Source organism: Akebia trifoliata, chromosome 13 (assembly GCF_017979445.1).
Source record: "Akebia trifoliata isolate Shusen 1 chromosome 13, ASM1797944v1, whole genome shotgun sequence".
NCBI lineage: Eukaryota > Viridiplantae > Streptophyta > Magnoliopsida > Ranunculales > Lardizabalaceae > Akebia > Akebia trifoliata.
This window is the reverse complement of record NC_141387.1, coordinates 31,961,880-32,033,968: the sequence shown is the minus strand read 5'-3', so window position 1 is coordinate 32,033,968 and position 72,089 is coordinate 31,961,880. Positions and strand designations below refer to the sequence as shown.

General features: G+C 34.0%; 1 protein-coding gene and 2 long non-coding RNA genes across 10 annotated transcripts; 1 reads left to right on the top strand and 2 right to left on the bottom strand.

Moving 5' to 3' along the window:
- Positions 1 to 11,927: 11,927 nt before the first annotated feature.
- LOC147388336 (uncharacterized) lies at positions 11,928 to 18,884 on the bottom strand. 3 transcript variants are annotated; one of them, XR_015171318.1, is made up of 4 exons: positions 18,619 to 18,884; positions 18,455 to 18,538; positions 13,289 to 13,323; positions 11,928 to 13,193 (listed from the first exon to the last, which is right to left on the bottom strand). It is a non-coding gene; the product is annotated as an uncharacterized LOC147388336 (long non-coding RNA). The 3 variants fall into 3 exon arrangements; XR_015171317.1 differs by lacking the exon at positions 13,289 to 13,323 and having other exon boundaries at positions 11,928 to 12,727; positions 13,080 to 13,193; positions 18,619 to 18,850; XR_015171316.1 differs by lacking the exon at positions 13,289 to 13,323 and having other exon boundaries at positions 18,619 to 18,780.
- Positions 18,885 to 36,957: 18,073 nt separating this feature from the next.
- On the bottom strand, positions 36,958 to 44,174 carry LOC147388335 (uncharacterized). Its single transcript, XR_015171126.1, has 5 exons — positions 44,031 to 44,174; positions 43,211 to 43,311; positions 39,790 to 39,852; positions 37,938 to 38,024; positions 36,958 to 37,269 (listed from the first exon to the last, which is right to left on the bottom strand). It is a non-coding gene; the product is annotated as an uncharacterized LOC147388335 (long non-coding RNA).
- A 2,332-nt stretch (positions 44,175 to 46,506) lies between these two features.
- Positions 46,507 to 52,275, top strand: LOC147388334 (protein argonaute 16-like). Of its 6 annotated transcripts, none has more exons than XM_086421746.1 (10): positions 46,507 to 47,015; positions 47,627 to 47,735; positions 47,826 to 47,898; positions 48,161 to 48,241; positions 49,015 to 49,094; positions 50,457 to 50,628; positions 50,773 to 50,835; positions 50,915 to 51,022; positions 51,145 to 51,399; positions 51,489 to 52,275. In XM_086421746.1, the coding sequence occupies exons 5-10, from the start codon at positions 49,033 to 49,035 to the stop codon at positions 51,531 to 51,533; spliced, it is 705 nt and encodes a 234-aa protein (XP_086277872.1). In that variant the 5' UTR covers positions 46,507 to 47,015; positions 47,627 to 47,735; positions 47,826 to 47,898; positions 48,161 to 48,241; positions 49,015 to 49,032; the 3' UTR covers positions 51,534 to 52,275. The 6 variants fall into 6 exon arrangements, 5 of the variants coding, with proteins under 5 accessions (XP_086277872.1, XP_086277871.1, XP_086277874.1 ...); XR_015171525.1 differs by lacking the exon at positions 46,507 to 47,015 and having other exon boundaries at positions 47,026 to 47,735; positions 51,489 to 51,816; positions 52,026 to 52,275; XM_086421745.1 differs by lacking the exon at positions 46,507 to 47,015 and adding an exon at positions 47,026 to 47,362.
- The last annotated feature ends 19,814 nt before the right edge of the window (positions 52,276 to 72,089 follow it).

Below are 72,089 nucleotides of genomic sequence, written 5' to 3'. Positions count from 1 at the left end.
GTGTATATGAGTATTCCACTTGAACACCCTCAAGAATATCCGTGTAGGACTGGTTTGCAAGTTACACAAGGCCATCTACGACTTTAAACAATCACCTCGAGCATGGTACGCCAAACTTAGTCACGTACTTGAAAGTAGTGGACTCTTACGAAGTGGCGCCGATTCTTCATTGTTCATCAAAAGGACTACTTCAGAAACTACAATAGTTCTAGTCTATGTTGATGATATAGTAGTTACAAGTGATAATCAAACTAAAATCTCAAGACTCTAGGTTGTTATAAACAATTTGCTATATTAAGGATTTGGGGATTCTAAAGTTTTTTTTTTTTTTTTTTTTTGATTTAGAGATTGCTTATTCATAAAAATGTATATTTCTTAATCAAATAAAATCTGTAGTGGACTTTTTTACATGAGACAAGAAAAATGGGTGTAAAACCTGCAATCACTCCTATTGAGAGTGTAGGAAAAACTGACTTGGATGGTGAATTGTTGTCTGACTTTTCTCAATTCCAACGATTAGTAAGAAGGTTGATTTATCTTACAATTACTCGCCTTGATATTTCTTATGCAGTTAGCTTGGTTAGTCATTTTATGCATGCGCCTAGAACTAATCACATGAATGCAGTTACAAGAATTTTGTAGTACTTAAAGGAATCTCTTGGAAGAGGAATATGCATGAAAAAGAATGATCATAGTTATATTACGGCCTACACTGATGCAGATTGGACAGGATGTCCGATTGATCAACGGCTTACAACCGGATACTACACATTTGTTGGGGGTAATTTAGTAACTTGAAAAAGTAAGAAGCAAGGTGTTGTTGCATGCTTGAGTATTGAAGTAGAGTATATATATAACCATGGCTGCGACTACTAGTGAAATTATTTGGCTCCGTGCATTGTTATAGGATGTAGGTTTCGAGTCATCCCATCCCAACCCCATAAATGTTTTATGATAATCAGGCTGCAATTTATATCGCTTCTAACCCGATGTTCCATGAGCGAGCAAAACACATCGAAGTTGATTGTCACTATGTTCGAGAAAAAGTTCAAGCTAACACTATATATACTATTTTTCGAAGTCATCAACAACTAGCTGACATTTTTACCAAGGGACTTTCAGCTGCTTCATTTCAAGATATCATTGGCAAGTTAGGTGTTCTTGATATCTTCGCACCAACTTAAGGGGGAGTGTTGGAGTTGAGAGATTTCTTAGGAAACTCAGTTAGTTTCCTATCTCTTAGACAACCTTAGGAAACACAGTCAGTTTCCTATCTTTTAGGAAACCTAATTGTAATATAAATATAACTCTAACTGTATTCTAAATCTGTAATGAAACAGAAAAATAATATATAAGAACATCTCCTTTCTCTATGCACGTTGGCTGTATTGCTGAATCACGTCTTCTATCTTATCTTTTTAGTTTCTATCTTTGCTACAGGAATTTCCCCTTTTTTTCAATCTCAAAACTTTTCTTGAGAATAAAAATGTTAAAATGGATTGAATTTTATAATGATCTTTCTTAAGTACATAAGACAACTAGTATAGATGAGCGTGGATAATTATTTTTGATCTACTAATTATTTATTGAGGAAATCCGTTTGGAAAAATAATTTTTTTTTACTCAGCCCTATTTTGGTGTTTTACAGAGAAAATATAATTTTTTTGCCACAACCCAAGTTTCTCATGATCATTTGGACTCAACAAAAAAGACTTTTCCCTTGACCAGAAAACATGAGATCTACTAAATTTCTTAAATTAACTCTTACCCAACTTCAAACAATTTTTAATTGAAAGTTGATTTTTCTCGTGCAATCAAATGCGAGCAATCCATTTTCACGAGGATGTCGTCAAATCGAATAAATGAATTTCACGTTAAAAAGCCAAACAAATCCCCAAAGATTTATATCACTAGGATTTATATATATATATATAGGGGGCGGTTCAAAGGCCATATGTAAAAACATATGAAAAAACAATGGTTTTTCAAAATAATGGTTAAAGGTTTTGGATTGACCTGATTTTTTGCAAGGATGGTCACTATGATGAAAAGATCATCCTCACAAAAAATCAGCTCAATCATAAACTTCTAAATCCATCAAAAGTGATTTACAAATTAGTGACAAAAATTGGCAAAAAAAACGACGGTCCACATTCTAATCACTTTTAATGGGGTTAGAAGTTTCAGATTGGACTGATTTTTTTTTTCGGAAGATCTTCCCATCATAGAGATCATCCTCACAAAAAATCAGCTCAATCCGAAATTTCTAACCCATATTTTAAAATTTTATTAATGTTACATTGTTTTTACATATGTTTTCTCATATGGCCCTTGAACCTGACCCATATATATATCTATATATATATATGGGTCCCGTTCGCCACCCTTAGTTTTACCACACACTTTAACAAACGCGTTTTGTCTTACATGGGTTAGAAGTTTCGGAATGAGCTGATTTTTGGTGAGGATGATCTCTATGGTGAGGAGATCATCCTCACCAAAAATCAGCTCATTCCAAAACTTCTAACCCCATCAAAAATGGTTTGCAAAAAATGGACGGTCCACGATTTTTCAACGTGTAAACATGGGGCTAAACATTTCGGAATGGGCTGATTTTTGGGGAGGATGATCTTCTAATCATAGAGATCATCCTCACCAAAAATCAGCTCATTCCAAAACTTCTAACCCATGTAGGACAAAAAACGTTTGTTAAAGTGTGTGGTAAAACTTAGGGTGCTGAACATTTCCCTATATATATATATATAGGGAAATGTTCAGCACCCTAAGTTTTACCACACACTTTAACAAACGTTTTTTGTCCTACATGGGTTAGAAGTTTTGGAATGAGCTGATTTTTGGTGAGGATGATCTCTATGATTAGAAGATCATCCTCCCCAAAAATCAGCCCATTCCGAAATGTTTAGCCCCATGTTTACACGTTGAAAAATCGTGGACCGTCCATTTTTTGCAAACCATTTTTGATGGGGTTAGAAGTTTTGGAATGAGCTGATTTTTGGTGAGGATGATCTCCTCACCATAGAGATCATCCTCACCAAAAATCAGCTAATTCCAAAACTTCTAACCCATGTAAGACAAAACACGTTTGTTAAAGTGTGTGGTAAAGCTTAGGGTGCTGAACGGGACCCTATATAATATATATATATATATAGGGACGGTTCAGCAACCCTAAAGTTTGCCAAGTTTGGTGCGAAACATTTTTCAAAATATGGGTTAGAAGCTTTGGAATGAGCTGATTTTTTGTGAGGATGATCTCTATGATGAGGAAATCATCCTCACCAAAAATCAGCCTATTCCAAAACTTCTAACCCCATCAAAAGTGATTTACAAAAATTGGACGGTCCACGATTCTTCAACTTGTAAACTAGGGTTAGAAGTTTCAAAATGAGCTGATTTTTTGTGAGGATGATCTCTTCACCGTAGAGATCATCCTCACAAAAATCAGCCTATTCCAAAACTTCTAACTCCATCAAAAGTGATTTACAAAAAATGTTTGGCACCAAACTTGGCAAACTTTAGGGCTGCCAAACCGCTCCCATATATATATATTATATATATATATAATAATAATAATAATAAAAATTGGAATAATTTGAGGAATTCTCAATAATAGGAGGGAACATTTTGGCTAAGGGATCACACCAATTTCCAACCTAGTTAGATTTAAATAGAAATTTTGTCTAGATTTTATATAACTCATCAAGTTGATTTGATTGTTGTTGGTGCGGAATATGTCCCTTGTAAAAAGATTTATGTGTCCATGTCCCAGCATTATAGACCAGAATCTCAATTATGTAGTTGAAGAAGTTTCCTCTTAGATGCCTATGTTTGAAAACTCAGTTGATTCGAGCTGACTAGACTCAATTGAAATTTGAGTGGCTCAGCATAGAAACTCATTGATTTTAAAAACCAATGTTTTAAAAAATTGGACTGAGCCACTGGTCCAAGTGGACCCGACCAGATTTTAATATAAAAATATTGGTTCGATTAGTGGAGCTTTGGTTTTTTTTTTTAAAATGTTTTTTCATACATAAAAAAAAGAAAAAATATATCAAATGAAGTTTAAATCAATTTAATACATCTTCGGACCAGATTTGTTTCTTAAGACACTGTTTATAGTAATCGAATGCGAACCAAAGGGCCTACCTATATCTTCTTCTATGACACTCTCTACTTCAAGGTTTTGAAACTCAGCTGGAACGGAATTGGTATGGGCTTGACTACGTGAAAATTGGAAATTTTGACAGGAAAATTCGATGTCCCAGTACCATCAAAAAATTTTATGTTTCCCGATTTGACGGCTTAGAGCTATCGAATTTCTCACATCCTCTATTAATTTGACGATTTCGACCCGTTGAAAAAAAAAATCGACAATGAAAATTTTGACACCTTGGTCTGTAGAATTTGACAGTCTTGGGCCGTCGAATATGAGTTTTTTCACGTTGTGTTGGACTCTATCAAAAGTTCAAAACTAATTGATTTTTTGGAAATAAAAATTAGGTGATTTTTTGAGAACTCAGTCAGACATTGATTAGGGAAAAAATTGATTTTTTAATAATACAAAAATGTATTTTATATAAGTTAAATGTTTATAATTTGACATAAAATGAGATTTTGTGATTGTGGCATCTATTAATCTAATTTATGATAAAATCATGCATTTAATTAATATACATATTTCAATTGATGTTGAATTGGTTTCAATGGAATGGAAGGATCAGTCAGTTCAAACTGCGCTCCACAACTACCAAACTATTTAATTATCTTTAAAAAAGTTTCACCTCTTACATGATAAAGGGTAACTCTCTCCATTTTGAGGAATTTAATGGAGTACTCATCGTTATCGGATACAAGTCGATCTCGTGATCTCAAATTGATTTACAGTTGAGGAATCTTTTAATATGGCCACGGCGAAACCATTTAACTATCTTGAATTAGTCTTCCTTGATCCAATCAAGGTTAAGAGTCCTATAATGATATTGGTATTAATGTCACAGACCAACAGTAACATTTTGATTTGGTGATTAGTTACCCCAATTAATTAGGTTCAAGATACCTAGCTATCAAAACCATATCTAACATTAGCTTTAGCCACCTTAATTAAAGACAACACAATAGGTGTCACATGCATCACTTGTGGATTTGAACTTATTTCAAAAAGCACGACCGTCTTCTCTAGGGCTGGCAATGGATCAGTGTCACTCCAATATCGATCCAAATTTTTTTTAAAGATATATTTGATCCGATCTAAACATATTATGAATATGTGAACTGAATCAGATCCATTTCATTTCATCCTTAATCCGACACTAATTCGGTCCGATCTAAACACATGCCTTATTTTCAAACTATCATCGTTCAAAAAAAATTTAAAATATAAAATTTTAAAAAATCTACTTACCTACTAGAAGTCTAGAGGGAAATAAAAAAGACTAAACTATTTTATCTATGTGTATTTATATGAAATTAAGAATAAATAAAAAATTATTGAAATATGTTCGTATCGGATTTTTTCCAGAAAGGATTGGGGTACATTTGAATCCGATCCAAAATTATTTCGGATTTAATATTTCAATCTGAATCCAATCCGAAAATCCAATTTTTCAAATTTTTCGGATCAGATTGGATCGATTCGAGCCAGTTCAGAAATCAGGTATATTTCAGATCATTGGCAGCCCTAGTCATGGGAAGGCATTTGCCTTCCCATGGAAACTTGGCCTATACTTTAAATACACTATGTGAAAACTGAAAATTTTGACAAGAAAATTCGATGGGCCAAAGCCCACAAATTTTAAAAAATTAATTTTGACGGCCTATGGCAATTGAAATTTTTTATGATCCCGAATTCGACAGCTTAGAGCCATCAAATTTCTTCCATCCTTCATTAATTTAACGGTTTCAATTTGTCGAAAAAAAAAATTGACAATGAAAATTTTGATGCCTTGGTTCAACGGCCTTGGGCCATCAAATATAGGATTTTTTCATGTTGTGATACTAAGATTTGTTGTATTTGTATGTGTATATGTTTTTATATACTCATCCTTTGTGGTTAACAATTGTAAGCATGGAAAGAAGAGGTATAAAAAGACGTAAATGACGTACAATTCATGGAAAGGCTACTACGAACACTTGTACTTTGGAGGACAATATTTTTCTTATAAGTAGTCATGAGCCTCTCGTTGTACCTCCCAATTTGAAACTGTTATGCTGAATACGTTCCAGAAGAATGTCCAACACATCAATTAAGCTATTAGAAAATGAGCTTCGTTTTATATTTCTTCTTGTCTATTTTTTATTCAATATTGGCCATGTATGTATAATTTGAATGCACTCTTTGGGTAAGCAAATGAGGGAATTTTTTGGTATATTATTAGTCAACATATGTTCTAGATAGTATGCTCTTAAAGATCAATATATGTTGGAACAAAGTACCCCAAAACGGCATACAAGAACCAAGAAATCACAAATAATCATAGAAAAAAAAAGCAAAACTAGAATATTATATGTTTCAATATATAAATATTGTAGTTAGCATAGCCTTGCACACAATGGATCCACTGGTACAAGTATAAATTACGACCCATGAGTAAGAGAATAGGATTCATCATTTTATGATGCATAAAAGGAAGGCTAAGTTTGTGATTGAGAATAAAATATTTAACAATATTTATTATGATATTCTACATTAGGAAATATAGATAATTAATATATCTATAGTAAGTTAGTTTTTATATCTTGGTTGATGTAATTTATATAAATAGTGAACCCCTATGGTTCATGTAATATTCATCCAAGTATTCTTAATAAAATTAGTCGTCTACATGGTATCCGTAGGCATGAGAAGTTCATCGTGGAACTTCAATGCTATATTATTCGGAGTCGTCATCATTCTTTTTTGAAAATGAGTGTGAATGGGCATTCAAAATGATTTTGAATTTTTTTTTTTCATTATAGTGACTCTCATTTATTAGAAAATGCATGATCTACATAGGATCTAGGTAAGGAGATTCGGTTAGAGGATAAGAAAAGTGTTAGACACCCCATCCTCTCCACCAAAGGTGATTACCTTGCTTGACCATTCTTTTTTTGTAAAAACTTAAGGAAACAAATAAAAATGTATGGAATGCATGCTAGGGGTGGTATGTGTGCATTGATTGAAATATTCCTTTAGACAAAGGATTTTGATTTCAACATGACATTAGGGAGATCCTATGAAAAAGGATAACCCATATAGCCACATTATTTTTATGGATATGAATATTGGTTTTGAGTTATTAGAGAGACTCCATGATGGAATTCTCTTCTTGCCACAACCTTGATGCATGCATGCATGGCTAGAAACTTAGTGTTTCACCCCATCAAGAGGGTGACACATTTCTTCATCATTGCCATGCATATGTGAGTGTGTTCATTGTGTACAACATGATGCATAAGATTAAGGAAAAAAGGGCTTCAACTCCCACTCTTTTGATCTAACCTTAGTCCAACATACTGGAGGTGGGAGAGGGTGTGCATTACATCCTAAGGGACTTTTAAAAGAGAAAAATAAAAGTGGAGAGTTAGAAGTAGAAGATGTAAATTAAACCATAAACCTAGATAATGGACTTGGTGTTGGACTTAGAATGGACTTGAGTTATGGACTTTGGGATTTGAGAATGACCTTGATTTTGAACTTAGATAATGGACTTGATTTTGGGTTGGGAGATGGACTTGGGTTTAGGGTCTAGTATGGACTTGGGTTTGGGGTTTAGTATGGATTTTGTCTTAGGCTTAAGTTGGATTATGAAATGGACTTTAGTTAGGATATGGGTGATGGATCGATTAATGGAGAATGAATATGGATTCGGATTGGATCATGGAAGTGGTATGGAATTAGATGGGATTAGGGACAAGGTTGAGCATGCAAAACTATACGACATGATGTATGGGTGCATGTATGCATATATGCATGAGAAAAATGTGTCAAATGGCAATTTTTATGCAACTTGGGGCCCATTGAATGGTTTTGGATTTTTGATCGAAATCAACTTGAAATTTTTAGAAATTCTTAATGGATTCATGCAAATTGGGGTGTCTACAATTGTCCCTTTTTTGTAAGAGTTGCTTTCAAGAAAAACTGCAAAGAATAGATTGCACCCTTATTTGTATGAATCCGAAATGATTTATCACAAAACAGTTGAAAACGTCGGATAGGTTGATGATTTTTTGCAAAATGTGGCTATCTAAGCATGGGGTCTGACAAGGTTAGCATTTTGTGTAAATCCTTGACTTTGTGGCATGAAGCTCGTTTGAAGTTTTAGATAAAAATTTGATGATTTTTTAAAATAATTAACGTTTCAAATCATGTAATACAATATATTTTTTTTCCCCTCGTTGATTTTGAATTTTGAACTTAGTTTTCCCCTTTCATGAAAGTTACGGGATCATTTTGAAAGGGTTTAGCGTAGCGTGACCATTCTTGATAGAGACTTGCATGATGATATGATATTTGAGTATTTGGTGAGTCGTCCTACTTCGGATGTAGAGAGAATTCTTATTGACCAGACTACTCAGATCAAAGCCTTAGAAGGTAAGTTTGATGCCTACTATGCTTCCCGTTGAGATGTTTAAGGAGGTCTTCCTCCATTGTTCTCTTTTGTATCTTGTCTTCAAGAAGAACCATATAGTGTTGTTTGAAATGAATGAAATGAAAAAAAAAAGATTTTTTACGTAATGGCCTCAGATATATCTACTACTTTTGAAAACTCTTGGTTTTGAGAAAGTCTTAGATTTTTCATCATAGGCCAAAATAATAATTTTGATGATGTACTTTTGTTTGTTTTAGATTTTGAAAAATTGCCTTTATTAAATAGCTTATTACAGACTAGTGTTTAATAACTTTGAGCTTTGACAATCATGGTGTTTTTGCCAAATATCGAGGATGTAAGTGTCAGTTAATCCTTAGGATCTTTAAAGTCATTCCCGAAGTTAAGAATTTTGATTTAGTTATCTTCGTCATATCTGTTGGAACACTGAGGACTTCGAGATTTTTGTCATTCATAGTTTATACTCTTGCGGGCCAAGAGCTATTATATATATATTTTTGTTTTTTTTTTAATTTTTAATTTTTTTTATCCCATTTTTGCCCTTGGCGCTAGTTACGATTTTCACCAGACCTGATTTTCACTTTTTTGCGCATCGAAGTCCATTTCGGGTTTTTATCGTGCCGGTGGTTTTGATCTTGCCATAGATTGATTCTTTTACCCACAGTGTACTTACAGGTTTTCACAATGCCCACTTTATAGATTTTCAGTTTGAACCCCTTCTCTATTTCTCTATGTCCCTCGTGGCTTGGTGACTCAAGTGGAACTACGAAATCGAACACTTTGCTCTTCTAGTTATGTTCTTTCTTGAGCAACAGATCTTGACTCCCCTCTTGAGTTCCTCCGACGATTTTCATAGTGCAGTGACTCAAGTTGAATTTCGATATCAATAACTCTACACTTCAAGTCGTTATTTTTTTTCAAATATTCGACCTGACTTCTCCTCTCGGGTCTTCCAACAACTTTGGTGGCTTGCAATCCAAATTGAGTAACAAGATCAAATATACCTTAATGTTATCTTCTATGCATGCTTATGCCATTACTAAGTTTCCTTAAACTATTTCCTGATCTGAGAGGACTTTAACTGAGACGAAATGTAGGCTTAGGCTAGGATTGCCAAAGGATAAGAATGGATGAATCTGGATTTATTAAGGGATGTAATGAAAACGGGGTTTATCTATTTTTATTCTGAAAATATAATATATGTCTCCTCTCAGCGTCTCATGAACTTGTTTAGGCGAGAGATTTGAGTTGAGCTTAAGATCAAACATTAGAGATTTTTTTTTTTTTTATTTTATTTTATTATTTTATTATTTTTTGTATTTTTAGCCATTCATAATTTATCCTCATGCGAACCAGGAATATTTGGGGTATTTTTGTTTTAACTTTTGATCCTTTCTTTTTCTTGATAACGGTGACTTGCCCCAATCTTAGGTTAAGAAATGAACGTGATGGCTCAAAAAAATTAACTAAGGATAGGTGATTTTTCAGGTAGTAGAAAAATAGTCTCTCTTCATTTCAAGGGATGACTTTAGGCGTAATATACTTGTTGACTCCTAAATCATTGTTATTATTTCAAAAAGTTTGATGACTCCTAAATCATTCTTCTTTTATATGTAAATGATATACTTGTTGCAGTATCAAGCATAGTTAAAATAATAAGGCCGAAAGAACAATTTTCTAAAGAGTTTTCTATGAAGGATTTGGATGCATTAAAACAAATTCTTGGTATGCGGATTAGCAAAGATATGAAGAATAGAAGATTATGGTTATTTTAGACACACTACATTGAAAGAGTACTGAAGAAGTTCAACATGAATCATGCAAAACCACTGAGCACTCCTCTAGCAAGTCATTTTGTGCTTTGAAAAAAAAGAAGCAAGAAACGACTATAGATGAGGAGTGGGAATACATGTCAAAGGTACCATATGCTTCAGAAATTGATAACCTTATGTATGTCATGGTCTGTACTAGACCAGGCATTACATAAGCAGTATGAGTTGTGAGAAGATTTATGAATAATCCAAGCAAAGAGCATTGGAAGGTTGTGTAGTGGATTATGAGGTATTTGAGGGGTACCACAGATCTATTTTTATGTTATGGTGGAGCAAACATCAATTTGCAGGGGTATGTTGACTCTAACATGGTAGGAGACCTAAATGGCAGAAAGAGCATTACAGGTTATATCTTTACATTCGATAGTGCAACAGTGAGTTGGGTTTCAAAATTACAGAAGATAGTTACTCTTTCAACTACAAAAGCAGAATATATTGCAGCTATAGAAACGTGCAAGGAACTGATATAGCTTCAATCTCTTTTGAAGGAGTTAGGTAAGATGCCAGATGATTGCAAGTTGCACAGTGATAGTCAAAGTGCATTCACTTGGCAAAGAACTTAGCATTTCATTCGAAGACAATGCATAATAACATCAGGTATCATTTTATGCGTTTAGTTCTATAAGGGGGTGTTTACTTTGGAATGTGAATCCTTCGGATAAGTTCACTATGATAGTTATTATTGAGAAGTTGAAGACTTGTTCTACTACTATTGGTCTTCAAGCTTAGAAGACAAAGATGATTCACACCGAGTTTGTTATAGGAGCGTTACTTATCAGATGTTGTATGTTTAATGGGAAATATTCTTGATCAGTCTCCAAGTGGGAGATTGTTGTGGTTTGTGGAGCTTCATAGTACTAGTCAACAAGGAGATATTGTAAATCAAGCCACACCTTTACGCTTGTTGAGCTCGACGATGAGCTCGCTAGGGAGTTCGGGAGCTTCGCCCTTGAAAGAAATTTTTCTAAGGGTATTTTTGTAATTTTACTGATATTTTGTAAAACCTTAATTAGATTTCCTAAGGTATTTATATTTCTCGTTTTGGTGCAAGGGTATAATCTGCAACTAATGCGAATTTTTATTCATAGTAGAATCGGTGTGATCCATGGATGTACCTCAATCTAGAGGGAACCACATAAAACCTTTGTGTTTCCTTTGTATGATTGCATCTTGTGTTTTATTTTTTTTATTTGTTTTCTTGTTTCAATTGCGCTTTTTTTCTTAATATAAGTGTAAGCTAGGGAGATGAGACAAGACATGAAATTAAAGTTCTGTAACTTTTTGTTGCAGCTATCACATGTTAGGTGACATGAAATTGAAGTACTTTTAAGATTTTGTTGCAGCTATTTCTCACATGTTAGGAATGTCGAAATTGGCTACACATGTTTGGTATAGCGAAAGATAAACCATCACTTAATCACACATGAAGAATATGCCGTTGTGATAGGTAGTGTGTAATAAGGTATGACAGGATGCTTCATAATAAGACACATTGTGATGCGTAATGTATCTTCACATGAAAATTAAAAGTAGACTATATTAGATTTGATTACATACAGATTGGGAAGAAGAACCCTACACTACAACATATCTCAGTTACAACGGCGGATTTATCCACCTCTATAGGCAAGAATCTCTATCCTCATAGCCTAAATGACGAAAGTTGACTCCAACGCTATTTCCTTCGTCGCTAGATGTAACGACGGATCTAGGTTCTGTTGCAAACAGCACACCTATAGCGGCAGATATAATTATCTGTTGCAATAAATTTAAAAAAAAAAAAAAAAAAAAAAATTGAAATAATGCCTATCATTGTTTTTTTGTTTTTTTTTAATTTCATACATTATACAAAGAACCTTGGGATACACTATGAAAATTTAAAACATTGCAATACCCTATAGAATTAAAAAATTATTTACAATAATTTGAGGAGAATCACAAATATGTCTTTGTTACAAATAACGTCATGTTTCAGTACTTAAAAGACAACCAAGCTTGCTTGCTATGAGTAAGGTATGTCTGTCTACACTTATGTCGTGGCCTCCCCCATTCAACACACATACGTACGTCTGAAACATCACTAATTTGAACTGCACAATTCCATCTTACATTTCAATCCACGCAACTACAAGAACCACAAAAAGAACTCCATCTCTTGTAAGCAAAAAAATTAATAGAAAAGAAGACATGCAAAGACAAAGACACGCTTACAAGCATATCTCCATTGGGAATGCAATCAAACAGAGGAACAATTGTGCATCCATTATCTCTCAGAATTCATCATGTTTCTGACTATAAAAAATTAAGTTATAGGGTTAAAATCCAATTGTACTACATAGAAGAAGAAAACAGCTTGTAAAAGAATTAAAAAATATTAGTAACTAGGGGTATAAAAACAGAAAAGTAAATAAACTGAGAGTCGAGAATCTTCAAGACAAACCAAGATATACACACATACCTCAATAAAAGAATAAGAAAACATGAATTAGACCAAAGATGGATTAAATTGCACCAATTAAGTACAATGCGTATGTGTGTGTGCGTACATACGTATGGGTGTGGGTGTGGGTGTGGGTGTGGGTGTGAATGAATGAGTGCCCGTGTACGAGTACAAGTGTGTGTGTGTGTGTGTAATTTATCTTACCAACAATGGAAGTAGATGTCTGCTCTAAAAGGAGCAATCGTGCTTGTCTGAATGGACCCCAACCGTACCGCCCCATCCCCTTGCTGGGACGGCTGTGAATCATGACAAGGCATCCTATAATAAATTTTAAGAAAATGGTTGGTTATTTTTGGAAACTTATAGGACATGTGTTTCACTTAAGGATTATAGAGGTTAATTTGAAGACATACCAATGAGAGTTTTGAAGAGTAATCAAAATTCCAACCTATTGATCAATCAAAGAGTTAAACAACAAAAATAAAGATAAATTCTTTTGGGTTCTTTGGAACTTCAAATGTAAAGAACAGCAATAGAATCAGATCGATTACTAAACTAAGTGTTGTATATTCCTCAATACAACTTACTGAGGCTGCACACACTTGTGAACATCCGCTAAATGCGCAAGTTTTATGGTCTTTCCTCATAAATAGGTGAAATACATTAGTAGTTGCTGGTTAGTGGTGAGTGGCAGAAATTATCTGCTCCATTGAATGCATGACAAAAGAAAAAAATTCTAATTGGAAGAGAGAGAAGGGGAATGGGGGAATGAAGTCAAAATAAAAAAATCAGATGCCTATAGCAGCCACTTAACAAAGAAAGCTTAAAGATTAGAATGTGATATATCAGAGACTCGTGGCCTTGATCCAACTCAGATGCACTAGACCAAATACAGTAATATAGAAAATGAAAGAAGGGAACTTGAAAAAACAAAGCCCATTGGGGCATAATAATAGATATGATCAGAAGGTAAGAAGACCAAGTGCCTAAACATAGTCTTAAACAGGTTGGTGCCTTAAATTGCTGTTGAATTTGTTTAAATATGACATAATTGTAATCTTGTAACTTTCCTTCTTTCTGTCTTTTTTCTCTTAAACTACAGGGGGTTGGTGTTTAGCATTCTCTATTTGTGTGAAGTTATGGTGGATTATACCAAGGGATGCTAACGCAAGTTCATTTTGGCATCAAGACGAATACAATTGCCTTCTTTATTTTTGAGATCTTTATTTAAGTTTGGGTAAAACAGAACCTTATGTTATACAGACTGATAATGTGTGTACACAGTTCCATGGATCTTTCTAGTAGTTCTTGATTTAATGTCATACATAGTTGGCACCATATGTAAGTAACTCTTTGGTGCAGTAAGACTTAATGTATATCGATGTTTGGATACACCAGACTTGCTATTTTCTACATAAAATTTACATTTATAGATAAGAAGATAAGAACGAATGTGAGGTTCACTTTAACCTATTGTCTACATTATACAATCATCAAAGTAGATATCCTCTGACCCATCTTTTACTTCCAATGGCTATGAAAATGTCATAAGGGGTTTGCAAAATGCAATATTAGATGACAGAAATGGTCTGTCTATATTGGCAATGTGAATGACATAGTTAGAGAAGCAACTTTATACTTTAGTTCCTGCCAACTTGTTAGACATTTCTTTGATGAGTAATTCTTCAATGTAGATAATTTTAATCTAGCGAAGGAAGAATTTTAAGAAATGATTTCACTCGCTAGAAAGCTGTTTTAGTTGATCAGAAATCTACTCAGGCCCTTGGGACACTTTAGAGAATTTAATCTTCACAACTCTACTCTTTGATCATGTTCCTGTTTCAACTTCAAGAGTGAAATTTTCAGACTCAATTTTCCCTAGAAGACATTGTCTCAAGGATTTTCAGTAGAACATATCAGACCCAAAATCAAATCCAATAACTAATGGTCCACAAAAAATGCCAATTAGGCACATTGGCCCATTAACTCACTCTCAATGACAGAAGCCTTGCATTTGGATAAAGTGTTGAATGAATGCGCGCACTATTTACACATACATTATACATTAATGACAAATAAAGATGACTATAATTTAAAATTTTATGAAATTATTCTAGGTGGAATCCAACCAACCATAAATAGATCATTAAAAAAAAAATTAATCAATATTACAAGACACAAAATATCAAACTAAACCCATCTAGGGTTTGATTAAATCAAGCACAGTAGTGGTTTAGAGGCAGACATGGTAAAACCCACCTCTTATGGTTTGGCTAAAGTTCAACCAAGTCCATCCATTGGCAGCCTAACCTATCCAATTTAACATTTAAGTTCAACCCGATCCAAATGTTATCAAATCAAATTTGGATCCAAATTCTTAGATTCGATAAAGACCCCATATGATAAGTTTTCAAATAAATTATAGATCAACTCCAATCCAAAAATCTGATCCATTGACAATCCTAACTCAGCCAACAGCAAAACTTTCAACTATATCCAATACCAAATTAGTAAAGAACTAGCACATTATTATATGTACTGTAGTATTAAAAACAGGTGCGGTACTTGGTAAAAATAATCACCACACAAAGCAAATGCATGCATGATTTGTAAATGAAGTCATCACTCAACTACCAAAATTAAAATAATTTCATTTATTTATGTATTCAATAATAAATCAGGAAAACTGTACAATTAATTAGCCTTAGCCTTAGCCTTTTCCTTTTCTTTTGATCCCAACATTTCAAACACTAGGACAAAATCACAATATAAAACAGATTTTACAATTACCAAGTTTTGAAGGTTTTCTGCTCTTTCACACATCAAACCAATGGGTAAGACAAATAAGATGAGTTCCTTCAACATTCCCGTCCAATTGGCACACACATACCCATCATCTTGATCACCTAATTGATTAATGATTGAATGATCATAACCATGCAAAAGATTTTTTGAGGCCCACTATTTTACATCCAACCCAAAATATATCAGCCTACTAATCAGATGTTTATGATCATTTCTTCCCCCATTAACAAAATAATAATCTCAAGAGAACAACAACAACAAATACTTAATGTTCAAACACACCTGCAATCTTGTAGCAGGTATTGTATTTAAAAGTTTGTACCCTATCAAGTTCAGCTGAATTAACTGGAGTAGCATTGAATCATTTATCCCTAATTATGGTCTCTGCAGTCTACAAAGGTTCTAAAAGAATAAAAAACCAAGAGGAGAGAACTAGGCTATCTAATTCACCTTCTAAGAGCACAACAGAGCCGAGTAGAGTTCGTACTTTCATAGCTTGACAACCAAGAAAACGAAGCATTCTATACAGCCTTAATGCAATGATCAAGAACCTTGTAGCATGTGTACTTCATAGGAACTCTAACATTTTGGTAAAAATTGTAGCTTATAATGAATTGTACAAAGTGAACTCATTCACCACAGCCCTCTAGATCTCATCGAAAAACTCATATTAAAAACAATTCAAAAAACATATATTGTGGGCTTGATCTCAGGTTTTGAAAATGAACAGCTACTGAACTTCCACCTAACTCTAAGATCTAAAATTAAAATATAAAAATAAATATTTTTAATTTTACTTTTCAAAGTTCATAGAATTATGTCCTCTACCAACCAGAAGCATCGGATCATGTTTATGGATGTCACAAGGTGACCCTTAGTAAATAATAATAATCTATGATTGAATCCCTAAGCTTTAATCAGTATTAGAGATATCCTTTGTTAATTGAACCGAGGTCATTTCCACTTTGAACCACTAAGCCCAAAAATGAGTTAGCCTAATCTAACTAACTTGGTAAGATTTAAAATCTAACTAAGGGTTGTTAGACCCCTATCAATTGCTATATTGTCAATTCAACACAACACTGTAGACTTCATAGAAAAACTCATATTCAAGAAAGAAAATTTCAAAAGAAAGAACTTTCGAGGCTTGATCCAAGGTGTTGAAAATGGACTGTTGTGAATTCCTAAATTTAAATTTAAATTTAAAATAACTTTTTTTTTCAAAGTTCTTAGAATTTTTCCCTCTACAAACATGTGACATCAGATAATGTTTTTGGATACCACAAGGTAATGCAATCAAGAAACTTTTTTGACTTAGTGAAGAAATAATTTTTCTTTAAAAGTTTGGAAAAACCTTCCTTTCTACGTGTGTTTTCAAAAGAGTCGTACTAGAGTGACCTCAAGATTGTACCTCATATCGCACATCCTGGGATGCAAGCGTTTAGGAACCATAGATGCTTTTTCACTCGAATCTTGATGAAAAGCCTCTATGGTTCCGATACATTTTCACGTCAGGATGTGTGATGTGAGGTACAATTTTGAGGTCACTTCAGCATTATTCTTGTCAAAATAATGACATGCTCTTCAACATTGGATAATGACATTTTTATCATTAGCGCTAGCCCGCACTAACTAAAAATCCTGACTTCGTCCCTAGGAAGGGGTGCATGTCATTGGAAATAAAAACATAGGGTCTATCTCTAATAACCATCATAATATGGGAGGCATAAATTTAGTAGGGACTATAGCCCCCACTCATCCCTATCTAGCTCCGCCCCTGCCCACACACACACGCACAAATCATGTCATGTTATTAATGAATTGAAGCTCTTTACTGACAAGGAGGCAAAAGCGTAGTTTTAAATCTTGGAATCGTTCATGACCAAGATGGATAGAAAAGGCGTCTCACATGTGCAAAATCTCACAAGGAAAACGAGATGGCTCGTACGATATTTTGAAAATCACATCAGAGTCGATCACGATTTTGTATAAATTAATTAAAATAATTAATTTTTTAAATTTAAATATAATATGATTTTATGATTAAACATTTTCTAATCTACCTAATTTCATATAAAAAATTAAAGTTATTTTCATATAAATATATATAAACAGAGTTAAAACGATTTCTATTGTCCAAAACGAGTTGACTTGTACGAGACGAGTTGGTCTCGTCCATGAATGAGAGGAAACGTCAAACCGAGTTTTGAAACAATGGGCAAAAGGGCCCAGAGATCTCACATGTGCAAAATCTCACAAGAAAAACGAGATGACTCATACAATATTTTGAAAATCACATCCGAGTCAATCAGGATTTTGTATAAATGAATTAAAATAATTAATTTTTTAAATTTAAATATAATATGATCTTATGATTAAACATTTTCTAATCTACCTCATTTCATATAAAAAATTATAGTTATTTTCATATAAATATATATATATATATAAACAGAGTTAAAAACGATTTATATTGTCCAAAACAAGTCGACTTGTACGAAACGAGTTGGTCTCGTCCATGAATGAGAGGAAACATCAAACCGACTTTTGAAACAATGGGCAAAAGGGCCCAAAGATCTCCATGCATGAATCAGGACCATATAAAAAAATTACAGACGAACATTTTAATGGTTTGATAATTGATATATGCATACATCTCTAATACAAATGAACAGAAAACAATGTCAATTTTTTACAGAATTATTCTCCAAACCAATTGGTATCGCACGCAATCGAGACCAAATTATCTCAAAAAAAAGATCAAATAATCTCACCAGGAAATTATGATAAATGAAGGCTCTATAGGAGGCTTCACAAGAAAGAACTTCCATCCATTTCTCTCCCCGATTCCATCGCCTCTACAACATCAAAAACACAACTAAACTTCTTCAGATCAGTTAATCGAAAACAAGATTCAACGTTACAACAGTCAACACACCTCACTGAGATCTCAATCGAAACAAAATCCTAGTAAAATAAACCCTAATTCTCGAAGAATAAACGATCTGGTTGTCTGGTAAAAGAGAAAAAAAAATTGGGGAATAAAATCAAAGAACCACTTTCGTTTCTCTTTTGAACAGCTACTTCTGTAGTATTTATTTATTTTCGTCAAATTCTTAAATTAACCCCGTGTTGTGTTCACGTAATAACGATCTAAGGTTTAGTCAAAGGAGGGTGATTTTGTCATTTCAAGTTGTTTGTGAATCGAACGAGTAGACCTATCTCTTGCGATTTTATTTAAAAAAAGAATAATGATTTTCGAATTAGAAAATCTTCACTCGGTCAATACTCCCCATGTGTATTTCTATATCCCGAGGAAAAGAATCCATAACTCCGTATCCATGCCACGTCAGCTGAGTATTGATCAAGTGAAGATTTTCTAATTAAAAAATTAGGAGTCCTGAAGGAAAAAAAAATAAAAAATTTCTTACAAGTTCGTTATTCAACAAATATTGAAATGAGACCCATTAAGGATGGTGTCATCCCCCCCCCCCCCCCCCCTCAACCGAAATAGGAAATGAAAACTCCGATTTCGGATCCTTATTTTGAACACCTAATTAGAGTCGGATTTAAAAGGAATTGAATTGAATAGGGATCAAGACAAATTTGTTCTACTCGATGGGTATTCACAATTTCTGTAATCGATTTGTTTTATCATTTATTATTATTATTTGTCATCTATCTATCTACCTCCTTAAAAAGTAAATTAAATTTTTTTTTAATATTTTAAAATATTAAATAGTAATGTTAGTAAAAGAAATCTTCTTAGATCATTCACAAGAACTCTTCTTATTCATTCATGACTCCTCCTTCATCCTTTCTACAATCCTCTCCTAATTGAAAGATCTCTTCTACTTCATCCCTTCTCTCTCTCTCTCTCTCTTTATATGTTTCATTACCTCATCTCCTCTTTTGTATGCATCCTTTACCATTTAAAGTAAATCTAAAAATTCTTCTAATCTCTCTTCCAAAATTTAAACTTCTCTCCCCAAAAATCCTCTTCTCTATATATTTCTCTCAACTTTTTGAATCTCTTCTTTAACAACGTGGTCTCGAGTATAATTTTAGGCTTGCATTTTTTTTTTCTCTATTTAATTTACAAAAACATATTTACTCTCCCCCCCTTTTTTTTTTCTCAGTTTCGCACTCTTTTTGTACTAAAAACTCATTGTCTTCATTCCTTCCTAAAACCCAAATCTCTCTCTGATCCCTTTCAACTTAACTTTTTGATTATTTATGCTCTCTCTCTCTCTCTCTCTCTTTACACACGGAATATGAATAAGCAACCATTTTTTGATTTACTTGGGTATCATACTTATTGAACTAATATATGGACTTTTGCTCTATTTCTTGCAAATTTTTGTGGATTTTAAATTTTTGGATTTTTTGGGTTAATTTCATATTTCTATGATCTGTGAATTTATTAGGTTTAAAACATTTGACGTTTGATCAAGGGTTTTGAAAAAGGATTTTAATTGGAATTTGGTTGGAGAAGGTTGAAGATTTGTCGGAGAAGATGGTCGGAAAAGGTTGAAGGTTGGTCGGAGGTTGATGGTTAGAAATTGCAAAGAAGAGTTTTTATTTTCGAATTCTCTCTAAATGAAGGTGTGCATGATTTTTATAGAGGTTTCAGAAGGGTGTAAAAGAGACAGGTGTTCGGTTGATATGTAGGAAGGCTCGAGAAGGAAAACGTGTTTGGATAGGATTTTGCCGACATTTTTGAACATGTGAAGGCACGTGAAGTATACAGGTGACATTATTTTATTTGATCGACAGTGCTACAGTTGTAGTACATGTGGCAACTACAGTGATTTTGTTTGACGGCTTCTGTTTGCTTTGACAGCTTTAACGACTAAAATACTATTTGATGAATAGTAATTTTGACTTTTGAACAGTGTTTTATTGTTCCCTAGGACTTTTAATACGCATTTAAATAATATATTACTACTATTTTAATCGCGATTTTTGACAAACCAAACTTTTGCACATTTATATAGACCTTTTGGCATATCTTACTTAATATACAGACTTTTTAACATAACACAAACTCTTTGACATATTTACATACTTATACAGACTCATATGTCTTTAGAATAAAAATTGTTCTTCATTGTCATCATCAGAAATAGTTTGAGGAGTATTTGAAGAGGACGATTTTGCTGCAACAGAGTCTTGGGCAGATATTGCATCTTTGAGGTTTTTGAGTTCCTTAGATATCTTTTGCATTTGTTCAATAGCTAATACAAAGTCTTGGGCAAAAACTTTTGCAGGAGATGTTGTAGGGGTAGCAGTTATTGAAGCAGTTGCTTGAGCATAAGATTTAACTGATTTTACTAAGACTTTTAGTAATTTTGAAAAATTGTCAAGAGACAAAGTCTTTTGTGTCCTTTCAGATGCTTCGGGTGTTACTTTAGTGTGATCATATTTATCCTACTATTTAACATAGATATTTTTGAAAAAAGTAGGAAAGCTATCAAGTAATTCTTTTGAATGATGCCACTTAAGTTGTGGCGTCCCACCAAACGCTAATACAAAATCCCATGTCAGATCTCGAGACACTAGGTGGCATCTCGAAATTTCGGCATGGTCTCTTCTGTTCATGTTAGCATTCCAAGGCGTTCAACTTTCACCTAATAAATGACATACTTAACCCTGCATATATACATACAAAATATAATACTAGCGAAAGCCTATATACATCTAATAACGTATGAAAATAAGAGTGCAGAAGAAGAAGTTTATATATGGGATTATACAAAAATTCTTCACTCTAACAAAAGTCCTAACGCTCAGCACAAATCTATAATACTACCTAGACAACCTGATACCGCTAGGTATAGCCCAGTATTTACCATGAAAAGGACTCTGGTCGTCTATCTGACCCACCAGATGATCTTCACTCGTGCTCTATACTTGCCTCATCAAGCTCTGAATCTGAAACTAAAAAATGGAGAAGGAAATGATAAGTAACAATTTTTACCCAATAAGGAAGTAAACAATTTATGTCAATAACCTCTCCTAACATGAATGAATAAATATACTGAATCATTTTAAAATATACAAAATTTTACAGAAGAAACTACGATTAACTAGTACATACGACTAGGGATGAGCAACTAAATATTTTAAAACTCACATTACATCAATCAACAGTACCCACTATAGTATTTTCTTTTTATACAAATCTAATTAACCAAATGAAAACATTAAACATGCATTTCATTTTATATATCAAAATAAGACAACAGATACATAATACACAATGGTGGAGTAGTAGAATTAGAGAGTTGGGATTCACGACTGGATCGCTCCCAATCGAGACATGATGTTTCATAATAAAGTATTAGTTCTTAATTTTGTGGCTGGTCGTTGTTTACCACACTTGTGAGACCATTTATCCGGTTCAGGCTGGCCGTTTGACATAACCGTAAACAATGGGTCTCTTTTCGATGTGTCAGAACGTTCGACTACTATAGATTGTTAGTGATCACTGACTAATCATCTTCGTCTATGCCTATCAGGCGTGCATATGATAAAAAGGAATCCGGATTCCAGTTGTGACTCCACTCTCATACGCATCCCATACCACGTATGAACTTGGTGGTCCCTACCATACATCCTAGGAATTAACACCACTCCGGATGATATGACGCATTATCCTTTCAAGCATTCACAGACTATATATATATATAGGGTCGGGTTCCGTAGACACATAAAGCTACTCATAAAGCTACAACGTTTTTATCTTATATGGTTAAAAATGTTTGAAATGGGCTGATTTTTTGTGAGGATGATCTCTATGGTGAGGGGATCATCCTTGCAAAAAATCATCTTATTCTAAAACCTCTAACTCCATCAAAAATAGTTTACAAAAATTGGACGGTCTAAAACTTTTTAACTTGTAAACATGGGGCTAGAAGTTTCATAATGGGCTGATTTTTGGCAAGGATGATCTCCTCACCATAGAAATCATCCTCACAAAAAATCAGCCCATTCCAAAATTTTTTGCCCATATAAGACAAAACATGTTGTAGATTTATGAGTAGCTTTACGTGTGTATGAATCATAATCCATATATATATATATAGGGGGGCGTTCAATGGCCAACTTTTTGGCAAACATTTTGGCAAACATTTTTCAAAACATGAGTTAGAGGTTTTGGAATGGGCTGATTTTTGGTGAGGATGATCTCTACGGTGAGGAGATCATCATCATCACCAAAAATCAGCCCATTCCAAAACTTCTAACCCCATCAAAAACAGTTTACAAAAAATGGACGGTCCACGATTTTTCAGCTTGTAAACATGGGTTAGAAGTTTTGGAATAGACTGATTTTGGTGAGGATGATCTCCTCACCGTAGAGATCATCTTCACCCAAAATCAGCCCATTCAAAACTTCTAACTCATGTTTTGAAAAATGTTTGCCAAAAAGTTTGTCATTGAACGCTACCCATATATATATTATTTTCATTTGAAAACAAAAGAGAAATTAACAATACAAGATTGAGAATAGATATCCAGTTTCTTACCATGCAACTGTGGCCACCCGGTCTAAAATAAATAACCGAACGGAAAGTAAACAGCGTCTTACGTTAACAGAAAGTAAATAAACATGCAACTAGTAATATTATCCATGAATATCTGTTCACCAACCTACACACAACACAACAATGTAAAATGCAGACATCACCCCTCGAGTGTGACTCTCACATTTTACCGTTTCATACCCTTTTTCCTTTTTTCGATTTTTACAGTTTTCAATCTCTTAAACAAAATATCCACTTTTTGATATTCATCAACTCAATATGAGTTCATTGAATATTAAATCATTTTTCCTAATATTGAAAAAGTACAAAACTTATATTAAAATGGGGTCCGAGCAGTGCACAAGACCCAACTGATGGAAATAACTCGATGAAATATCTTACCCACGTATAATTTGTTATAAAATACAATTAAACATATTAAATATACAAGTTTTGGTGTGAATTTGAAACAACGAAAAATAATTCTATATTTTAGAAAGATATAACTAATTTTCGATAAAATCTTAAATACAATTTTCATAAATCTACGGATACCAATAGAGATTGAAAGTCCTTACTATCTCTGTGCAAAAGAATTGAAGCGTGTGCGCGAAAATCGAAATAGGTCAAACTTTGAAGCTGCTGATTTTTAAATCTGGCACAATGATTTTGAAGATCTCGATGTCATCGTCCCTTTCCCTTCTACCACGGAGGACGGTTTGACCTCAAAATAGATGAAATCCGATGTCGAAGTTACGAAACCCCTATTTATATATATATACGGCTAATTTTTAATGATACAAGGTGAAAGAGAAAAGAAAATGAGAAGAAGTTGGGTGGGTTTTGTAGATGTCGAGGCTGCGGACCTTTTCTCCTTCTACGTTGGAAGTCGACGATGACTCGATCGCGATGAATCTGAAGTAGAAAATCAGAGAAAAAATAATTTTTTTTAAAAAACTTGTTGGCTAGTTTATAGACGACTTTGGAATATGAATAGTGAAAAAAATTTTAAATTTATTTATATAAATTTTTTGGACGAAGTCGGTATTTTATCTATTATTTTATTTGACGATAACTTGACCGTCCAGACTCCAAAAATGACGAATGAATATTCTATTTCGTCTAATTTTCCGTTCTGGATCTAATGGTGTGGTTAATTTCTACAAATTCTAACTCTAACAAAAATTTACATATTTGGCCTGATGTGACATTAAAATTGACGTCATTTTCGTTTTGAAGATAATTCGACTTTTAAGACTTCAAAAATGATAAGTAAATAGTTCATGTTCAATAATTTTTCGTTACGAACCCAATGATAGGATCAAATCTTAATAATTCTTATTCTAACAAAAAGTCATTATTTTAGCCTAGTCCGACTGATAATCGAGGATTTTGTAACTTTTATATTCGGACTCACATTTAAGCGTGCTTACAGGCTAAAATATGTTTTTCGATCATTTTAAATCTAATGGTGAGGTCAAATTCTATTAAAAATGATTAGAAATATCTTAAAGTTTTACCCTAAGTTCCACTTTCAAATAATTTCTCAAAATTTTACTATTTATTTTTCCTCGAGATACGAATCAAAAACTCGGGATTTTACATAAGTATCCAAATATAACTTATGTGGGTAAAGAACAAAATATTTTAATATCTCAAATCATCAATTTTGAATTTGTTGTTGTTGACAAATTCCTCAAAAAGAGAGATATTTTTCACAAGGAAAAATTTGAGGGATAAAACCATAATTTTGCCAACATTGGTTAAAGAACCAATAAGAAATTTGATTATTAAACTTTTAGCAGAATTGGATGAACCATGAATGGGACCCTTTTGTATTTTGAATCAAGAGAACGTATTCCCACGCATTTTGATAGTCCTAATAGGTATATGGAATTTGTTAATCAGTTGAAGATTTGATATATTTTGTGATCCAAAAAGACGAATCCCATTCTTGACAAGGGATGATTATTTAGATTTTTAATTTGAAATATGTTATTTCTCCATCTTGATCAAAATTATGAGAAATAATTATACTTTGAGATTGAGAAATAATTATTTCATAATATTTTGAGGATAAATTGGGTTGTTTGGGATTGAAAAGATTATTGCCAGGGAATAATTACTTTTGAATTTGAGGAATCATTAAAGATTTAAATTGCTTTTGTAATAACGAAAATATGGCTTGACTTATTTTGTGAAGGTATTCAGATTTTGAAACTATTGGAAAAAAATGAGGAGAAATTTGAATTTCAACAAGAATTTTCTCTTTTCCTTTAGACTTCTGTTGACTTTTGGAAAAGTTTATCGTGACTTTTGAAGAAATTCTCTAGTTAAAAAATTAGGGAGACTATTTTGAGAACTAGGAATAAATTCAATATCAAATTCAAAAATAGAGAGTAAAGCTTGTCATCTAACAAAAAAAAATTTGATGCTAGATTTTTTACATCTTGTTTAAAATTTTTTTTGCATATTTACAATTGATCTTTAATAAAAACTTTTGATTTAAAACATCACTTTGAAATTTTAAAATTGTTAAAACAATTGCTAAAAATTCTTTTTTGATTGTTGAATAATTTTGTTGACAGGGATTCCAAATTCCTGTTGTATATCTTACTATTTGTTCTTTATTTGTTGATTTTTGCAATAATATTCCTCCATATCTTATTTCTGAGGCGTTTGTTTGAATTATTTTTGGAAGTTCTGAATTTGGAATATGTAAGCAAGGTAAAACTTTGATTGTTTATTTAATTTTTTGAACGGCTTGAGTATGATTTTGAGTCCATATCTTTTTTGCTTCATTTTTCTTAGGTTTCTTAAGGAAATCAAAAAGAATTTTTCATTATTCTTTAAGATTTTTTATAAAGTTGAGAACATAATTAAGGCATCCTAAGAATCTTTGTAAAAAAATTTTATTTATGAATTCGTCAGGAAATTTATCAACAAATTGTATAACTTGATTTACTGGTGTATAGGTTTTATTTTCTAAAGAAATTCCTAGAAATTGAATTTTTGTTTGAAACAATTGATTTTTTTTTTGGACAAAACCAATCCATTTTGTAATATTACCTTTTTTAAATATATATATATATATATATATATATATATATATATATATATAAATGTTTCCAATGAGAATCTATATTTTGTAAGAATATTTGTATGTCGTCTATATAAACTAAGATGAATTTTGAGTAATTTGAACATATATCGTTCATCATATTTTGAAATTCACTTGGAATATTTTAGTCCAAAAGGCATTACATTTCACTCGTAATGTCAAAATGGGACTGTGAATGTAGTTTTATATTTGTCAGCTTCTTGAATTTGAATTTGCCAGAATCTTGATTTTAAATCAAATTTTGAAAATACATTTGCACTAGTAAGTCGATCAATAAGGTCTTGTTTGTTTGGAACAGGGTATTTTATGGATTGTAAGACTTTATTAAGAGGTTTATAATTTATTACAAGCCTAGGAACTCCTCTTTCTAATTCTGCTGCGTTTTCTACATAGAAAGCAGCACAACTCCAATGTGATTTTGATTTTCTTATCAATTTTTTATCGAGGAGATCTTGAATTTCTTTTTGGCATAATTCTAGATATCTAGAATTCATTTGAATGGTTTTAACTTTTGTAGGAATATTTTTTTCACTAAATATATGGAATATAAGGAAGAACAACTTGATAAGATTTTCTACGCCAAAAGGCATTAAGAACATCTGAGCAACAATTTTTTACTAATGCTTCCTCGAAATTTTTTATTTTTATTTGGAGCTTCGAATTATTAATATCTTGTTTTATCTTTTGAAATTCTTTTTCTTGATTTACAAAATCAAGTTATTTTTTTTTGGATTGGATCAAGTTTATCAGTGATTCGACTTGTCAAAAAATTAGAAGTGATATGAAGTTAAAGAGTACTTTAGTATCTCCTATTTTGCAAAAGATTCCTTCGGGAGTCATTATAAATGATTGTATTTGATTTAGGAAAGGGTTGCTTCTTGTTGAAGATTAAGTAGAACTAAGAAGAGAACATGAATACAGATTTTTTGTTTACAAACAAAAGAGTCGGTTAATTTGTATTTAATGTACATACTTTTTTCATTTATTGTCATTAGAGAAGTTTGAGTTGGTTCACAACAAGATATAAGAATTAATCCCTCTTGTATATAATTTAGATCCGTGCCTGAATCTATTATAGTTATAAATTTTTTAAACCATGGAATGCATGTAATTTAAAGATGTATTATCAATAAATGTTTTGCCTTAGTGCTTTCAGATCTTTGTTCAGGGATAAGTTGAGGAGAGGGATCCAGTCGGGGGATCCAGGCTTACGTGGGTCTTTTCTACCTTCATTGGCAGAGTAAGAAGCTAGTCGGGGCCCAACTCTGACACGAGTAACAAAAGCACTATGTGGATCCAGTCGGGATCCGGACCTATGTGGATCTTTCCTGCCTTCATTGGCAGGGTAAGAAGCTGGTCGGGGTCTTACTCTGTCATGAGTTTCAAGATTACTAAAGTGGAATCCAACTGAGATTTGGGCCTACGTGGGTCTTCCCTGCCTTCATTGGCAGCCAAGAATCTAGTCGAGACCCAACTCTGGTATGAGTAATAAAGTATTGTGTGGATCCAGCCAGGATTCAGACCTATGTGGGTTTTCTCTGCCTTTATTGGCAGGGTAAGAAGCTAGTCGAGGTCCTACTCTACCACGAGTTCACTAGCAAAGAAGTTAACCGAATGTTATAGCCAAACATTCAAGCAAAGTCAGAACCTTTTCCAAGGACACTGACTTGAATAGTCGTTTGTCGAGATAGCACAGTAAAGATTCTTCCAAAAATAAAACTTACTTTAGGTAGAACATGGAGGGAAAATATGAGAAAAGTAGCAAGCAAAGCTGATTGTTAAAAAGATCAGAGCTGATTGTTAAAGCAGACTAATTGTTAAAGCAAAGTAGTTATTTACGCTTAATCAATGTGTGCATGAGCAGTTTTAACCAACGTGCGCTTAAGCAATATAACTAGTGTAAGCAAAATTGCCGTGGGAAGGGGAAAGGCGTAATATAGAAATGCACTGAATTAGAAAGCAAACTAGCAGAATGTGTGTGCAACATAAAAGTGGTAAAAGAAAAGTAAGATATAATTACAAAAATGAAAACAAGTGCATAAATGCAAAGTTTTTCCATTAATAGTCAAAAAAAAGTACAGAGGAGAGATCCCAAAGTTGGGATATTACAGAAAACACAGCATAACAGTAGAAAACAGGTCATTGTCCAGTGGGGGAGACTAGCTAGCAGAAGGAGAAGTCTGAAAAACAATAGTTGGGGGATCAACTTCAACAGTAGTACTTGAAGGGTTAGTTGTTTCACTTCGATCTTTACTAGGGACGGGTGGCAGACTGGAAGGAAAAGTAGGGGGTGGACTACTGGCTTGGGCTAGAGAATCTGTGGTTAGAGCATGATTTAATTCTAAGTTTGCACCAGCCTCCAAGAGATCACTAGGAGTCCAATCGAGGATAGCAATAAGGTTTCCATCCTTATCCAACTGGAAGGGGGAATACTCCCAAGGCGTCTAGTCCAGGGAACATTCCTGACAGGAGATACCAAATGAGCGTCGTTCAGGTCCCCTTCCCCTCCTCCTCTTCATATTGAAGCCGAGCAGCTTCAAAGCCGTTACGGTAGGCTTTTGAAGAAACCTCCTCTACCAGTAGAGAATATTGGGCTTGCAATTGCCCTAGAAGCTTCCTGGTTTCAACCTCATCCTCCTTAGCTTGAGCAAACCTAGCTGAATCAATACTTGTTCTTAGAGAGCTCTGTTCAAGCTCTTGTGGTTGCATTATCTCTTGGAACTCTGCGTTTTTTCCGCTGTACTCTCTCTTTGTATCTGGCCAGGTCCAGTTGAAGGACAGCCTGAAGATCTGTTAACTTCCTATTAAAGGCTTCCGAAGGTAAGTTGGCATTGGAAAATTAGGCCAGATTAGCCTTCATCTCCTTTTTAGCCTTACAGGAAAATTGGCTAGAAAAGACCTGCTCAGCTTGGAGCGCATTTATTTTCTCTCCCTACTCTCGGGCAAAAATAGCTACCTAGTTTTTGGCCTCACGCCACTTCAGGAAGGCCAAAGTTCCATAGACGTGAGTCTACAAAGCAAGAGAAGAGTGTTAGAATATAGAAGTTATGAAACAAATAGCATAGCAAGAAGACCAAAAGTTACCTAGTGAAGACCATGGGCAAAACGACCAAAGCCCAGGTCAGCATTGGCCCAATCAGCAACCTCCCAGTCCATGAGAGAAATAAACTGTGAGAACAGGGAAGCAAGGGTTACTGGGTCTTTCACCCTGCAACTTTTATTGTAGACGTGGCAGGGGGCCGAAAAATGTTGCTCTCATTTCCATCTTGGAGGAAGGTCCCGCGTCCTATTCAAGCAAAGGCAGCCTCTTCTAGAGGAGTCTTGTGAAGAGAAGGGCCTTCATGCTTGGACTTCTCTAGAGGAGAAGGACTCCTCAAGCTTTTCTTAATCAGTTGGCGCCTCTTCTGTAGTTGAAGGTCAAGAGCAGGGCTGCCCTCCCTGGTGGTGGCAAAACTCTGTCTTGTTTGTATCTGAATCTTTACAGAGACAACTGCAGCATTAGTAGCAACATCAGTAGCAATCGTAGTAAAAATAGAAGCAGAAATAGTAGCAAGAGCAGTAGGCTCCCCAAGCACCACAGCCAACTGACCAGCCTCTTTAGAAAGGCTGGAACCATGGGTAGTCTGGCTCCTCTTCTTTCTCCACTTCTTGGCTGGGACAGTGGGAGGAGTAGCGCTAATGGCAAGGGAATGTGAGAGCTAGAACTCCAAGTGGTTGATGTCCATCGTGTCGGAGGACCCTGGTAGAATCCCAGAAGGAGGAGAGTGCCACTCAGAATGGATCAAACGACCCAAACCTTAGTCGTCGGAGGGAAAAATCGAATGACTGGGATTTCATCATCATGAAGGAGGCCAACTGGAAACAAAGTCGGGACGGAATGAATCAAGATCTTCCACAATATGCCCAACACGACCAGAGGGAGCTCGTCGTGTAAATGGCCGCAAAACGTCACCTAGGAGATTCTCTACTACAACCCTCTCCGCAACCCTAGTTCCAAGATCCACTACCTCTGGCCTCCGATCTTTGGATGTTCTGCGTTGTTCTCTCCTAACCTCAACAGCCCCGAGAACAGAAGAACCTATGAAAGAAGCAAAGAAGTCGTTAAGAAAGCAGAACCAATCCTAAACAAGGTGAAAAACAGGACACAACCAGACAACATTACCCTGAAAGGTCCGAGGGACTCTGAATCCCTCGTGAGGAGTACCCGAGGCAAATTCCCAATCCCTAGAAATGTAGAGGGGGTCTGTATGCCACCTTTTATCAGAACTAGGTAGAAATGGAATCAGGGTTGCCGCTTCGCTCTTGAAGGAGAATGAATAGTATCCTGGCCGTTAAGGGATGGCTTTTAGGTTGTATCGGGAAAGGGAGTTGTGGGAGGTAATGCCCATTTTCTCTGCAGCCTCCACCAGACTGTAAAAGTTACCAGACATTTGGCCGGGGGCCCGGTTTATCTTACTTAGTATATTTCTAAGGAAAGCAAAGAGAGGAAAACTAAGGTCAACCTTAATTTGATCGGCGAAGATAAGGATTTCTCCTGGGCAGCATTCGCCGAAGGTGTCAGAGTCCCTATCAACCCGAACATGTACAGAGGCAGGAATATATAAATTTTACCGAAGTTGGGCTGCAATGATAACCATGGAAAAGTTAAGTATGAAAAAGAAATGCATAGAGAAAGAAAAGATTACCTCGATGTAAAAGAGGTAATTGAAACAGAAAAGTAGAGAGGGTCTTCGCAGGAAAGCACAGAGACAGATTTGCAAAGATTTAGCACAATAATGAGCGAAGAATACACTAAGTCCCCTATCTATAGAAAAGGGTGAAGGAGCACGTATGCCTGAGAGGACAGCCATCGAAAAGTATTAGGACACGTGGATGGGTACAGATGAACATCAATGCATATAGGTCTTTAGAGAAGATTCGAGACGTCGCATTGACTGCATCGATTCGAAAATAGCAGATGCAATTATGAAAGAGCAAGGCAACCAATCAGAAAGTGTCTCAAGAAGACGAAGAGACTTTGTGCCTCCTCGAGAGGGGGTAATTGTAGAGGGAAATAATTTCATGCTAAATCTAGGCCGTACACGTGTCCGAATCGACTAAGTGGTAGCAGGAGCAAAACAATATACGGAAGCGCGGCCCTACTTGCAGGGCAGGTCAAAATAGAGACCTCCCTAGCCTGGCTAGCAGGACAGCAAAGCAATAAGTCAGATCAAACCTGCCAAGTAGGGTAGGCCAGATCTTAGGGAAATTGTAAAACTATTGCGTACACGTCAATCCCGAAGAGCATGGAGGAGATCTCTGCAGATAAGTATAATCGATCTAGAAGATCTCAATTAAGTAAATAATTTCGCAGAGTTAGTGGAAATCCCATGATTGCTGCCTATGGAGGAGGAAACCCTAAGGACAGTTAGGGGCTATAAATAGCATAGTAAGCACTATAGAGAGGGATGCTTCTGGAGAGATTAGGAGTCTAACCAGTACTAAGATATATTCCTTTGTTCTCTCTAACTTGGGCGTTGGAGTGATTTTGGTAGGTACCACGTCACCGCGGGGACAGGGGTGCTAGGGATGACTTCGTATCAGTGCGATTGGATTCATCATAGCCATTCATCGAATTCCAAACGCACAAATCCCATTTAACAATATTGAATTAAAGGTAACAAATTTTTCCATTGAAATCAATTTCCCTGTCCAAGTCTAAGAAGTATTTATGGCGGCACATTCTGCAAAAACAAGAATAAAGTACAATGAGGGAATAAGTAAACGAAATGAAATGTTACAAAAATTAATAACTTAATCAGATCAAACATAAAACAGGTCAATGGTTGAATCTTCACCAGTTAATGGCTAAAGTTTCAATAAATTGTTAGGTATAGTTCTCAATTTCATCTGCAATAGATAAAAACTAAAAACGAACTCTTTTTTTTCCAAGTCCATGGAGTGTTGAAAGGTACATTAGCCTATTCATCTGCCCATCTTATGCTAGGGATAAAGACCAAACTGCAATGGCAAGAAAATATGTTACTTTGACTACATTGATGACGTCTGTTGCTTATTAAAAAGAGATTAAAGATCAGGGTCTAGAAAGTAGTTTCTAGAGCCCTTATTGCATGAACTTTACAAATAAACTATACATTAAAACCTCTTATTAAATATAATGCATTGTTAGTCCATAATAGTTGTTGTTTTCCATAAAATTATATATTTTGAGAACTAATTACTATTATTTTCATGTAACAGGAAAAAATCATAAATTTTCGGAAACAAATAAGAAAATTCAAAGAAGACATGACAATCAAGGATTCAGAAGAAATCATCTGACCAAAACCCAAGTCAATTGGGCCCACATGGATCACGACGCCCTAATCAATGTGGACAGTGCGGTGATGTCTGTGAATCACACCTCAAGATTTGTGCAAAAGTTTTACGTATAAATAGAATTCGTATTGAATTAGGGTTTGTTAGTTTTTGTGCTTACTAAAGGATCATGAACCCTAAAAACCCTAATCTGATTTCTATAAATAGGAGACTAGACTAGTGTTTAGGGATATCTAGAATTTTAGGAACTTTATTTCTTATTTTTCTTTTACCTTTTGTTTAAAGTAGAGGTTTTGTAACCAAGGAGACTCTGCTAGTTTCAGAATCATGAGCAATAAAAAAAACTTTCTATTCTCTCTTTTATGTTTATTTTATTTATTGTTCTTGTGATGATTATCAGCTAAACTCTCTGTTTGATCGATCGAGGAAGCCCGAGTAAGTTTCTTTTAATCCATTTTTTATGTTCCCGTGATAATGTTTTATTGTGAAAACCTTTAAGTAAAAATTATCAGACAAAATATTGATTGATCTACCGTTTTGATGGTTTATACTTTGATCGGTTTAAGATAAACCAAACTTTACAAAGAATATTTAATATTTATCTTATAATTTTGACTTAATAAGTTGATCACATAAATTGAATCCCTTTTTAAAATAATTGATAAATTTTTTGATTCACAAACATTAGTTTTATTTAGTGGATCGAGATAAATAAACGACAGTAAAAGTATTAAAAGAACTTGCAATGGTGGATCAGATCGATCTAGACTTCTTTATAGTATTTTGAATATTTTATTTCATTGTCTTTTAGATAGTTTTATTCTCGAAAATTATTTTTAATTTGGTTACGTAAATCTAAATTGGGTTTGAAGTAAAAAGAATATTGGATCAACGTTGTCTCTGTGGATCGATCCTTGCTTGCCAAGGTTTATTTTTTGTTCATTATTTTATCATCAATCTACACCAAACAATTCATAGCCAGGTAAAAAATATGATGTAAATATGAAAAATCCGACTAATTTGGAGATGATTACTTGCCAAATGAAATTTAATATTATAAAGGAAAAACTAATCTATCATCATAAGAATAAATGAGGCATCTTTTAAGACTTTGCAGGACATAATGACTTTACAAATTTAGAGCAACACCCAAAAATATATTTATTTTGTATGGACCGTAATCTACTCTAAACATAAATTTAAAAGAAATGTTGAGATTAAATAACCAACCCTCACATTACTATAGATCTTAACTTGAGTATATAATTCAACCTTTAACTATAGAAATCACATAATAGACATAAGTATTTTCTTCATAACAGAATAACAAAAAATCTAAAAATAGAAACAAAATCATAATTGCCATAGCATAAATGTTCTTCCAACTCACCTACTTTAACCTTTGAAATCAAGTAGATACTTACAGGGCCTTTTTTTACTATATATTTTTGTATGGTTGCCATTTTATTTCTATCACGAGATTTATGTGAATTCATCTCCTTGCTTATCAAGTAAAATTGGGTAAATCTTTTCCTTTATTTTTGTTCAGAGATGAGATTTTCTTCCATGCTACTTGTTGACCATGACGATGGAGTAAGCCTACTTGCTTGATTTTCATTTTTCTGTGCTAATTTTTTTAAAATTTAATGCATTAGATAAGACCTTGAGATGCATTCATTATTTTTTGCTTAGAATACCATATTTTTAGTAGACACTATGGAATTACCTTGTTCACAAAATTCATGGATTTTAATATGTTAAAACTATTTTAATAAGGTTTGAATAAGGTGTATCTTTTGCACTAATAATATGTATGATATTAGGTTCTCATGCATCTTTTAGATAGGCATCAAGGGAGTGGTACTTCTCTGTGTCAGATTGTTAAGAGAAGTTGTTTCTATTTTTGCTAGGATCCTCCAACATACTTCACTTGGGAAAAAAGTAGTTCACCTTGTACTACGAACTAAGATTGATCAAGTGGTTAATCAATGTGACTGGTAATAGAATTATGCTACCAAGCTAACCATAGAGATTTTAAACCTCTACAAGAAACATTTATATATTCCACCTTAAAATGACACATATCTATTTATTTTACCATATTATTTGGCATTGATTAACCTAGTAGTACTTAAACATTGGCTTGAGGTATTTTTTACATCTATTTTTATCAAGGAAAAATTGTTTACTAAATAATCTTTGAGTCAACCTAGACACATTTTCCAGTCTTAAACACACAATTGAATATGAAAATTTTGAGGGGACGAAAAGGGAAAATAATAAATTTAGTACTAATATTCTATTTGAAAGGCTAAATAATGATTGAATTTACAAACGAGGTCGCAAAGGATTCTTATATGAAATCAAATTGTAGGGATAATGGCTAGTTTGCATAAACTTTTTTATAATATGAAAAAGATTTATTTCTTCTATTTTCCCTATATTAGTCAAAAATATCACTAAATCTAATTATTATAAAGAGAACTACATGATTGATAATACGCCTAATATCATATTAATTTCACTAATGTTTCCTATTATTATGAAAAAAAAGGGAAAAAAAAAACATGTGCTTGCCTATTGATGAGGACCCAAAATATTAACTAATAAATTTTCATCATTTACTATTTTCAGGGATTTGTGGACACGGGATTTTCATCATTTTTGAAATATCCCTCCACTTTGAGGGATTTTGGAGTCGTCATCATTCATGTTTGGAGATGGGTGTGAATGGTCACCCGATGTCATATTTTTGGAAATTATGTCATTTTGACATTTAATGACTCTTGTATGGATAAAGTATGTTTGGTCCAACCTTTGATTCAAGGTAAGGGGGTCCATTTATGGAGTAGGAAAGGTGTTAGGTACCCTACTCCATCCACCGTAGGTGGTAAACCTCGGATTCGGTCAACTTTTTAAAAATAAAAAATAAAACGATAGAAATAAAAAAATCTGATATGTGCCCTCAAGTATGAGGAGCTTTCGGTATTGGTTCAAACCATTGAGGGCACCCTTATTGAAAAAAGGGCCCTTTGGTGATTCAAACAGTTATGGTGTGTGCAAAAGTGTAGAGAAGGGGTTGTGTAGAAGAGGGAAGTTAGAGGGGGTATTCTTTTTGTCCAAACCCACCTTGATCTAATCTTGATCTTTTTTGATCTTCAAAGATGTACTCCTTTTCCTTTTCTTGATTTGCTTGAGAGAAAGTTGAGAGTTGAGAGTTGTGAGATGAGTTGAGAGTAGATGGTGGCTAGGTAGTAGAGTAAGAATGGAGAGTTGAGGTAAGTTGTAGTTTTTTTAAGGTGTTTTTCTTAATTTTTCATTTAGGTGCTGTGAGAAGAGAATGGAGGGATTTTTATAGAAGTTGGAGAGTTATTTTAGGGGTATAATAGGGTGAAGGATTAGAAGAATGGATAATGTCATGGGTTTTAGAGATGAAGGGTATGAAATTTGAAATGGAAATGAGGGTAGTTGTGTAATGAGAGAAATGGATTGTATTTTGACCCAAATGATTTGGATCTTACCCAAATCCATTTGGGTAGAGTGTTTGATGGGGTGAGATGAGTTATGGTTGATGGAAGGAATGGGGGTGTAAGGGAGTTGTTTGAAGAATGAGTGTTAAGTTGGTTGAAGATGTGAGGTGTTTAGATTTAAGAGAATGGGTTGTGTAAGGGGTTAGGTGTTTGAATTTTTGAGAGGGGGTAATGAGATTATGACATGTGTTAAAAGGGAGGAGATGATGTGGTGATGATGGTTGGTTGATTAAAGAGAAAGGTATGGGTTAGTTTGGTGATGATGGTGGGAGGTATGGGTAGAGATGATTTTGTGGGAGTGTTTTAAGGGAAAGTGATGGGTTAGGGTGTAGGAGATATGAGTTGAGATGTGGGTGGTTGATGGTGTTTAGAGAATGGTGATAGGTTAGGTTAGGGTAGAGTATGGGTTGAGGTGATTTTTGGAGAGAAGTGATGTGGTTGGTTGATTTTTTTAGAGAAAGGTGATGGAGGTAGGTGATTAGATGAGGGAAGTGGTAGGGAATGATGACATGTGTCATCTTTTTATGTTAAATTGGTGATTGATTTGATGTGGATGATGGTTTATGGGTTAGATTGGGTTTGGGTAATGAGTTGGGCTTGGGTAATAAATTGGGCTTTGGGCTTTGGGTTGAGTTTAGGAGTGAAGGAAAATGATTTGTGAGTAGGCTTGGATCATTTATTGAAAGGGAGGGCTTTTGGAGGCTTGGGCCTTGAGGGCCCGATGCAATTTTTATTATCTTTTTGGGTATTTTTGCGTCGAGGGCCCACTCAAATTTGGGTGTCTACAGGATCCATGTTAGATATTTATTACATGATTTTATTAAAAGAATACATAATATTAATGTAATAGTTAAACCTAAGATAAATGATAGGATTTCTACCCATTAATTGAAAAGCTTAGAACTAAAGAAATCATCCTACTTCAAAGAACAGTTAAACCCCTAATTGGATGAGAAGAATGTCTTTATTAAGGTTTATCCAATTCATTAATCAATCATTGTCCAAAATTCATCTTCTACTGATTTGCAAATGTCACTTCAACTCCAATTAAAGATGCATCACAAGGATTTTGGCTTGGGCCTTCCACTCACAATCTGTCCAAAAACAAATTATTAAATTTAAAAGAGAATTTTCAATTGAAAATGCTCTTGAATTATATTATTTAAGGAGAAAAAAGTAAGTTGACTTATCAAATGAAGTAGTGAAACAATAACATACCATCAACATCAACAATCAAGAACATTTATAATTGCTCTCCTAATATCACAATGGTTACAATTGAAAATTTAATCTTCTTTGAAATAAATTATAATTGAAATATTCTTCAAATGAATAATAGTTTCTAACAAAATAATACAATATATTATTAGCTGAATTTTTATATCATCTAGAATATTGCATGGAAACATATTGAAATTTAATACAATTATTCAATATAGAATATTTAATTGTGGATAAATTGACGAATTTGAGAAAATATGGTATTTAATATTTATTAGCATCACAACTTAGATTTCCAACAAAATTGATCAATTATTATATGATAACTACTTAGTTTTTATGGATGAATTAATTAAGGATTTAATAAATTGAACTTGAAGAAAAATGCATGAACATTGTAAGCACATTTACATGCTTAAGACGTTTTTTTAGAACAAATTGGGACATGCAGTCATATGGTTAATATAGTCATACTTATTGACAAACAATGAAAATAAAAGAGAACGACATGACAAATGATTATTAGCAAAATAATACATACCTAGCAGAGTCCCATGATATAAGGTTCAATCATCAATGTGATCAACATCTAGACCAATGAGCAAGGACCCTAGAGACACATCTCCTTCTGCATATTGGTGAAGTACGTTCGTATGAGAGAAAATCTCAATGCACTTGAGCACGCTCTAGAATATGAGCTTATCAATGAGTTGGTGGAATATTGGAAATAAATGTTAAACCACAAGAATAAAATATTCACAAGTGAGAACCCAAATGCCGACATTTCATTCATGGATGACATCCATGATATTGAAATAAATATACATAAAATCAATTTTTTAGCAAATAAGTAGATGAAATATTATTTTTTTCCGTCTTTTCACAATAGAGCATTTTTCATTGTTCGAATATTCAAATTCTTAAACCCCTAAAAGTTCTAACTTATTATGTTTGTAAGGTATGTGAGCGTTGATACCACGAATTGGGTTCAAATACCATCTTCACCTTCTAATTATGTATCACTAACTCGTTTGCTTATAAAAAAGAAAATAAAAAACTTAAAAGGAGAAGTTACATTTACCAAACATGAATTCAATCATGTTGAACATCCAATTCCTTAAACTCCTAAAGGTGTTACCTTGCTAATTTTCCATATGGGAATTCGTTTTCCAACATTTGATTGAATTTAGGAAGATATAATTTTAAAATTCATCTTAGTCAACTTTAATCTCAAGCGATTCAAATTGACTTTCTTGGATTTCAAGATGACTTTGCCCAAAATTTAATGGAACCAACTCATCGAGTAATTCGCAAATCATCGAGTCAACTCGAAAATGCACCTAATCAAGTTAGAAACTCAACCTAGTATTCAACTATGTATAATATTAATGTGGAGAACAAAATTTAAATATTTATTTTAAAATATTAAAATCTATTTTTTTTAATATTTATATATTTTAATTTGATTCATTCAACTAGGCTCACGAGTTATCGACTTGAATCGACTCTATAGACATCAGAGTCGAGTGGGGTTTTGAAGTTTTAAAACTATAGATTTTTTAGTTTTGGGGATCAAATAGAGGTAATCATGAGAAAATAATACTGGGAGATGGAAAAATGATTTTCCTAGGTATACATTTTCCCTTTCAGTGTGGAAAATTACATTGTTCTGGAATTTGAATTCCATGGAGTGCTCAACTACTCCTTAAAAAAATTATTCGACCAATATAATTAGGTATTAACAACGTTTGTCAAACATATCACTCACCATCTCTATTAGTTGGTACCTAGAGTTTCAATAAGTTGGAACTACCAGAGCATCCATAGAAACAATGTCTAGAGACGAGGCTAGTTCTAGCTATTTATGAATCCTTTTGGTTGAGAAAAATAGGGTTATGTAGAAGTAATATTGTACGAAAAATTGTGGTAAAAGAGAAGAAAAAAAAAAGGAGAAATTGGAGTAAGTCAGAGAATTTTTTTTTTTTTTTTTTACAGTCATTCTTTCTACATATATTTGATTTGAAATGGAAAAATCTAGACTTATCTAGAGTTAATGTGAATTTCAGAACATTGTTGACAAAATGGGACTTTTATTGGACTACCTTTCACAAACAAATTCTAATATTGAAATTAAATCGATCAAAGTGAAACTAAATTAAGAATAAAAACAAGTAATATTTGTCCTCAAATTGCAGAAATATGAAATGAACTACTAAATAAAAAACAAAAAAAAAAAAATTAAGGTGATTAGAGAAAGAGAAGTAGAAAAAGAAAGTGATATTAAACTATTGAAGCAATAGAAGTTGATCAAAATGCAACACATTAAAATATAAAATAAAAAAGAAAGAAGAAAAGAAAAAAAGAAGAAATAAGTTGATTAAAGAAGAGAGTACCTTCAAGTCCATCCACTCGGTTGTAGAGAGGAAAGAAAGTGAAATTGGAGCAATAGAAGTTACCTGAGAAATAGTGGTTCCTAATTTTATTTAAATAAGGACAACTTAGAGAAATCAAAATATTGTCATCAAGATTTGTTAATAAGGAGCTACAAAAGCCTTATTTTACCAAAATAAAAAGATTAAGAAAATTATTATTTTTTCTATAAAAAAAGGTGATTGAAATAATAAAAAAAAAATATGAGGGTGTGTTCTAGAATCTATACCAATAAATTTAAATTATCTTCCAAATAGTTTTTAAAAAACCCCTAATCCATGGGATTTCGAAAAAGAACCATTGGATTTCTTGGCTCAAAATTGAAGATGTGGAGGGATGGGCATAAGGGGATAAAGAAAGATAATAAGATATTTACCTGAAATAATTGAATAAGATGGAGGAGAGAGGAAGATTTCTAAGTGAAAGAAACTATGGTGAGGTTCGCTTCGTTGCTCATAACAGTCTAGTCGTCGCACTTCCATTAGTAAATTAGTAGATGAAAATTAGAGAGATATTGCAGAGATCAATGAAGATGATAGGTTTTATTAGGATATAAAAAGAATTTGATTTCAAGTAAGGGTATTTTCATCAAACGAAAAGGTTGTACGTTGAATCATCTTTATATATAGGTAATAGATTTCTAGTTATTCATTACAAGTAATTTTATTGAATTTTTTAGCCACTCATTTTAGCATTGTACAAAATAATTTACGACGAAATTTCCTTTTCAAATTATATTAAAAGTGTTGAACACACAAAAAATGATGACTTATAGAAAAATATTTGTTTACAGCATTTATTAAACTTTTTTGTTTATCTGAAATAAAAGATATTTTATTAAAATCAAAAGGTCTAAGGGTTGTTTGTTACAAATTTTATTTTGGACTTTTTAGGCTTTTTGAGCTTTGAGCAGCAAAAAACGCGTTTGTTAGAGGTGTTTCTACTTTTCAAGCTTTTTTTGAAAGTACAAAAGCCCATTTTTTTAAGTGAGTTTGGAATTGCTTTTGTTCGGAAGCAAATGTGGGAAGCCAACACCGAACAAATGATTTTGGTAAACTTACATTTTTGCCTTTTTTACTAAAAACACAAAACTCACAGAACTTGAAGAAGGTTTAGGGTAGACTTTAAAACGAGTCAAGATCTGTGATCAAGCATCAATCCAACCTCGATCAAGCTCCGATCAAACTCCAAACTTTTAAAGGTAAGAAATCTTTGAGTGGTCGTCTATTTTATGATGGATTCAACTCAAACTTTGATTATCTAACTCTGATCTTCACTTTTTTCTGTTAAAATGATCATTTTTACATGTAATGTGTTGGTACGCATTTGATATTTCAATATTTGTTCTTTTTTGCTTTGTGATCTTAGTTGTAGTTAATTAGCTATAAATCTTCATTTCTTTGTTAAAATAATCATTTTTCATGTAATGTGTTGGTCATATAATATTTGTGATCAGATTCTATAGTGTCTAGATTAGAATCCTAGGGTTCACAAGTATTTGGAGAAAATACTATTTTTAGTTCAGCAACCCCTTGAATAACCTCTCTTATCATTTTGTTCTTACTGAATTTGTTCTTATATAAGTAAAAATAAATATAAAAATTATGGTTTTCATAATTACCTTGGATTCAAAGATTTCTTTTGGATGACTTGAAAGTTTTACTTTCAAGATAACTTTAAATTCACTTGAAGTTTTTTTATGTGAGAACATTAACTTGCAATTTTCACATTGTTTTTCTGATGTGAGAATATTAATTATGTTATCATTTTCTTTTGAAGACAATTGCTTGATCATTGAACTAAAAGTTTTTCTCAATCATTTTGTGAATTTAATAAACTAGCTCTAATCTCACTTTAATATGCTTGGGTGGTTGTTTATTTTATTTTATATTTTTTTTCCTTATTCATGTGTTGCATATCATTGAGGCTACAAATCATTATACTTCAAAAGCTTTTGTGTACTTGGATGAGGTTGGATATTTCAAGATCGCCTTTGATCCAACGTTTTCCTTTGGATTTGGTAAAAGCTTCTTTATCGATCATTTTTTTTCTTCAGTCTAATTTATTTAAGTCTATTTTCTAGTAAAAGGGGATTTGTCTTCTTCTATAAAATTTTGGATATATTGATCATTTTTTATTTGTTCTCAATGATTTCAATATTCAATGTATTGTGAGGTCAAGGTTGAAATCGAACCGAAATATTTCTAAGTTTTGAATATGTTTGAATGTTCAAATTGTGTGATTACTGTTTTAATAGTAGTAATTTTACTTCATCATTGATTGAAGGTATGTAATAAACTAAAACATGTTAATGACAAATTTATGTTATATATTTTCCTATTCATATGAACAATTATCAAGATTTTTGTCAAAATACTGCATATTACATTTTTTTTTACATGTACGAGCATTCTGGTCATTTTTCCAAAATCCAGCAAATAAAAACTATGAAACAAACATGCTTTTTAGGCTTTTATGTGAAGTCTCGTATTTTTGTAGTTTTTATAACAGACAAGATTTCCTAGACGCAACTTTTCAAGCTCTGGGCTTCTGCCTCTCTCATTAACATAAGCCTGAAGTACAAGCTGAAAGCTATAACATATAGACCCTAAGTGATTTCTCAAAAAAATTTAAATGTCATTCTCAAGTATTAGATTCTTTTTCAACCACTACATATGCCAATGAGAATAAACAACCATTGGGATCGTATCCAATTGTTGTAAGCATAATACCTTAATATTTATCTTTGAAAGATGTACCATTTAATCCTACCACAAGTAAATAATTATTCTTAAATCTATATTTCCATGATTTAAAAAAATAAAAATCTTTGAAAATTTCTTTTAAGGCTAATCTTAAAAAAATTAAAAGTATTAGGATTTGTTTCTAAAATGATTTGACAATAGTGATCAAGGTTCGTATATCCTTCAACTTCACAATCATGCATATCACGGTTAATTTTTTTTAACTTTTCAAGTTTTAACATATGAAATTCTTATATTATGTTCATCTAAAATATCATTTATTATAGTATGAGGAATATAAAATTGATTATTTTTCTTAATCTATTTATAATTTTATCCTTTATCTAATTACTAATTTTTTGAGGATGTGATCCCGAGTTCATCCTATCGTTACATGTGTGCATCGTATTTAAGGTAGAAATAATAATAAAATATGGACACTAGCTATCTTTCTATCATATACACGTCATATGAAATTTTCATAATCACAATTTAATAGATATCGAAATATCAAATGCATACTAATACATTACATGTAAAAACGATCATTTTAACAAAGAAAAAGTGAAGATCAGAGTCAGACAATCAAAGTTTGAGTTGAATTCATCACAAAATAGATGACTACTCAAAGATTTCTTACCTTTGGAAGTTCAAAGTTATCGGAACTTGATCGAGGTTCGATTGAAGCTTGATCGCAGATCTTGACTCGTTTTAAAGTCTACCCTAAACCTTCTTCGAGTTCTGTGAGTGAAAATAGGAAAAAAAAATATCGAGAGACGATTATTTTTTTAAAAATATCAAGCTTGAGAAATTGCGATGTTTCATAATCACAATTTCACCGTCTTTGTTAATTCTAAAAGAAATATGCATGTTCTACTACCATTAAAAAAATAATACTAATATTAAAACATAGATAAATTTAAAAAGCACACACAAATAAATTTAATTCAATAATATAAACATCATTCAACAAACAAACACAAATACCAGATACCAAACAATTATAAAAATCAAAATAACAACAAGGAACAAAAAACAAACAGTTCAAGAGATTATTAAAAAAACTCAAACCAATTAAAACAACAAACATATTTAAAAAAAAGGATAAAAAATGATTAAAAACATTTGAAAACAAGAACAAAGAAAGAAATTCAGAAAACAACCTAGAATGAAAACTTCAAAAAGAATAAATCGAATGAAAAAATAAGAAAAATATGAAAAAAGCTAAAAAAATTAGAAATTTAAAAAAAAAAAAAAAAAAAAAAAACATAGAATAGTGCTAAACTGTGACAATTCCACGAAAGTTGAGTGTTTTTTTAATCACTTTAGTATTATTCAAAAAAAAGAAAATAATAAAAAAATAAAACGATTTAAAAATAATTAAATAAAAATTTTGAAAAATAAAAAAAGAAGGGATAAAAAAAATAGAGGAGAAGAAAAAAAAAAAGGAAAGTTAGTACCTGTCACACTTCCTACGAGAGAGACTAGCATGTGTGCCTTCAACTTCACCTTCACCTTCAATACCAAAGAAAAAAAGAAAGATTAATAAGAAACTAAAGGAAAAGAAGAAGAATTGGAGAAGTAGAAGGAAGATAGAAGATAGAAGAAGATGATATAAATAAGGAAACCTAAGAGAAAAAAAAATTGAGAGCGAAAAAAAGAAAATATAAACAAACCGTGATTTCAACATGCACTCCCCATGTTTGGTTAATATTATAGATACCCCTGTGTTTTGAAACTTATGACATGCCTCCCTTGACTTCAGTCTTCTCTTTATTGACTAATGAAATATGACATATATGCCCTCATCTTTGATGCGGCACGTGTTAAAAGAATCTATAAACAAAAAAAAAAATCACTCTTTTGTAATCCAATATTATTCATCTAGACAGTTGCTATTGTCACATCAACTTTTACTAATGCCACATCAATTTCTACGATAATCATTAAAAAATTGCACACATTTGGTGTGGCATTAATAGAAGTTGGTGTGGTAATAGTAGATCTTATTTATCTAAACTTTTTGAAATTTTTTTCTATAAATATTAAACTATATATAAGCCTAAAGTAGAAGATGAAAGTTATAACAGACAGACCCTAAGTGATCTCTCAAAAAAACTTTAAAAGTCATTCTCACGTATTAGTTTATTTTTCAACTAGTGTATATACCAATGAGAATAACCAACTATTGGGATCGTATCCAATTGTTGTAAGCATAATACCTTGATATTTATCTTTTAAAGATGTACCATTTAATCCTACTACAAGTAAATAATCATTTTTAAATCTATTTTTATATAATTTTAAAAAATAAAAACTCTTTGAAAATTTCTTTTAAGGCTAATTTTAAAAAAAATTAAAAGTATCAAGATTTGTTTCTAAAATGATTTACAATAGTGATCAAGGTTCTTATATCCTTCAACTTCACAATCATGCATTTCGCGGTTAATTTTTTTTAACTTTCCAAGTTTTAACATATGAAATTCTTATATTATGTTCATCTAAAATATCATTTATTATAGTATGAGGAATATAAAATTGATTATTTTTCTTAATCTATTTATAATAGTATCCTTTATCCAATTACTAATTTCTTGAGAATGTGATCCCGAGTTATCGTTACATGTGTGCATTGTATTTAAGGTAGAAATAATAAAAGATGACCACTGGTGATATTTCTATCATATACACGCCATATGAAATTTTCATAATCACAATTTACTATTATTTTTTCTTTATTATTTAATGCATAATTTATTTAAAAATTATTTTTATTATTAAATTAAGAATATGAAATCAATTTTTTTTAATATTTTTGTAAATATTACCTACATAAATCTCTGGCATATTCTTATCAATGTCTGATAATAAACTTGATATATCAACTATTAGATCATCATTATCATTATTAGAGTTATTTTCTTGTACTTCAATATATTTCAATAGAATTATGTATAGTAAGATTATAGACATTTTCACGTATTTGATTGGAGGAGTTAGGCTCACCTCATAAATTTACATGACTATGACTGTAAACCAATTGTCCCATTTCTACATTTCCTAAATTATATGAATTTTTGATATGGATTACATAAATAAATATACTTTAACAAGTTTTATTTACTTTTAATACATATTTCCAAGTAGGTTGATTAAAAATATCAATTACACTTGAATGAAAATCTATTGTAACAACTATCTTCAATATAAAAGTTGTTACAATCTTTTCATTTGAAGCAATCGTCGTATGTAGCTTGGACAATGTAGTTTTTGACGTTACCATTAAAATTTGAGTATGACCACCAATGTACGCCAGATATTCAAAAGAACCTCCATACAATCATTCTTCAAGTAACCATCTAAAAGTATATACTTTTCATATAAAATATTTGAAAAATATACCAACAATTAAAAAAATTAGAGAGTTAAAAAAGCAAAGAGACTAATCTGTAGAATTGTTTGTAAGAGAAATTAGAGAGTATGAATGTAATTACATATAGTAGGATATTTTATGTCTGTTGGAACGCATGTAACCGTTGCGCATAGTTTAATCGTTATAGCGAAAATCGATAATCCAACTGTCGATTTTCTAGGGGGAAATTTTGTCCACATGAAAATCGATGATCGAACTGTTGATTTATTACTTTTTTGATAATTTCGTAAAAATTATAACTTTTTTAATAATTATAAAATATTTTATTATTTTTTTAATAATAAAATCTTATTATATTACATCTAATATTTTTATTTACATATAACTATTATAAAGGGACCTATAGAAGATAATTCAATTAATACTATTATTAATTATATGAAAATAAAATATGAAAAGTATTAGAAAAATATTCATATTTCTTTAGTATTTGCATTATTCATGGATCACCGATATAAAATGAAAGTTTTAAAATAATTTTGACCTTAACTTATGGTCACTACGTGAAAATCTCACTTTAAAAAAAAAAAAATTGATGGGCCTGGCCCGTCAATTTTTAATACCGAAATTCCACGGCCTTCGATTCACGTTTCCCATCTCCACTCGATCTCACTCACTTTCATTGTCTGTCTCTCGATCTCATCTCTCCCTCTCTCTTTCTGTCTCTCTCTCACAGTCATCGATTAACCTCTCCATATCTATCTCTTACAGTCTCTCTCGATCGATCGACCTCTTCATCTTTTTCTCACAGTCGTTCTCTTGATAGATCGACCTCTCCATCTCTCTCTCTCATAGTCTCTCCCTCAATCGATCTCTCTTTCGATCTGTCTCCCTAGATAGATCTCTCTCACTTTCGTATCTCTCTGATGCAATCGCAATCGGATTTGAAGTCTCTAGGGTTTCGATTTCTCTCACGCAATCGGATTGAACTCTCTAAAGTTTCGATCTCTGTCACAATCCGTCGTCTTAGATTGGAAGCTGAGTTTCTGCTAAGGTGTTCTCACTTTTCAAGGTATGATCAACTGTAAATCTTGATTTGAAGATAATCGACTATAAATTCGATGATGATTTGTGAGATTATTCTGTTTTGATGAGGTTTTGAAGGTATGAGGTGGACAGTTTGGTTTTTGGTTAATTTTTGTCGTACAATGAACATCTTTTAGTGTTTTCAGGTGTTTGTTGATCTTCTAAAGCAATCGGTTTGATTCGATTTTTTGTTTCTGTGAAATTGGTTTCCAAATGTTGAATTAGATGGTTAGATTCTTGAGAAATCATAGCCATGTAGATTATCTAGCAGAGCAAAAAGGAGTTTTTAGGGTTAATTGCATTGATTGCCTTGATCGAACAAATGTTACCCAGGTATGCTAGTTTTTCTTTAGTTCCTTCTGGTATGTTATGGACTTATAGTTACCTCATCTTCTCATATAGACTGAGGACCCTCTCTGATGCATTTGTAGTTTTGGTTCTAGTTATTTTCTCCGTAACTAGTTCTTTGATTTCCTTGTATTTGCAATTTCTCTCTGCTTTCTAATGAAAATGCATTTTATCCATAACAGAAGAAAAAAACTTCAGTTCTTTGTTGCAAATTGATTCATGAACTTTATTCAAATGTCTTGCTTTCAGAGTTACTTGGCTAGGAAATCTTTAAATTCACAACTGCAGAGGATGGGAGCAATTCCCTCCACAGAGCATATATCCATGATCAGTGACATTTATGAGAAGTTCAAGATATGTAAGAAAATTTTCACAATTCTAGTTTTGTGTTTCCCTTGTTAAGTTGGAAGATGCCCTTGTAGTTATGTTGTCTACTTTATTATGATAGTATGGGTTGAACAAGGGGATGAGATAAGTCTGGAATATCCTGGGACAAATGCTCTGAAAGGGGACCTTGTCAGGTATTTTGCAATCATCTGCCATGTATCTCTGTTGCAGACATCTCTTAAGTTGCTCAATATCCTGCAAGAAACTAAACTCTAGAATCATGATAATTTTATAAGAATTTATTGTTGATTGTTTAACAGAAAAACGGATTTGAAATGGTTTTCTTATGTTTTAAATAGAAATCTGTGCTTAAAACTACTGACTATTAATGCAATATAAACGTTAATACAAATTTATCCTTTTTTGCAAATTAATTTCGGTTCCACAACATTGCAGATTTGGAAGACAGACTGTGTCAGGACTGATTAAGGATGGAATGAGTGCGATAGTTTGGACAAAAGACAACCATGCCTAGAGGTACTAAGTACTAACTAATAAGCTAGCTTTATTAAGAGTGGAGCTTCATTTAAATTATACTCTATATGGAGGAGTGATGTTGATTCTACCCATTTTTCTTACAGTACATCATCCGAAGGTAGCTCATTCCAATCTGCTGTTTTGATATGAGAATGCTCGATTTCTTGCTTAGTTCATGTTATTAACTGTGCTTCTCTTTATATAAATAGATCTGAAATTACAGTTGAAAAATCTGTCTTTGAGTTCTAAATGTCTCGCTTGAGTCGTGATCCATAGCGGTGCCCCGTTCAATTAACTATGTACAGTGTCTATGTGGCACATTTTGTTTGGAGATTAAACTAAACACATTGGTCTGCATGTCATGTAAAAAATGTCTTGGTTAGGAACCCCATGTATTTTAAACTCCGTACAAAAGTGTGCCATGTAGACACCGTTCATATTCTATATGAATGGGACACCATACTTGATCCTGATTCTCTATAAGTATCCATGGCAACAAATGTTAATGCCTTTTTTGTTAGAACAACTGTAATTTCAGCTATTATTTTTTTGCTTTCTATTTTCAATTTTACACTTTTTGTTGATTTCTTCCATTTCTAGCTCTTTTGACAAATATATTGTTGCAGTCAAAGATAAATATTTCTTTGAGCTCTAAATGTCTTGGAACGCTTTTTTATTATATAAGCTTTGATGTTTGATGTGTGGCACTCAATTGTTGATGCCTTGTTCTGTTAGAAAATTACTAAAAACTTTGTTCTTATCTTCTACTTCAGCATGGACATGTTGGATTTATGTTGACTTGTAACGATGCCGAGCTTAGCTATGATAGCCGCATGGACACTTTTCATGCAAGGTATCACGCTATATAGCTTTCTTCAAACTTGAGTCCCAACAACTTCAAGTGACCAATGTTGTTCTGCTTTAACATGAGTTACAAATTTGGCACTGTGTGGAGAACAAACCCATGTGTGTACTATTGATGTGGGTGGGGCATATAAGGCCCAATCCATTTACAACTCAATAAATTTTGATTTAAAGACCAAATGCTTCATATCTTAAGTTCTATACATGTCTAGCTGTGCACACCATGAACAGCTGTGTTATAATGGGATGGTCTCTCTATTTTTTCAAAAATTACCAAAATTGAATTAAGTCACTGGACAGTCCAGTCGAGTTGCATATCTATTATCTTCCTTAAATCAATTTCACATACCCAAATGTTTTCAGAATCTCCCTTTGTGTAGTTGACTAGTCCTTTCTACAAACAATTAATTTGGTTATTTATATAACTTTAGCAATGTTTTTAGAATATTTTTTTTTCCAAAAAGAATGTTTCAATTGAATTTTACTGTCTATTGAAATATATCCTTTGAAATCTAGAATGTATACATTTGATCATTTCGGTTGAAATTTGCTATCCACTGAAATATTTTGTGAAATGAATATTGATTTTGATTGCAGTATATCCAATAAGAAACCTGCAATTTAATGTGAGTCGTGCTGGAGTGACCTCAATATTGTACCTCATATCACACATCCTGACGTGAAAGTGCATGGGAACCATAAGTGCTATGAGGAGCAACGCTATTTTTTGTCATATGGTTGATGGACCCCTTAGGAGAAATTACAAAAGCCATGTTTGGATTTTATTCCAATCTTTATATGAAATCTTGCCATTTTAGGTCCACATTAAATGCCTTGAGTTTGATTGTGTCCATTTGGAACAAAAATGATTGGTTAGAGAGAACATTTGATGAGATTTCTAAATTCATTACTCAATTGAGGGGAGATTGACCCCCTAGTCAATGGAATGGTTGTATTACCACCAGTTTGCAGTTGTAGCACCCATAGATTTTTCCAACTTACTAAGTTGGCACCTTTGTTGTCATGAAGATCATAACTTTGATTTATTTTTTATCTTCTTCAATTATAAAGTTAAGGGCTTCTGATTTGAGGATTGGTATTTACACGGGAGGATAATGTATCTGGGCATGTCTAACTTCTTTATGCCTAGTATAGCTTGGCCTTTTTGTAGCTAGCAAGACATTTCACTTCTTTTTCTTTATCTTGTGTAATGGGATTTTTTGGTCCCATTTCTCCTTTTAAATCAAAATTTTATTACCAATAAAAAAGTTTTACTAGGATTTTTTGGTCCCATTTCTCCTTTTAATGCATTATTGACTAAATCCAAATTTGGTTGCATATTTGGTTATAGTTTCCCATTGAAAGTAAAACGTGGAGATGGTGGCAATGATGAAGGCCAAGCTGTTGAAATTACCGTTTATGATTATTTTTCTCAACACCATAAGATAGAATTGACAACTTCTGCATGCATGCCATGTCTTGATGTTGGGAAACCAAAGCGACCCAATTATCTTCCATTGGAGGTCAGTAAAATGCTTGAGCTTTGTGTCCATGACATGACTTTGACTCTATTTTTTTAATAATCCCTATTCTTTCTATTTTTTGTGTTACAGTTCTGTTTTTTGGTTTCTCTGCAATGATATACAAAGGCGTTATCCTCTATGCAGAGATCTTCCTTAGTGGAAAAGTCGAGGCAAAAGCCTCAAGAGCGTATACGGTCCATGACAGATGTGGGTGTCTTTGTGCTTACCTTGATTTATTTTCCGTTTTACTTCGAAGCCTTTATTATGTACTTGCTCAAATTTGCAGGCTATGAGGAACTACTGTTATGATGAAGACCCAATCCTTTCTTCTTGCGGTATTTCCATTGACAAACAACTGACTCAAGTTGATGGACGAGTTCTGAATGCTCCAATGGTGAATTTCTGTTTTCTTTCTCACAACTCCTCCCCTTCATTTATGGTGATTTGGTGTTTTCTTTCACTTTTTTAAGTGACATCCAATGCCCTCATTTTTGAGTTTTGCCTCCTTAATTGCAGTTGAAAGTGGGCAATAGTGAAGATTGCATCCCTCGCAATGGGCGATGGAACTTCAATAACAAGGCAATTCATTTTTTTCTCTTCAAGTGTGTTGTGTTCTTTGATTATAAGATTGAACTCAAAGTTTTTTCTCTTTTGCAGAAACTATTGACACCAATTGAAATCAAACGGTGGGCAATTGTCAACTTCTCCACGTGTTGTGAGACCAGTCATCTTTCTCGGGAGCTAATTAACTGTGGAAGAAATAAAGGAATTGTGGGTTAAATCATTTTTATGTTGTGTATGTTGCGTTGCATTCTTAGTTTCATCGACTTATATATTATGTATGCATCGTTTCTCTGCAGCATATTGACCGTCCAGATTCCTTGATTGAGGAAGTTCCCCTGTAGAGGAGATCCAGTGCTGTTGTAAGAGTTGAAAAGATGTTCGAACAGATACGAATAAAGCTCCCTAGTCCTCCTGAATTTCTACTTTGTGTTTTGCCAAAGCGGAAAATTTGTGATATATACGGTAGAATTTTAACTTATTTTCCAAGATTTGCTTCTTTTCTTTTCAGTCCATTTGTAAAAAAAAATTGTATTTTCCCACTATCTAAGACCTTGGAAGAAGAAGAACCTTCATGAAATGGGAATCTTCACACAGTGCATCTCCCCTACGAAAATCAATGATCAGGTTAGTATAGTTCAATTTCTACATTTTGATGATTCTCACACTCCCAATATAGATCCATTGTAGCACTTTAGGCCACTCCCAACATAGAACCATGTTCTAGCAATTTTGGTAGCATATTTCTTAGTTTTTAACATTTGTGAATAAAATCTAGCTATGTTCTTCTATTACTTTGAGTTGATATCTTGATATACCAAAACTTTTCCGTGTAGGTACGAGAGTGCTATTAGGATTTCTTTCAGAACAGTAACAATGTGGGGGAAATCCAAATCTTGAGGAAAATAAGAGGCGGAGAGAGCTAGAAGAGATCATGGGCATCACGACCATTTGCTTTTAATCGTGTTTTATTTCTAAACAATTATGTGACGTAATTTCATTTGTAACTGTTCAATTGCTACAATTAGAGCTTGTTTAGTAATGAAATTTCAATATATAATATGAATTTTGAGTTATTTAGTTTAATTTGGAGTTTGTTTTATGATTTTTGTTTTGTTTGTTATTTTTTTTTATTTTTTTTATTATTATTTTATTTATTGTGATTGGTGAATTAGAGGACCGTCTTATTATTTGTTAAACCTCCATATTCGACGGTCATATTCTATAGATTATTTTTTTTTTTTTTTTGAAGCCCATTCTACAAGAGAATATTTGATAGGCCAAGGCCGTCAAAAAAAAAATTCTACAAGAGAATATTTGACGAGCAAATTTGACGGGAGAGTCCGTCAAATTTTTCAAAATTTGACGGGCTAAGACCGTCAAATATAGGCTTTTTTCACATAGTGGGTCCAAACTATGGAAGCTACTTAAAATGTATTAAAGTTATATGTAATTTTTTTTTTTTAATTGTTATGAACATAGCTTAGGTATAGTTAGTGGTTCTATTAGTGTTGAAACTTTATCTTCTTCTGTTGCGCTAAATCATAAACTTTATGTCGACTATTATCTAGAACTAAGACTTCTAATTCTACTCAAGGTACTTCGATGTCTGAGTTTCAACATTATTTAGAATTTAACTCATTAGAGGTTTGCGATGAGGAGACCTATAATGTGTTAGATTGGTGAAAATGGTACTTTGTTCAATATCGCGTGTTATCTATGACGGCATGTGATCTACTAACTATTCAAGTGTTTACAGTTACTTTTGAATCAACATTTAATACTGGTAGAATAGTTCTTTCAACATATAGAAGTCGTTTAATTCCAAAGACGATGAAAGCTTTGGTATGTTTGAAGGATTGGTTCCTTGCTAAGAAAGGAGATCAAGCAAGAAAAGATGACTGACTTAACAATGAATTAGGACAAATAAATATATGATTAGATTAAAAATATTTTTATTTTTAGGTTGAGTTATGCAAATGATAGATAAGTGAGTGGGTGCCAACTTAGTTGGGATGTACTCATACTATAGTGATGCAATTCTTCACCCTAAGACCTAATTTACTATCAATTCTTATATATAACTTGTTTATCGAATTTTAGAATTTGTAATGTTAATTATCATTAATGTACATTAAATGAATGAGATTAATAGAAATGCATTTTAAGATGCATTTCAATATATTAATAATTTTTTACTTATTGTTTTTTTTAGATTTTTAATTTTTTTAAATTAAAAATATTTTAAAATATCTTATATAATTTACACTCTATTTCTTATAATTTTTTTTAATGTAAGATTAAATATTTATAAATTTGAAATTAAGTTTAAAAACTAGGCTATTTATACAATTAAAAAATTATATATAAATCATTTTGTTAGATTTAAATTTTAAAGTTTAACTTTAAAGTAAAGTAGTAAACTAACTTACTTATAAAATTTAATATATTTTAATATATGTTTGAACCCATACCCAATTAAAAAAATTGGGTTTGGGTAGGGTACTAATATGCCCTTTTTGTATTTACCTGTACCCAAAAAAATAATGAGCCGATTTCGATTTCATGTGTACTTGACCCATACCCGAAAAATTAGTTCGGATTCGGTTCTAGGTACCCGAATGTACACCCCTACCTCTTTCATTGGATTACTTCACATCCAAGTATTTACATTTAAACGCAATCTCTTTACTAGGGTATGAGGTGCTATGATGAAGCAAATACAATCTCTTATGTAATTTTTTATCTAATGTATTTTGAGTGTGTGTCAATCTTAATAGACATGATTGAGTGGGATGATGAGCATTTAATATACATGCGAAAAAGAGTATATTAGTGTCAGTAGCAATGTTTTTAAAACTAGACTAGTCTTTGAACCGTATGATTGACTGGGTAGGTCCGAAGTAGTCCAATTGATGGGTCAAATCGGTTGAATCTAAAAAAAAAGTATTAAGTAAGTTGTTTTTATTTCTTCTCATAATCTAGTAATTTCAACTTCAAAACACATGATCCAATGCCATAGGATGTAGACTACAAGATTTTATTAACTTTAAAAAAATAAAATAAAAAATCACCGTTGGATTTATATTTGAATTTGAAATTTAAGAATTTAGTGGTCATCCATTTTCAAAGCATGGATAATGTCCAACATATATATTTAAATATGATTTAAATATGAATTTTAGAGGGTTGTAGTATTATTTTTCTAACGTGATAGTCCATGTGGGACTATTCATTAAAACATTATTAAGTTTAACCATTTTCCATTAATTTATAAGAGCATATCTTAGGTCAAGGGGGTTTATCATTAATTTTTAAACACAAGGGACATTTCAAATATTCACCAAATTTTAGTAGTTGTTTACAATTATGATTGTAGACACCCAAATTTGAACGGACCCCCACTCGAAAGGGTCCAAAAATATCGATTTTTTAACAAAATTTGTCAATGGGCCTCAAAGGCCCAAAAATGGTAATTTAATCGAGCCAACGCCTTACAGCTATTTACCACGGACAAATCTATCAATGACGAATAGTTCGTGCCTACAATAAGAAAGTCAAGCCTAGAAATTTCTCACCAGGAGACCTTGTTTTGAAAAAGATTCTGCCAATCCAAGAAGACATCAAGGGAAAATTTTGACCAAATTATGAGGGACCATTCATCGTACAGAAGGTAATGATAGGAGGAGCTCTGATTCTTACAGAGATGGACAGACGAGTCTTCCTACAACTGATCAATGCCGATACTATCAATAAATACTACACCTGAGATCTGACCCTGAGATGACAAAATGCCATCTTTGTTATCCTGAACAAACTATCTAACCCGAATCAACCCTTTTGAGCCATCACGTTCATTTCTTAACCTAAGACTAGGGTAAGTCAACAATTAAAAAAAAAGTGACAAAAGAAAAGAAAATCAAAGAGAAACAGAAAAATCAAAAGCATCAAAATACTCATTGCCTGCATGAAGATAAACTGTGAACGGCTGAAAATACAAAAAAATCGAAAAAGTCAAAAATTCGGACACTTGATCCTGAATTCGACCCAAATCTCCAGTCTAAACAAGTTCGAGAGACGTTGGGAGGAGACATAGATCACCTTTTCGAAACAAAAATAGACGAATCTCATGTCTAGCCCACTTTAAATAAACTAAGACCTTAACCTTAACCTTTTTGTATCCTTTCATTACCATTAGCCCAAGCCAACGTTTCATCCCAACAAAAATCCATTCTGATCAGGAAATGTTCTAGGGCAACACAATGACAATAGCAGCACCAATAATCTTACGACTTGGTCCGGACCTCAAAGTATCGTTAGTCGTTGGAAGACTCGAGAGGAGAATCCAGGTCAGATATTTAAAAAAAAAAAGTACTCAAAGTGTAAAGTACCCGATCTTGCGGTTCAACTTAAGTTGCCGAACCACGAATAGTCATCAACAAACTCAAGAGAGGAATCTAGATCTATTACTCAAGAAAGAGTGCCACTACAATAGTAGAATCGCCGATCTCGCAGCTCAACTTAAATCACTAAGCAACAAAGACACAGGGACTCCAACCAAAAATTGTAATATAAAAATCCAAAAAATACAAGTATAGTTTGAAAAGACATAGTGAAAACCTTAAAAGCGCACTATGAGTAAAAATTCAGACTATGGCAAGATCAAATCCACTGGCACGATGAATATCTCAAAAAGAACGTCGATATGCAAAAATGTGAAAACCAGGTCTGGTGAAAACCATAACTCACGCCAGGAGCAATAAGAGTAAAAGAACAAAAAAAAAAACAAAAAAAAAAAAAAACTCCTGGCCTACAAGAGTATAAACTGTGAACTGCGAAATCTTTCCAAAAATCTTGAGGTCCAAACAGAAAACAGTCTTCCAACACCATGGCACGGGGGATGACTTTAAAGGAACTGAAAATATAATTGACGCTTGTATCCCTTGTGTTTGGCAAAAATACCAAGACCATCACAACCAAAGATTTTACAACCTCTGAATTTTATCATACTCATTTGATAACTACATTTCATAAAATTTCAAAAGAGAAACTACTATTTTGGCTAATGATGACAAATCTATGATGTATTCAACAAAATTTCGTATTTTCAAGAACAATAGATACACCTGAGGCCAAGTAAGTATAGAACTTATTTTCTTTACATTAATCTTTCAACATTTTGCATACATTTAGATAATGACAAGAAAATACAAAAAGTAGGAATACAACGCAGTCAGTCAAACATCATGGTAAGAAATGAAAAGGAGTCAAAGCGTTCCTCCAAAGCACAGATCCGAGCAACTTGGCTTGTCATCACTTTTTCAGCATCAGAAGCATCACAACTCACCAAATATGCTGCAAAGTTATCTCTCAACTCAATAACTTCGGCTCGAAGCCTAGTAACTTCACCACTATTACTAGACATAGACCGTGAGTGAAACGCATCCGTAAAAAGTCCGATCATAACCGGACTTACAAGCCGCGAGAGATTAGAACATCTCACTCAAAATCATGGGGGCCAACTGATGTCCTTCTCAAATTTGTTGAATCACATGAATAAATGAAAGGTTCATGATATCTTCGCCACCCGGAAACAAAAGTTGACTCATCACCATCAAAGTGAGGGAATTAAAATGAATCAACGGCTTCGAGGGATCTGTAAGACGTTCAGTCAAGAAAGATTGACATTGTCTTTAAAATCGATCCATTATCCAGAATCTTCAAAAAACTTACGGTTTATCTCCAAGAAGTCGGAAGCCTCACATCGATAACCATTGCACAAAGGAGGAATAACAACCACACCCGACATCTTGAGACCCAATAACACTTCAAGATCCTCAATGGTGGGAGTTATATTGTATTTCCCAAATCGAAAAAGGTTGAATTCGGGAACCAACACGTCAACATTGCCTCGATCAAACCTCGTCGCAACATGACCTTACGCAAGGAAAGCATGAACACCAGCTTGTTCAACCCATTAAACCTTCTCACAAAAAAAATGAAAAAATATAAAACAATACAAAATCAAATATCAAGAAAATACAAAAAATCAAAAAATATATATATACAAAAAAATTTTAAAAAAAATCAAAAAGAATTTCAAAAACCTTTCGAGTTGCACTCAACTCCGATTTGTCAAAACACGATCGAAGAAATATCAAAATTTCAAAACTCATCGAATTTTTGTCAAAATTCGAGATCTCACACGAGCTCCACACCATCGAGATCAAGGAATTAATGAGGTAAAACTTTGTTAGACCCCATGCTTGCGTAACCATTTTCTACAAAAGTCATCGATTCAATCGATAATTCAAAGTCGTGTTTTACAAAGTTTTCTGGCCCATACAAATAGGGATTTAGTCTATTCTTTACAATTCTTTGCACACAATTCCTGTAAAGAAGAGCAGTTGTTGTAGACACCCCATTTTTGCATCTGCCTAATTCGACAATTCGTCATCCGGTTACCGTGAATTCCTAATGATATCGCAAAGAACTCGAAGGCTTGTGAGTGTTGTCCCTGATTCCCTCCATTTTCACTCTTTTCATCTCCCCTACTTGTTACGACTCGACATAGAAATTTACGCACGCTTAGGATCGCCAAACGTCACACCCGATTTAGCAAGCAGTACGCGTAGGCTCGCTACACAGTTCGATAACCTAGAGATCTCGCCACGCTAGGAAAATACGACTTTGAAACATAGAAATAATCACGTTGAGACTAAAAGAAACCTCACGCCAGAATTCGTAAAAATTCACAAAAATTAATAAAATGACGAAAATACCCCTCATAAATTTTGGACCTCCAGAAGACCTCGAAAGTACCTCCATTGCACTTAGAATATGATTTTGAGTCTAACGGGACCAAAACCGACGAAAACAGAGAAATTCAAGAAAAATCATAAAAATGACCGAAATACCCCTCGACCTCCAAACTCAACTTAGAAATCTCGATCCTTAGGAAAATATAATAAAAATTAAAATCAAATAAAAAATTAAACAATTAAAACTTAAAATTAAAAATTAAAATCAAATGAAGAATGAAAAATTAAAATCAAATCAAAATTTAAACAATTAAACATCTAATTCAAAATTAAATAATTAAAACTTAAAATTAAACAAATAAAATTTAATTCAAAATAAAAAATTTTAAATCTAATTTAAACAATTAAAATCCAATTCAAAGATAAACAATCAAAATTTAACATCTAATTCAAAATCAAATAATTAAAACTTAAAATTAAACAATTAACCTCTAATTTGAAATTAAAACTTAAAATTAAACAATTAACCTCTAATTTGAAATTAAAACTTAAGATTAAAAAATTTAAAATCCAATTCAAAATTAAATAATCAAAATCAAATCGAAAATAAACCATTAAACCAATAAAATTAAAATTAAATTCAAATCAATAAAATTTAAAACAAAATTTTAATCAATGCTAGAATCGACCAATCACAACCCGAGGTTATCATGCTACGAGTAGTGGGGGATCACCTCCACCACCATTCTCTCAAAGGAAGGACGCGTAAAGAGAAAAAAAAGAAAGAAGAAAAAATTAGAAAGAAATAAAAAAAAAATGAAAAATAGAAAATTCTCTTCTATTTAAGAGAGGACGTCCTCTTCTCTTCGGGTGGTTGGCCAAGAGGACTGCTCAAGAGGCTGAAACGGCTTCATCTTCTTCCTCTCAACGTCCTTAGGCTGAACGGAGTGTGACCTTCTTCAACGCCTCTCTCTCTTGGCTGCTAAGAAGAGTGAAAATAGGCTCTCTCTAATCTGCCTGCTGCTGTAAAATCAACAAGGCCCCAGGCTCCATTACAACCTTCTCCAACGTCCAGACCTGCTGCTGTCCATTGTCTCTTCCCCCATTAAAATCTGCAACTCCCTCTACATTCATCTCTATCCCCAACGTCCTTGCAATTTCCTCACTGCACCTCGCCCTCCCAAAGTTCTCTCAATCTCTGAACGACCTTCTCTCCCATACGATCTCTCTCCACCCCCTTTCATACCCCTACAACACGTTCCGTCGCAGCCATTGCTACAACACATTCCACCACAGCCAAGCCTCTACGACTGAGAATTGCAGCCACGTTTTTGCTGCCCACATCTATCACGACAACCTCTCTCTGCCTTCATCTCTCCATACCCTCGTCTCTTGCGTCTCCACAGCAGCAAGTACTCACAGACCTTTGGTTTATACCTGAAGGAGGGAATCAACTCATCACTCCCAATTCAATCGGTAAGTTTATTTTTTTTTTTTTGTGTTTATTCTTGCATATCGAGTAGGATCCAATAGTTTTTTTTGTATTTTTATATTTTTTTATAGCAGTGGGTTTAGGAGTATGTTTTTTTATTTGAGGTAGTTTTTTTATTTTTATTTTTTGTCGATAGGATTAAGATATTTTTGTATGTAGTCTCTTCTATGTTTCATCCATTTTTTTGTTTCAATTATTTTATTATATTGGTAGTAAGAGGAAAATGTATCTATTTCTATTTTTTTTCTTATTTTTTTTATATATTGATAGGATTAGGAGTTTCTCTACATTTAGTTTTGCACATCATTAGGATTTAGAGAGTGATCTCCTTTTTATTTGTTTATTTTGAGTAGCTTTTATTTTGTTTTAGTAGGATTAGGGAAATTTGAGTAGTTTTTAGTTTTTTTTTATTTGTTTTATTTGTATTTTTATTTTTTATTGTTTTGCATTAATAGGATTAGGAAAATTTCTCATATAATTTTTTCTGTTTTTCTCCCTTATTTATCTATGCGTTAAGCCTGTCTATTTTTTTGCATATTGATAGGTTAGGAGAGAATTCTTGTGCCCCCCCCCCCCCCCCCCACTTGTGTAATTAGTTTTGTTATTTTCAATTTTTTTGTGTTTTTGCATGATTAGTAGGATTATAGGATTTTTTTTTTTTATCATGGTTATTTGGGTAGAGTTGGATTTGCATGATTTTTGATGATGTTTGAGTTCTTTGATTTATGATGATGTTTGAATGCATGTCCGTTTGATTATTTTGAGAATTGGTTGAATATGGGATTCTCTATTGTTATTTTGATTAATTTCCAATTTGAGGATTCATCATAAATTCATAATTCCTTGATTTGGAAACTCCTATTTGTAATCCCATTGGAAAATTCGTATTTGGAACTTTCTGATATAGAAATTGCACAATGGTCTATTTGAGGAAGGAATATATTTATAAATTCCTATTTTAGGAATTTTACTTCTCATCAATTTCTAATTTAGATGATTTTGCAATTTTGTATTTAGAAAGTTCATGAATTTAGAAGTTTCTAACTCAAAATTATGATCTTTGGAAATTTTCTATTTCGGGAATATTCCATTTTTTACGAAATTTCTAATTTGGGAATTCCGCATATATCTCATGAATTCTGATTTAGGAAATTTATGTTCCTAATTTGGAAATATTATCAGTCCCAATTTGACAGGTTTCTATTTGTATTCTTCCCATTCAGAACATTCTCATGATTTTTTATCTTGGACAGTTTGAGGAATACTTGCAGGTGGAGTTTCTTGATTAATTTCAGGTCATGGAGCTGATTAGGGCTTTTTCAAACCCTCCCATACTTTGTGGAATTCAAAGAAGAATCACGTGATAATTGGGATAAATTTTAGCCATGGGATTTGGTTGGAAAATCCAACATGAATTGATGATGATGATTGGACTATGACCTTGACTGTAATTTTTGTATGTTGACCGTAGGATGACTTTGGATCGTAGTAGAGACCGATCATATTGATTGGGCGAGTTCAGTGCCTAACACCTTCCGAAACCCGTAACCTGACCCCTTACCCATACCTTTGATCCGTGGATCGACCCATTATCCATTTGGAGTTATTTAGGGTTCTTAGACCTAAACTAGGTGGCGACTCCCTTCTTTTAAAGTCCCCCATTTTATAAATCGGACCCCTATCCACTATTGAGTGAAAACGGGTCGAAGCGATTTCAGCTGTAGACATCCCCATTTTAACGGGCCCCTATTTGAAAGGGCCCAAAAATACCAATTTTTCAACAAAATTTGCCAATGGACCTCAAAGGCCCAAATCATCGAAAAATGACATTTTGATCGAGCCAAGGCCCCTAAGACCTCCTATTGGTTTAGTGGACCCACCAAAAGGATTTAACCTACCCTACACCTTCCCAATCTTCACCGCTCCGCTCTCGAAATAAAAAATACATGAATTCTTGATAAAATCCACCAATGGGTCTAAAAGGCCCAACTTGCCAACACGTGACATTTTGATCGATCTAATAATTTTAAAAATCTTAAAAAATGAATAAAATTAAAAAATGAGAGTTGTGACACCTATCACTTCCTCTATCCTTACCGCTCCATCTCTAAAACTAAAAATACTTCAAGCCCATCTACGGCCTACCAACCTTCAACTCTCTAAAATCAATCCCTCACCTTACTCCATAACCTAAACCTAACTCCACATAACCTAAACCCCAAAATATCTCCAACACACCCAATCTTACCCTAAAACAAACCTTACCCAATCTCAAAATACTTACAACTTTCCTAAAACCCAAGCCCAATACTCTTAAGCCCAAATCTATATCCAATTTATATCCAACCCACAATCCTAACCCATAAATCACTACCCATATCAACCAATCAGCCTTGTATCATCACAAGGTGACACATGTCTTCATCCCCTCACACCTCCCTCATTTAATCACCTACTCCCATCACATTTCTTTAAACAATTTATCTAACCTATCACTTCTCTCTAAAAATCACCTCAACCTATACCCTTCCCTAACTTACCCACCTTACCCTTCTCTAACACAATCAACCACTTACATCACAACCCATATCCTCTACACCATAACCTATAACCTTTCCCTAATCACTCCACCAACTCACATCACAACCCACACCTCCCCTCATCATTTTTTACAAAAACCCATTATTTTAAATCTAACCAACACTCCTCCTCTTCAATCAAATACCTACCATCACCAATCAATTCATCTAATCAACCCATCTCTCTTTCTTTTTGTCACATATCATCATCCCCTCAATTCTCTCAAAATCCAACCAACCAACCTTTTACACAACCCATTACTCTAATCTAAAACACCCTACCTCCTCAATCAACCTAACACTCAATCAAATACCTAACCCCTTACACCACCATTCTCCATTACTCATCTCATCTCACCAAATACTTCACCCAAATGACTTGGGTAAGATCAAAATCATTTGCATCAAAATACAACTCATTTCTCTCATTACATAACTACCTTCATTTTCATTTAAAATTTTATATCCTTCACCTCTAAAACCCATGTCATTATCTATTCTCCCAACCCTTTATCCCATTATACCCTAAAATATACTCTCAACACCTATAAATACCCCCTATCCACTTCTAAAAATGATTATCAAGTTTTATCAATTCTCTCTCCCAAGTTTAACAACAAAAAAACGACTACATTCATCTCAATTATCTCATTACCTCTTTCCTACTCTTTCAATTGCACAAAATAAAAAAAAGGACATTTCCTAAATCATTAAGAACCTTATAAGACATTGAAGAAAAGAAAGATTAAAGCTTCAAGGTGGGTTAAGGCAAATTCCCCCCCCCCCCTCTTCTTCTCTACCCTCTTCTATTATGCCTATCCTCTATTTAATTTTGTTTTAAAAGGCCTCTAAGATGTAATACTTCCCTCCCTTTTCTCCTATAGATTGGGCTTTGGTCTGGTCGAAAGTATAAGGGTTGTAACCCTTTTCAAAAATAAAATCGATTTTAATCCTAAAAATCTATTTTGAGGCAAGTTGGAATTCGGATTCTTCTCAACTCATGAGAATGGATCCGAAACCTTAGCCAACATTTTTTTAATATCAACTACGTCTAAGGCTAATGTCCTTTAGGATCATCTCTTTCAATGAGATGATCCTTACAAACTACAGCAAAAAACAAATCCCTACTTATGGTACAAACGCACAACACGTGGTACTTTATTTTTCGTACTTTTTAATCAAAATAACCGAGTTGTGTTGAGATTACCGTTACTTGACGGGGAGAGAAGGGTGCCTAACACTTTCCCTTTTCTCCAATCGAGCCGCTTACCCCTATCTCAAGGTTTGATTAGTTCCTATCCATCGTGAGTCGTTAAATGCCAAAATGTCACTTTTTAAAAAATATACATCGGGTGACCATTCACACCCATTTACTATATGAATAGTGACGACTCTAATCCTTAGTAGATGTGGCCATCATAATTGAGAACCACGCATCTACAATTGACGACTCCATTGTGAATTTATGGCTCATCCCTCGTGACAACTTGGTCATTTAAAAAAAAAATTATTTTTTTGTTTACTAACATGGTTATTTGATTGTTTGCTTATGTGTTCTTTTTTTATTATCATCCAAGCTTCAAGTTGTAATATTTATTTACATTTTGTGTTTTACCTTAAAATACTTGTAAGAGGGTCGATGAAAAAAATGGAAACATCACACGTGCACTTGCAAGTATAGCCCCATGCACGACCACCCCACCCTCAATATATTTAGCCCCGATGCCTAGTAGTTCTACGGCTTGAGATCGTTATTTCAAATGTCAGGGATGAACACATCAAATCCGATCACCAACCAATGACATGTGTACTTCGGTATGTATCAAGGTTTAAAGATCGGGTAGCCATGAAACCACCTATTAGACTCATGCATGTGCCTGATTAGACAATGCTAGGATACAAGTTTTCAATTTTATATCGACCCCCGAAGCAACGTTGTATATGTTTGTTGTAGTCGAGCCTCGAAGCCCAAGTTGTAAGCCCAAAATGGCATGTTTAGACCGTAGGTTGTTTCCGCTTTCTTTTTACTTACCTTAGGTAAAAGGGGAGGAATGCATGTTGCATCATGTTAAAAAAAAATAGTGAGTAAGTAACTAAATCAGAAACTAAGTGAGGCACATCGAAAGCAAAAACAATAAACCAGTTTCTGTGAATTGTAGGAACTGGATTTCTTTTTGATCCATGTCCTTAACATGGATGGACAAAAATGTGCCTCATCCGTGTTAGGATCACGGTTGATATAGAACATGCCTCATCCGTGTTGGGAGCACGATTCAAATGGTGAATGTCTCATCCATGCCCAAAATACGGATAGCACAAAAGATAGTTTCATTCGTGTCCTGAACACGGACCAGTATGAATCTTCACAACAGACCAAATCCCGCTTGTTGTTTACACTTCAATGTCACTTTTCAAAAAACACAAAAAAAAAAAAATAAAAAGACCAAAACAAACAAAAAAATGTGCCCCCAACTTTTGGAAAATTGGGTAAAATAGGTGTTCTAAACAAGGATTTCAAAAAAAACAAAAAAACAAAACCTGGTAGACCCACCTATATCCCTTTCAATCCGGGTCCACGACCCGTATCCATCTAAACAAAGTCCACGACCTATATCCATTTCAGACAGGGTCCACGACCCATATCCATTTCAAATAGGGTCCACAACCCATATCTAATTTCGAACCAAGTCCATGATCCATCTGTGATCCAACGAAGTTGACAACCGATCAATCAATGCAAATGAGCTCAATCTTTATCCAATAAAGTGTATTTAAAAAAAAACAGATCTAAAATCACCAATTGTAGTCATTGATCAAAGTTGGTGCCTAAAAATGATCTTGTCTTGTTGATACGATGGGGATAGACTATGTTTGTTCAAGAAAATGAGGTGATTTAAGAGTGCCCTTACGAAAACATCGTGATCCACCTCTTCCTTGGGGATCTAACTGGCCAATCTTGATTTCATATAACTAAATTGAAAGCTAAAAAAAAATGTGTACTCTTCCAACCTGATTTGCTCGCAAAATTTTGATTTTTCAAAATATTTTACCTACTCTATGTCGATGCCAGCTTCGTGTTGATGAAAATACTTTTTCAAAATATTTTACTGACTCCATCTTGATGCCAGCTTCGTGCTGATGTAATTATTTTTTAAAAATATTTTACCGACTCCGTGTCGATGCCAGCTTCGTGTTGATGAAAATATTTTTTCAAAATATTTTATCGACTTCGCATCGATACCAGCTCTGCACTGATGCCAACTCCGTGTTAATGCAAGTTCCGTGCTGATGTAATTCTTTTTTCAAAATATTTTTATCAACTCCAGGTCGATGCCAGTTCCGTACTTATGAAATTCTCATTTTCAAAATATTCTACCGACTCCGTATCGATGCCAACTCCGTATTGATGCCAGCACCGTACTGATGTAATTCTTTTTTTTTAATATTTTACCGACTCTGCGTCGATGCCAGCTTCGCATTAATGCCAGTTCCGTGTTGATGCCAGCTCCGTATTGATGCCAACTTCGTGTTGATGCCAGCTTCATGCTTATGTAATTCTTTTTTCAAAATATTTTTATCAACTCCAAATCGATTTTAGCTCCATGTTGATGAAATTTTCTTTTTCAAAATATTTTACCGACTCCGTGTCAATGCCAGCTCCGTATTGATGAGATTACTTTTTCAAAATGTTTCACCGACTCTGTGTCAATGCCAGCTCCGTGTTGATGCCAACTTAGTGTTGATGCCAACTTCGTGTTGATGCCAGTTCCTTACTGATGTAATTCTTTTTTCAAAATATTTTACCGACTCCGCATCGATGCCAGCTCCACATTGATGCTAGCTCCGTGCTGATGCCAACTCCGTTTTGATGCTAACTTCGTGTTGATACCAGCTCCGTGCTGATGAAATTATTTTTTCAAAATATTTTTACCGACTCTGTGTCGATGCCAGCTTCGTGCTGATGAAATTGCTTTTTCAAAATATTTTACCGACTCCGTGTCGATGCCAGCTCCATACTGATGAAATTACTTTTTTTAAAATATTTTATCGACTCCGTGTCGATGCCAGCTCCATGCTGATATAATTATTTTTTCAAAATGTTTTACTGACTTCGTGTCGACGCCAGCTCCGTGCTGATAAGATTACTTTTTCAAAATGTTTAATCGACTCCGTGTTGATGCCAGTTCCACACTGATGTAATTCTTTTTTCAAAATATTTAACCTACTCCGCGTCGATGCCAGCTCCACGCTGATGCCAATTCCTTGTTGATGCCAGCTTCGTGCTGATGCCAACTTCGTGCTATTGCCAACTCCGTGTTGATGTCAGCTCTGTGCTGATATAATTCTTTTTTTAAAATTTTTTTACCAACTCTGAGTCGATGCCAGCTCCGTGCTGATGAAATTTCCTTTTTCAAAATATTCTACCGACGCCATGTCGATGTCAGCCCCGTGCTGATGTAATTCGTTTTTCAAAATATTTCACCAATTCCGCGTTGATACCGGCTCTACGCCGAGAAACTACTTTTTCTTTAAAGCTCATAATAAATAACTTTACCCAACCTAATAAAACATCATGCATTTTCTTCTTGTAAATAAAGATAGTAATGCTTGGTCTTCTATACCTACAGATGGCCAAATGAAAGAAATATAAGTAGCCAGAAGTACCTCCGTATTTTCTCTGATATTCCATCGTTACCATGAGTTCTTCCGAACCAGCACAGCCTACAGCGGTCGAAACGTCAGATATTGATGCAAGAATAATAGTACTATTGAAAATGATTGAGAGGCAAGAAAAGATGTTGAGTGCCGTATTTGCCAACACTAGCTTTATACAAGCCCAGACAGTGCAGCACCATGCGTCAGGGACCACAGACCACCTTGCCACCCATAGTGCCAGAATACCAAGGGCCTTCACTCTATATTCCGTAGAATCGACCACCCCCGGTGGTCATTCCTGATGACGAATGCGAATACAAGGCCAAAAATGCGACGGATGAAAAATTGGCTTAACAAATCGAATCTCTACAAGAAGAAATGAGGAGAATGAAAGACCTCAACACCAAGAGCGGAACTCGATTTAAGGACCTCTACTTTTATCATAATGCACAGTTGTCGGCTAAGTTCAAGTGTCTGGAATTTGAAAAATACAACAGGGTGGAGTGTCCTCTGTCACATCTAAAATTATATTGTGAATCTATGTGCCAATACGATGAAGATAACAGGTTATCGATACAACTATTCTAAAGAAAATTAACGGGGTCGGCCCTCAAGTGGTTCTCCGGATTAGATCACATACTCATTAAGAACTGGCAAGACCTGACTGAAATGTTTTGGCACAATTATCGGTTCAACACAGATATAGGTCTGGACCGGAATGACATGGCCAAGATGACATGAAAACAGAGGAAAATGGTAAAGGAGTATGCCTAGAGATGGTAGGAGTCTACTTCACAAGTGAGGTCCGCAATGACTGAATAAGATATGAACACCATGTTTATCTCAACACTAGGGCACGCCTTTTATACCCATCTAGTGGGGCACACTACGGACACATTTTAAATCTGGTACAGGTAGCAGATCAGGTCGAAGACGGGATCCGAACCAGTCTGATATTTGACTTTACAAGCTTAAGGGCAGCAGCAAGGATCCCCTCTTAAAGAACACCAGTATCGATAACGAAGAAGAGAGAAGAAACACAAGTTAACAATGTATAACCAAATCGACCCCTCTTCATCCTGGCATCAGCATCAAGATCACAGGGTCCGTCAACTTCTTGGGCTCTGGCACCTCCACAGGTCTGGACCCCCGTACCTCAGAACTCATTTTGAGTAAACCCTCCACCAGTCACACAACAGGCACCACAGTACGGGCAGGGTCAACAAGTACGACCTAATAGGGTTAACCGGGTATTCATAAGGTTGTCAATGGTATTATAAGAATTACTTCCAATCTTGCTCAGGGGAGAATATCTTGTTAAAAGGCTACCAAATCCAAAAGCTGAGAAAGGACTAGGGTACAATCCTAGCTTGTTCTGTGAGTTTCACATGGGTACTCCAAGGTACTCTACAGATCAGTGCTGGCAACTCAAGCATCATGTACAAAATTTGATAGACAAGAGGCTCTCATACTGGACGGACCTGCAAACCCCCCTAATAACAGAACATCAACCAAAACCCCCTACCTACTCACAATGGAGGGGGAAGTGGGCACAGGGTAAATGTCATTCTTGGGGAACTCGATTTTAATCCCTTTGCTTTGATAGCTCCTATTGTATTGACAATTAGGGTCTACTTAACAAATGAACTAGAAGCATCAACAATTAACACTGTCAACCCATACACGACAAACCCACATCGAAATACACGATCGCCACTCAGAATGGCTGACCTCACCATCCACCCCACTCCTCAAATTCCCAATACTACTATCCGATCGCCTCTCATCATACCCTACACATCGTCAAATTCTCAGTATACGGCTCGACCCCCCTTCATATACCTTATACTTCATCTTCACGACCACCTCTCATTATTCCTTACACTCCATCATCCCTTCAAGTAGCTCCTCCCATCACCACGACATCAAAATTGCAACCACCACCTCTCATCCTCAACGTGAAGCCCGATCCATCCCCAATAACTATACGCTCACCAAAACCATTCTCATATAGCTCTAACCAAGCAGTTCCCTAGAGCTACGAGAGCACCGTCACTACGACCGCAGGGGTCGAAACAATGAAAAAGGCAATGGTGGCCGACATTGGCCATATGACAAAAGTAGGGAGGTATCAGAGGGTACCGGTAAAAGGGATAAGCATCAGGGAGGAGGCAAAAAAAATAGCAAAGGGGACAAAAGACAATGAGAAAATAAAGGAAAAGGGGAAAGGCAAGATGAATGAGGACGACAAGGAAAAGAAAAGGTGAAAGAGACAGATAAGGAGGCTGTAAACTTAATTAAGCTCATTCGTAAGAGTGAACATAATATAATGGACCAATTGAACAAGCAGCCAGCTCAGATCAGCATTATGGGTCTATTGAGAATTCTGGGAAAATTGCATGTACCTACAACTACCTCGTCAGTACAGCTAGAACAAACAGTCAGACAGATCATAGCCCCTAATCCCATCATCTTCACAGAGAGTGGGTTTGTGCCAGAGGGGCAGAGTCATGTCGAGCCACTGAATATTATGGTCATGTGCAAAGGCATGATGGTTGCTAGGATATTAATCGATAATGGCTCAACTCTCAACGGTTGTCCTCTCGAAACATTCTGCAAGCTCAACGCCGACTGGTCACGTGTCAAACCCAACAACAAGGTCTTCCTAGGTTTCGATAATTCAAGAAGGGATTCTCTGGGAGAAGTGGATCTACCTCTCATAATAGGCCCTTGTACGTTCGAAGTAACGTTCGAGGTCATGGAGATACCAATGACATTCAACTTGTTACTGGGCAAGCCATGGATCCATATTGTCGGGGTAGTACCTTCCTTTTTGTACCAAAGAGTCAAATTTATCATAGGACAAAAGATTGTATTTGTACTAATAGAAAATCTGATTTCGACTGGGAGAGCTCCGGACGTTCCCTTTATCGACATAGAGATGACGAAGGACAAGACGCTGTACCATTCCTATCAATTTGCTGTTGTTAATCATGTTGAAAAGGGGAAATAAGAGGCAAAGGTAGAATTATCAAGGGCCAATCTAATGATCGGACAGGTTTTGAAGAAAGCAGGTTACCGACCCAGACAAGGGTTGAGACTGGGAAGAAAATGGAAAGATACGCCAATTAAAGCAAAAAAGTACACTCCTTACTTCGATTTGGGGTTCAGGCCCACGAAAAAGGATATATCAGATATGAACGACAAAAAGAGGGAACTTCGATTAGCGAGAAAGCAAAATCATGAGCTTAATATCTGAAATCTAGGCAAAGTTCCTCATATCAGTGTCAGCTTCCCAAAATCTCAAGCCAGACCCGATAGTTTATCAGAACAACCACCAACAAAACCAGCCAGAAAGTCGAGAACAATAAGTTTCAAACCCAAGCACGTTCAAGAAAACTCCGTTGTTGAGTCCAACCCTCTTTCATGGAAGGAGTTGATGTTTTATTCGATAGGGATTCCAACGAAAGTCAATCAGAAACTACCCGAGAGCCTGCAAAAGTGAAAATCACCACGAGCCAAGAGAAAGAATCACCTTTCCCCACTGGCATCGACTAGACATCAATCATCATCCCGCCAAGTTTGGGGGGAACTATGCCCAACTCTAACAGAAATCAACCAGAGATCATGGTTATCTCCAAACCATCAAAAAAATCATTTTCTCATCTCATTCGCTCCCTCAGAGAAGGGGAAGTCTTGTACAATTGAGAGGAATTCTCTTGACCCTTGAGGCTATGGAGGCCTCCAAAAAAATGTCATTAGACGAATCTAGTTTGCCTAAGGACCATAACGAGTCCTCGTCCTCGGGGAAAAATTGTTTTGAGGGTTCCCTATCTTTACTAATGAATTTGCATGATTGTTCTTCTTATTTCAGATATCCAGAAAACAACAAAAAAACAAATATTCCTCAAAAATCAAAAACATCTCAAAAATCAAAAAACTTTTAAAATTACAAAAAAAATATATATTTTTCAAAAATCAAAAAAAGAGTTTTTAAGGGATTTGTCTCTATCAAATGAGTACCCAGATAAGACGAAATTTGAAAGTGACGAGTATAATTTTGATCTTGAAGTCGACTTGACCTCATGGGGATCGAAGAAGAGTTTGAGGATGAAATGGAGTACTTACCCAAAGAAATCAAAGACTTGATAGAACGTCACGAGAAAGATATTCAGTCAAACATCAAGGATACAGATTCAATCAATCTTGGTATCGAAGAGGACCCACGAATCGTCAAGATCGGAGTCTTATTAACATCACAGCAAAAGGAAGAAGTGATCAAACTCTTGTAAAATTATCAAGACATCTTTACATGGTCATACAGAGATATGCCTGGGTTAAACACTAATCTTGTTGTCCACAAACTATCAATTGCTCCCAGAAGCAAATCGATCAAGTAGAAACTGAAAAGATTGAAGCTAGAATAGACACTCAAGGTCAAAGATGAGGTCATGAAGTAGTTCGAAGTAGGATTCCTCGTAGTTTCTACATACCCCGAATGGCAAGCTAATGTTGTCCCAATACCTAAGAAAGATGGAAAGGTGCGCATGTGTGTTGACTACCGAGACTTGAACAAGGCCAGTCTTAAAAATGACTTTCTTCTTCCACACATCGACACTTTAGCCGATAGTACAGCAGGGCATGACATGTTCTCGTTCATGGACGGCTTCTCAGGCTATAACCAGATAAAAATGGAAGAAGAAAACCAGGAAAAGACCGTATTCATCATACCATGGGGCACCTTCTACTACAAAGTTATGCCATTCGAGCTGAAGAACGGAAAGACGACTTACCAACGGGCAATGACAACAATATTCCATGACATGATTCATAAGGAAATTGAGGTCTATGTAGATGACATGATCGCTAAATCCGGCATTTAAGAAGACTATCTGATAAATGTCAAAAAGTTGTTCGACAAGCTAAAGAAGTACAATTTAAGGCTCAACCCAACAAAATGTGTATTCGGAACAACATCGGACAAGCTACTAGGTTTCATCGTCAGTAGAAGAGGTATCGAGATAGATCCGACAAAAACCAAGTATATCCTTGAGATAAAGGTACCCGTTTCAGATAAAGATGTTCGGGCATTTCTGGGAAGGATACAGTACATCAGTCGATTCATTGCTCAACTCATGCCTATCTGTGAGCTAGTCTTCAAGCTACTTAGAAAAGATACGCCAAAGAAGTGGAACAAAGATTATCAGAAAGCATTCGATAAGATCAAGTAATACCTGCTCAATCCACCAATCTTGGTCTCTCTTACTCCAAGGCGACCTTTGTTGATGTACATCTTAGTACAAGAAACGTCAATGGGGTGTGTGTTAGGGTAACATGATGAATCAGGACTGAAGGAACATGCATCTACTAATTCAGTACCGAGTACGAAGTAAAATATTCAACGCTTGAGAA

Coding starts and splice junctions, on each gene's coding strand:
- LOC147388334 (XM_086421746.1), top strand. CDS start 49,033: ATGTTGACTTGTAACGATGCCGAGCTTAGCTATGATAGCCGCATGGAC. Junction 50,629..50,772: donor CCAATTATCTTCCATTGGAG/GTCAGTAAAATG, acceptor TCCTCTATGCAG/AGATCTTCCTTAGTGGAAAA. Junction 51,400..51,488: donor GTGGAAGAAATAAAGGAATT/GTGGGTTAAATC, acceptor GTTTCTCTGCAG/CATATTGACCGTCCAGATTC.